Genomic DNA, 72,089 nt, shown 5'->3' with positions numbered 1-72,089 from the left:
CCAGAAGGAGTTTATAATGAGAAGAACTCATCTGAAGAGGAAGAAGAAGTTTATAATGAGAAGAACTTGTTCAACCTTTTGCATGACTCTATCACAGAATGAGATAGATCAGCATTAACATTTCCAGAATGAGTTCATAATAAGAAGAAATCATCTGAAGAGGAATAAGAAGTTCATAATGAGAAGAACTTGTTCAACCTTTTTCTCGACTCTATCACAAAAGGAGATAAATCAGCATTAATGTTTCTAAATAGAGTTCATAATGAGAAGAATTCATCTGAAGGGGAAGAAAAAGTTCATAATAAGAAGAACTTGTTTGACCTTAGCTTGATTCATCACCTATGGAGTTGAATGAAAGAAGAACCTCACTTGAGGATCAACATTTTCAGAGAAAGTTCATAATGAGAATAACTCATCTGAAGAGGATGAAGAAGTTCATAATGAGAAGAACATGTTCAGTCTTGCCTTAATTCATCACATATGAAATTGAATCAATGACACCTCTTTTGAGGATCAGTATTTCCAGAAGGAGTTCATAATGAGAAGAACTCATCTGAAGAGGAAGAACTTGTTCAACCTTTTGCTAGATTTCATCATAGAGGAGATGGATTGTTATTCCCAGTGGAAGAAGTTCATAATGAGAAAAACTTATTAAACATTTATGTCTTAATCAAGAGAAGTCAAATGGAAAAAAATTATTGTCTTTTCGTCTTTGCTCTATTCTTGTTAGAATGGAGCAAAGAGGGGCAACTGTAGACACTAATTTTTTACATTTGTTTTTATTATTATATTTATTATTATTATTAATATTATTATTATTACATGCCCAAACCAGACCGGCCCAGTTACAAGAGCCCAACCCAGACCGACCCAATAGAAACCTTAAACTCATTTAGGGTTTTCATTTCATCCCAACCGCCGCTCCTTTCCACCGTTGGATCTGGCTTAGACCCAACGGTCTAGATGGCTCCAGTAAGAAACCCTAGGGTTATGATACCCTAGGACCACGCGGTCGCCGCCTCTGTTGCCGCCGCTCCACGTCGTTCCAGCCACTGCCACGCCTCAACTGAAAAGCCTCCAGAAGCTTCAACGCCGACCGTCCACATTAAAGGCTATGGTGAGTCACCACCATAGTTTGGTGACTCACCAAACTTCACCCCTTTTACCCGGTCCGAGGAAAGCATCGGTGATGGCTATTAAAGCCATCGACCGAACCTAAAAATAACAGGGAACACGGGAAGCAAGAAACCAAATCAACCAAAAATATCAACAACAATAAAAAACGAGAGAAACTTACCAGAGAAGCCACACAGTGACCAGAGATCCTACGCACCGACACAAATATTCGAAATACCCGAAGGTATTTCTCTAGATCTACTCTAATTAGGAGTTTTTTTAGGGGAAACTAAGGCTGGATTCGGCCTTGGGGAGATCGAGGCTTTATTTTGATATAAATTAGTATTTTCTGGCCACCGGAGGTGGTGGCCGACGGCGGAGTCAACGGCGGCATACGGTTGCCGGCAGTGACTAAATTCCCTCCGATGAGGGAATTATAGAGAGATGCGAGACAAAATAATATTTCTCTCTTGGAGAGAGAGTGAGAAGAGAAGAAATGAGAGAGCCGGCCTTAAGGCCGGGTATATTAGGGTATATATGGGACCTCTGCATAATTTATTAAATGTAAAACCCCATCCACCAACCATTATAAATTTGTAACTTTACATTATAGTCACCTAAATCAAATTTCGATACTTTTAATTCGGTATTTAAATTTCATTTAATTTATAATTTAGTCCTTAGCTTAATTATATATTTTAGGGTGAATAGCCGATTAGTCCCTATAATTTTAATAGCTTATATTTTAATCCCGAATAAGTAATTAGGTTAAATTACACAGTTAACCATTATTTTTCATAAAATTATGAATTAGTGTATTTAATTTTAAATGCTTTATATTTTAATCCTGTAATTTTAATTTTATTTATTTTTATTATTTAAATTGCAATTTATATTTATTATTATACTTTTATTTTCAATATATTTAATTATTATTATTATTTAGTCATATAAATATATATATAATAAATAATATTTATTTACTTATTTATTGATTTTTTATATTAAATAAAAATCCTATTTATAAAATATATATATTTGCTTTAATTTTATATAAATTACTTTTAGGAAAAATAATCATATTTTAATATTTATTTATTTTTAATATTAAGAAAAGTTTTGTCTTAAAACAACTAGAAGTCTTTTTCTGATATTTTTAAATAACTAAATATCCTACTTTTATAAATTATATATATTAATTAATTTTATTTAATTTTATTTAATTATTTTTAGAGAAATGTTTTATTAATATTTATTTATTTTTTAATATTAAGAAATGGGTTGTCTTAAAGCAACTAGAAGTCATTTTCTGATATTTCTAAGTAAATAAATATTTTATTTATAAAAACTTAATATATATATATATATATTCTTAAAATTATAGTAATAAAATTGAAATAACATGATTATGAATTAAATATATTTTTGAATTCTTAAATTTCCAATAATAGAGACAATTTATAATTAATGGGTACCAATTTTGGGCGTTATAGGGGTGAGAATCCTTCCCTAAACGTAACCGACCATGAATCTTTTTTTACTAAATTTTTTTGGTTATACACAGATCAGTTTATCTTTTAAATTATGTTTTCTTAAAAACTATTTTAAAAGATTATTTTTAGGTATTTGACCTACCTAACCCAAAAAAGTCAATGTCGACTCCCAAAATATTTTTTTTTTTTAAAAATCAAAATTATTTATTTATTCATTCTATTTTTCCCACCAAGTAAAATTTCATGCCCGGACGAAAATCGGTTACAACACATACACTTAGTATGATTTCTTAACATTTTAGCGTAGGAAACGCCCTATCTGAAATTCATACACTTAGTATGATTTCTTAACATTTTAGCATACGAAACGCCCTATCTGAAATTCATACACTTAGTATGATTTGTTATATTTTGCACACTTAGTGCCCTTTGGAAATCACCAATTTATATTAATAAGTCATACAAATAGGGCTATCGTAACATATACGTACATATTTAAATGTACTCACCTGGTTTTCCTCGTTAAATGTCCCAAAAGTAAGGATGATTTCTTCGAGACTTTGCCCTTTCCCTTAGTTTTGCTTGTCTCGGGAGTTTGGTTCCGATCTATTCAATCATTAATTAAAACATGTGACATACTCAATGTTAGTATATTTCCTAACCACTGTAATTAAATCATATTCAAAAGAATATAATATTGACTTTCTATATCATTATCAACCTATTTTTAACATTTCTGGCCCTTAGGTATCGATACCCCTGCTTATGATATCGATACTACTCTATTAGGGTATCGATACCCTCTTCATGTATCAATACCAAAATTAGCTTCGATGTAGCCTGGTATCGATACCCTCACCATGGTATCGATACCCCTATGCTATGATACCGATACCCCCTCTAGGTATCGATACCCAAATTAGATTCGATGTTTACTGGTATCGATACACTTACCATGGTATGATACCCCAACCATGGTATCGATACCTGATAACTCCGTAAAAAGGACACATTTTGGGACCTTTTCACTTAAGTTATTGAATGTCTAAGAGCACATTTAGGACCATTTAGATGCATTTAGGAGCATATAGTTGCATGTGGTGGAATTATGTTTACCGCGACATTTTAATTTTTCATCAGTGCTATCTTATGGGGAAGGTGTTTGTCTAATGATGTGCAGGATTTGAGAGCAAGGAAAAGAAAAAGGAAAATGTCGTGGCATAAGGAAACTGCTGAGCAGAATGAAAATGCCGAGCTGGATTGGCATTTCGAGAGCGAACAAAATGAAAGAAGATATTTTTGGAGCCAGTTGTCCCTATTTTCACGGGATCTCTGACCATGACCGAGAAATCCGGATCTCTGATCATGACCGAGAAATCCGCCTGGATCAGCGCAGATCCTTACCTGCCCAGTAAACCACCCAGGCTGGACCATTGCCAACTGCCCAGCAGGATCACTGCCAGCTCTGCCCGATCATCACGTGAATTAAGCATGATTTGGGATATCTTTGGAATTTTTACACAAACCTTTAGGGTTTTTCTCCCCCTATAAATATATGATGAAGCCACAATGTTAAAAGACTTTGGTTCCAGCCATATTTGATTTAAAAAAGTTAGAGAGAGAGAGTTTCATCTTTCTCCGTCAATCCTACTTGTTGTGGCATTTCTCCTTGACTAGCAGAAGGGAGTGGCGTTCTGAGCATCCGAGAGGAGCTAGTCCGCTGGGAGCAGTCCTTGGTGGCCGAGGAAGGCATTTGGCAGTGCACGTCAAAGGCTTTCTCTCCTCCCCTTAGTCCTTGCTTTTATATTTTGTTGTTGGGTTGTAAGGAACGAATGAATCTTGCTTTGTGCTTGTTGATTTCGAACCCCACCATTAACTAATCCTATTTGGTGGGAGTTCGCATGGTTATTTAAGTTGTTATTTTAATGAATGGTTGTTGTTTCATGATCTATTCTGTTTTGTTTATGATGCTTAAAGCCTTGAGGTTGTAGGAGCTACGAGAGTAGCCTTTCCTTAGGAGGGTTCATGAGGTTCGAGAGAATGCCTTGGCAATTAATCTTTAGTCTTCGAGAGAAGCTAGGGAGGAACTACATAAACAACGGGTTTTAGATAGTAACTAGGCCTAATCCACCTTAGAGATAAGAATAGGATTTCATTCGACTAAAAGGAGTTGTGTATAAACGATAGGTTAGATGTTAATGCTGCCGCAAAAAGGTATTGCCGAGACATATTCTATTAGCTGAGTTAATAGGATCACTGCTTGGGCTTACGCCAATCGGTTTTGCCAGGGCATCTTTAGTCTGTCGAGTCCCTTACTAGATATAGCATAGGGCACATCAGTAGACTCTGTCGGGCAGGGTAAGCATAGAAGAAGCACCATTCAGAGAAATAGACTTAAGTTTTCCTTGTGTGTGTCCCATCACTTATTTCCATTGCTGTTTGTCTTGTGAGAAAGCTAAAGTCCTACATATATATTAAATCTAGTATTTGCATTTTTATTTTGCCTTGACATTTCCATTTGTTTTCACGTATCACAATTTAATTTGTCACGACATATCCATCTGCTACCACACTATCACCACTCCATTTCCACTACGTCCATTCCATTTTGCCACTGCATTCTCATCTGTATATACCATAACTAACTTTACTTAGGTGACAAAGTAAAGTGCCTTGACAAACCTATTTGATTTCCCCAATTCCCTGTGGAGACGATACTCTACTTATCACTTTATTACTTGTTCGATTGTGTATACTTGCACACATATCCGTATCATATTTCAGTACTCACAAACAGCGGACAAGTTTTTGACGCCGTTGCCGGGGAATTGCAACTGGAAGTTAAATTGATTTGTCATAGCATTTTTATATTACTTGTGTAATTTTTTTTCTTTTAGTTATCTTTACTTTATATTTTCTTTAATTTTTCAGATTTTTTCGAGTTTATGACCAGAAGCAACCTTGAAGAGCCATTGGAGCCTATTGATCCTGAAATTGAAAGGCTCTTTAGACAAAGAAGACGAGCACAACGTGTCAATATGTACCAACTCGGAAATCAGGGCATTGGCCATGAGGGTGATCAACATGCCGAGGCAAATCCAAATGCTGGGAATGCAGCTAGGCCTCGGGCTATTCGTGATCATTTAAATCCAATCTTAGAGGATCTCAACCCTGGAATTGTGGCACCCGATATTCAGGCAGCCCATTTCGAGATGAAACCTATCATGTTCAACATGTTAAACTCTATAGGGCAGTTTGGGGGTATGCCAAATGAAGATGCCAGATAGCATATTCATAACTTCTTGGAAGTGTGCGATTCTTTTCGCCAACAAGGGGTGCACGAAGATGTTCTGAAATTAAAGCTATTCCCATATTCCCTACGAGATAGAGCAAGGGCATGGTTGAGTGGAGTTCCAGCGGGTTCTATGGAGTCGTGGACAGATCTGTGCAAATATTTTTTGCTGCGGTATAATCCTCCGAACATGAACATCCAACTTAGGAACGACATTGCTTCATTCCGTCAAGCTGATGACGAGTCGATGCATGAGTGCTGGGATAGATACAAAGCATTGCTTCGCAAGTGTTCAAACCATGGTTATCAAGATTGGACACAAGTAGTGATGTTCTATAATGGAGTAAACGCACCTACGAGGATGATGCTAGATGCCTCGGCAAATGGGACGTTACTGGATAAATCACCAGCAGAGGCATTTGACATCTTGGATAGGATTGCTACCAATGATTATCAGTTTCCCTCAACTAAGCATGGGTTTGGGCATAAGACACATGGAGCCCTCGAGCTAGATTCTAATGATGCAGTGTCAGCCCAACTTGCTACCATTACCAACATGCTAAAAAATTTACAAAGGCCAAGTGAGGTAAGGGAAGCGAAGGCAGCCTGTTCAGTTTGTTTATTATGCCAAGGCAATCACAATGAGAGTAATTGCCCAACCAATCAAGAATCCATCAACTTTGTTGGTAATTTTAATCGAGGCAATAACAACCCCTATTCAAACACCTATAATCCTGGATGGCGTCAGCATCCAAATTTTTCTTGGGGAAATCAAGGAAACAACACTGCTCAACAGCCAGCTCGTCAGCAGAATTTTAATGATTCCCAGGGCTATCAATCGAATATGCCATGGCATAATCAAAACAAGGGAGGGGCATCTTCATCAAATACTAGTTCTTTGGAGGCCACAATGCAAGAATTCATTGCAACAACAAAAACAATGCTGCAAGACCACTCAACCTCTATAAAAAATCAAGGAGCTCTACTCCAGAGCCATAGTTCATCGTTAAGGGCACTAGAGAGTCAAGTATGTCAGATTGTCGCGGCATTACAAGAACGCAAACCCGAACATTTGCCAAGTGACACTGAAGTCACCAAACCTCATAGCAAAGAACAATGCAATGTGCTAACTCTCCGAAGCGGTACACAAATTAATATAGAAGATAAGTCTGGGGGAAAACCGAAGGAAGAAGATAAATCTGAGGGTTCATCAAGTAACAAAGCTGAGGGGGCAAATAAAAATGCCACGGTAACTTCTGTTCGCACCCCAACATTACAAGAAGCCAGACCCCCGCCTCCTTTTCTGCAAAGACTGAAGAAACATAACGAGGATACTCAGTTTAAAAAATTTGTTGACATTCTGGGTCAACTGCAGATCAATGTTCCTTTTCTTGAAGCAATGGAACAAATGCCCACATATGCTAAATTTCTAAAAGAAATCGTCACCAAGAAGAGAAAGGTTCAGCAGTACGAAACAATTGCCACGGAAAAAGAATTTTGCTCTTCCTTAAACAAGCTACCACCAAAAAGACGTGATCCGGGCAGCTTTATCATTTCATGTTCGATTGGAAACAAATTTGTTGGAAAAGCACTGTGTGACCTTGGCTCAAGTATAAACTTGATGCCTAAGTCGATTTTCGTAAAACTGGGGATAGGAAATGCGAGACCTACTTCAGTCATTTTGCAACTTCCTGATCGATCACATGTGCGTCCAGAAGGGCGAATTGAAGATGTCATCGTGAGGGTTGACAAGTTCGTTTTCCCTATCGATTTTCTGATTCTGGACTGTGAGGTCGACGCCACAGCGCCCATTATATTGGGGAGACCTTTCCTAGCCACCGGTCTTATTCTCATCGATTGCGAGAAGGGTGAGCTAACCATGCTAGTGGCCGATCAACAGATCACTGTTAATGTTTTTCGATCTCTCAAACACATGGATGATTATGAAGAATGTCAGAGCATTTTTGAGGTAGACACTGAAATTATAAAAGAGGCAGATCAATTTTGCCACGACAATTTCATTCAGCTAGATATTGATGAGAGGCTCCTTAAAGAGCCGAATGACTTTTCATCCGAGGAACAGCAGGCTAGCTTCCTTAAAGCTAGCCCAGGTATGCGCTTTGAACCTTTGAATTTCGAAGAGTTTGTTCCTCCTAAGCCCTCATTATAGCATGCACCTACCCTTGAACTTAAAAATTTGCCACAACATCTTAAATATGCTTATCTGGGTAGTAATGACACTTTGCCTGTGATTATTTCCTCTGCCCTTACTCCTAACCAAGAATCTAGTTTGCTAAGTGTTTTGTCACAACATAAGAAAGCGTTAGGGTGGACGATGGCAGATCTCAAGGGAATAAGTCCAACAATCTGCATGCACAAAATTTTGCTGGAAGATTGCCACAGCAAATCCATAGAGCCACAGCGAAGATTAAATCCAATCATGAAGCACGTTGTGAAGAAAGAGGTTCTCAAATGGATCGATGCTGGAGTAATATACCCTATTTCGGATAGTTCGTGGGTCACTCCCGTCCAATGCGTGACTAAAAAGGGAGGCATGACCGTGGTAACGAGCGAAGGAAATGACTTAATACCTACTCGCACTGTCACTGGATGGCGCATCTGCATGGACTACCACAGGCTTAACAAGGCCACCAAGAAGGATCATTTTCCTTTGCCATTCATCGATCAAATGCTGGATCGACTTGCGGGCAAGGCATACTATTGTTTCTTGGATGGTTATTCAGGGTATAATTAGATTGCCATAGCACCAGAGGACCAAGAGAATACGACATTCACGTGCCCGTATGGCACATACGCTTTTCGAAGAATGCTTTTTGGACTCTGTAATGCCCCGGCAACTTTTCAGCGTTGCATGCAAACCATCTTTTCTGACATGGTGGAGGATTTTTTGGAAATTTTTATGGACGATTTTTCTGTTTCCGGAGACGATTTTCAAAAATGCCTCGGCAATTTGGCAAAGGTACTGAAGCGATACGAGGAGGCTAATCTCGTACCAAACTGGAAAAAATGCCACTTCATGGTGACTGAAGGCATTGTTCTAGGACATAAAATTTCTGCAAAGGGCATTGAGGTCGACAAGGCTAAGATCGAGGTGATAGAGAAGCTTCCCCCACTAAATTCTGTCAAGGGCATTCGGAGTTTCCTTGGCCACGCTGGTTTTTATAGACGATTCATCAAGGATTTTTCCACACTATCCAAGCCTTTGTGCACCTTGCTGCAACAGAACCAACCCTTTGTGTTCGATCAGAGATGTCATGGAGCATTCAAAGAGTTGAAGCAGAAACTTATCTCTGCACCAATTGTTGTCCCCCCAGATTGGACGGCCCCATTCGAACTAATGTGTGATGCAAGTGATTTTGCCGTGGGAGCTGTGCTTGGGCAACGTAGAGGTAAAATCTTTCATGTCATATATTATGCTAGCCGTACCTTAAATGATGCTCAATTAAATTACACAACCACTGAGAAAGAATTACTTGTCGTGGTATTTGCATTTGACAAGTTTAGGCCATACTTGATAGGCACCAAGGTTATAGTTCACACTGATCATTCAGCTATAAAATACTTAGTGAACAAGAAAGATGCCAAGCCTAGACTGATCAGGTGGATATTACTTCTGCAAGAATTTGACTTAGAGGTAATTGATAGGAAAGGTACTGAGAATCAGGTTGCAGACCACTTATCTAGGCTAGAAAATATTTCAGAATGCCATGACATTTTTGATATTAAAGAAGAATTCCCTGATGAGAAAATTTTATACGCCACGGCAATTTCGTGGTACGCTGACCTGGTTAACTTTCTTGTTAGTGGTGTTTTTCCTTATGAATTGAATAGCCAGGGCAAAAAGAGGTTTCTTCATGATGCCAAGTCAAGTTCTACTTTTGGGACGAGCCGTACTTATTCAAGCAATGTGCTGATCAAATGATTCGACGGTGTGTCCCCGAAGAAGAACAAAGCGATATCTTACACCATTGCCACACATCAACTTGTGGAGGGCATTTTGGAGGTTCAAGGACTGCTGCAAAGGTCCTCCAGTCAGGTTTTTATTGGTCATCATTATTTAAAGATGCCCACGCATTTTGCAAGGCGTGCGACAAATGCCAGCGCACTGGAAATATTTCCAGACGACACGAAATGCCGCTGCAAAATATTCTGGAGATTGAGCTCTTTGATGTTTGGGGCATCGATTTCATGGGACCATTCCCATCTTCCTTTGGAGATTTATACATCTTGCTAACGGTGGATTACGTTTCAAAGTGGGTTGAAGCAATTGCTACGCCGAGAAACGACTCAAAGACTATGCTCAAGCTTCACTCGTTTTGGAGTCCCAAGAGCTATTATCAGCGATGAGGGCACTCACTTTGACAACAAGTTGATTGCCAAGGCATTACAGAAATATGGAGTGCGACATAAGATTGCCACGGCATATCATCCGCAGACGAATGGACAGGCTGAAATCTCCAATCGAGAAGTTAAGCAAATCCTGGAGTAGGTGGTTAACCCCCGAAGGAAAGACTGGTCCCCAAAGCTTGACGAAGCATTATGGGCATATAGGACAGTATTCAAAACACCTTTAGGAATGTCGCCCTTTAAGATGGTATATGGAAAAGCCTGCCACCTCCCTGTTGAACTAGAGCACAAGGCGTACTGGGCAATCAAAAAGTTAAACTTTGACGAGCAAATTGCTGGGGAGAAACGATTACTTGATCTAAATGAAATAGAAGAGTTTCGAGTGCAAGCATATGAAAATGCCAAGCTCTACAAGGAAAAAACCAAAACGTGGCACGACAGAATGCTTTTGCAACGACAATTTCATATGGGTCAGAAAGTGCTGTTGTTCAATTCTAGGCTCAAGCTCTTCCCAGGCAAATTAAAGTCACGCTGGTCTGGACCATTTGAAGTTCACCATGTTTACCCTTATGGTGCTGTTGATATCAAGAACCTGGACGATGGATCCATCTTTAAAGTCAATGGCCAGGGCCTAAAGGCTTATCAAGGAGTCCCACCTGCACGTGACAAGTCGGCGTTGCTCTTGCAAGACGTTGACACTGGTCTGGCATCTTAAGGATGCCGTGGCATTTTTAACTTACATCTGTACATAAATTATTTTTGTTTTTCCTTTATTTTAATATTTCTCATTATTCAGTAATTATTTTCATTTCATATTTTTGCCAGGGAATCCCACGCACTAAGCACGTGAGGCGTGTTGACGAAGTTTAGAACACTTTGGGCGGCAAAATGAAAAGGAAAAAGGAGGGAAATTTTATTTTGACTTTTGACGTAGGAATGAATTTTTTTCATTTTGTTTTCTTTCCCGCCCTACCCCACCGCTTATCTATCCCCCCCCCAAATATTTCCATTTAACTAGCCTACCCCACTTATTTTTCACTTTTCACTTTCTCTTTTTACTTTCACTTTCTAGTTTCCTCTTCTCCTTTCCAGCTGTCGTCGACAACCATAACAACCGCCTCAAAAAGCTCTTTTCCTTCATTTATTTTTGCAGTCTCACGATGGTGCGCTCACGACCAGCCCCACCACCCTCACCACCACGCTTTATCGACGAGGCTGCCAAGGAACGCTATCAAACCATAAAGAACCGGCGAGTCTTTTTCGAGTTGGGCTTTGTCTTCTCCGAGGCGGAGAACGCCGATTTGGGCAGCGAAGTGTTGGACGTGGTCACTAAGCATAAGTGGCAGAAGTTTGCCAAACATCCTGCCCCTGTCAACGCCACAATAGTGAAAGAGTTTTATTCTAACATTACCGAGCCAAATCAGCATGTCGTGATGGTTCACGGCATTTCTATTCGTTTTACTCCTACCGCTATTAACCGTTATTTTAAACTGCAGGTTGTTGATGACCACCATGCGAGCTTTGCCCAAGAGGCCGACCATGAAACTTACCAAGGCATCCTGGAAGACTTGTGTCTTCCCGGTACTCAGTGGAACGGTCAGCAACTGAAATGAAAGACTGTGGATAGGGATCGACTGCTCCCCCATGTCAAACTGTGGAACCATTTCATGAAGCACAAGCTTATGCAAACCTCCCACAATACAACTGTATCATGCCAGCGGATGCTTTTGCTGCACTCTATCATCACCGGACGAACCATCGATATAGGGAAGATTATCGTGGAACAGGCTCATCTATGCCTAAAGCGACAGGCAAGTGCCTTGGTATTCCCAAATCTCATCACTGCTTTATGCTGAAAAAAGAAAGTTTGAGAAGAAATGTTTGATGAGATTTTACCGGGCATTGCTGGACTCAACAAAGCGAAAATACCTATGTTGCTGGGCTACAAGGAAGCCAAAGGAAAGGAACACGATGCAACCACATCTCGCGTTGCATCATCACCACATGTCAGGGCATCTTCAACTAACCTAGAGCAGGCTGTCCAGCGCACTCACCAGCATGTTGAGCAGCTGTCCGACAAACTGATGGTCTATTTTGCTTATGCCAAACGACGTGATGCCTTTCTTACCAGTGCCCTGATGGAATTCCTCCCGCACACTAACTTTACCATTCCCCCTTTTCCTGATGAGCTCATCCCATCGCATGGAGATGCCGAGGCATCTGCAGAAGTACCTCCACCCACCCCAGCTGCTGCTCAACATTCATCGAGTAAAGACAGTCCCCAGCGAGATGACGCAGAGGAGCCAGTGGACCCTGATCCGATCCACGCAGTTTCGCCTGATGTAGACAGAGTAGCCAACCTCCAACTTGCTAATTTCCCAGAGCATGCCCCATTTGTTGAACCGTTCGTAGAAGAACATCCAGCAATGCCACCACTTGTTGTACCGATGGAAGCAGCCAACCCCAAAGTATCACAACCTACTAAGTCGACCGAGGACTCACAATCAGAGATGCCACGGCAAGCTCCTTTGCGTAGGAGCAGACGTCGCCTACAAAAGGCATCTCAACATCAGGAGCCCCCGCTCCCAACTGTTCAAGAAGGCCCTCGCACTCCTCCAGCTACACCAGCTTCTGACTCCGAGCATTCCATCCCCGCTAAGCTCCGCAAGCGCACCCGCCGTGCAACTGCTGCACCACCACCATGAAGCCAAGGTACCTTGCATTGCATTGCATTCATAGCATGTAGTTTTCATTTTTCTTAGATTTAGTAAGCATTGAGGATAATGCTTCTCAAGTTTGGGGGAAGTAGGGTTCTCGCATCATTGTATGATAGTATTAGTAAAATGAATATGCCATGACATTAGTAAATAGAATTAGTTTTTGGAATTAATTGAGGATGCCCGATGATGAAGAATTCTTGATGGCTAGGATAGAATGTATATGACTGGTTGAGGATGATAGAACCAACTCTAGGACTTGCTTCTTTGAAACCCTTGAACACGAGTGTATGTTTTCCATGCTTGAGAAACTTAGAAATTTTTTTTAAGAGAATTCTTAAATGTCATGGTATAAAACTGTGAATGATGAAAACCCCGCATAAAAAAAATTATAAATAAATAACTTGTCATATCTGTAGAGGAACACTCCGCTATGTCTTGGCATATGAGTGAATGAAAGTAGTCACAGGATGACTCTACCTGACTAGCTCGGGGGTGAAAGGTATGCTCCCTTTCATCTAGAGTGTGGGATGGTAGAGTGATGGGCTCACTCTCCTCGTAGCAGAAGTAATCAAAGAAGACAAAGGGGAGTAGTAATTTGAAAATGTCATGGTAAATTGAGAAAGCTTGAGTAGAAAATTTTTAGGTTTGTTAAGCATTGACTGGATACAAACACGCACACACCCACATAAAGAATCTTACCCTAGGGGACGGTACTTGATTTCTCAAACTAGTCTAGCATGTTGAAGCCAAATGCTGAGGGCTGAAATTTTATCCCATAAAACTACTCTGCTTCTGAACTTGCCATGGTATTTTTTTTTGCTTAATACTATCCATTGCTTGAGGACAAGCAATAGCTTAAGTTTGGGGGTGTGATAACTCCGTAAAAATGACACATTTTGGGACCTTTTCACTTAAGTTATTGAATGTCTAAGAGCACATTTAGGACCATTTAGATGCATTTAGGAGCATATAGTTGCATGTGGTGGAATTATGTTTGCCGTGACATTTTAATTTGTCATCAGTGCTACCTTATGGGGAAGGTGTTTGTCTAATGATGTGCAGGATTTGAGAGCAAGGAAAAGAAAAAGGAAAATGTCGTGGCATAAGGAGATTGCTGAGTAGAATGAAAATGCCGAGCTGGATTGGCATTTCGAGAGCGAACAAAATGAAAGAAGATATTTTTGGAGCCAGTTGTCTCTATTTTCATGGGATCTCTGACCATGACCGAGAAATTCGGATCTCTGATCATGACCGAGAAATCCGCCTGGATCAGCGCAGATCCTTACCTGCCCATTAAACCACCTAGGCTGGACCATTGCCAGCTGCCCAGCAGGATCACTGCCAGCTCTTCCCGATCATCACGTGAATTAAGCATGATTGGGATATCTTTGGAATTTTTACACAAACCTTTAGGGTTTTTCTCCCCCTATAAATATATGATAAAGCCACAATGTTAAAAGACTTTGGTTCTAGCCATATTTGATTTAAAAAAGTTAGAGAGAGAGAGTTTCATCTTTCTTCGTCAATCCTACTTGCCGTGGCATTTCTCCTTGACTAGCAGAAGGGAGTGGCGTTCTGAGCATCCGAGAGGAGCTAGTCCGCTGGGAGCAGTCTTTGGTGGCCGAGGAAGGCATTTGGCAGTGCACGTCGAAGGCATTCTCTCCTCCCCTTAGTCCTTGCTTTTATATTTGGTTGTTGGGTTGTAAGGAACGAATGATCTTGCTTTGTGCTTGTTGATTTCGAACCCCACCATGAACTAATCCTATTTGGTGGGAGTTCGCATGGTTATTTAAGTTGTTATTTTAATGAATGGTTGTTGTTTCATACTCTATTCTGTTTTGTTTATGATGCTTAAAGCCTTGAGGTTGTAGGAGCTACGAGAGTAGCCTTTCCTTAGGAGGGTTCATGAGGTTCGAGAGAATGCCTTGGCAATTTATCTTTAGTCTTCGAGAGAAGCTAGGGAGGAACTACATAAACAACGGGTTCTAGATAGTAACTAGGCCTAATCCACCTTAGAGATAAGAATAGGATTTCATTCGACTAAAAGGATTTGTGTATAAACGATAGGTTAGATGTTAATACTGCCGCAAAAAGGTATTGCCGAGACATATTTTATTAGCTGAGTCAATAGGATCACTGCTTGGGCTTATGCCAATCGGTTTTGCCAGGGCATCTTTAGTCTGTCGAGTCCCTTACTAGAGATAGCATAGGGCACATCAGTAGACTCTGTCGGGCAGGGTAAGCATAAAAGAAGCACCATTCAGAGAAATAGACTTAAGTTTTCCTTGTGTCTCCCATCACTCATTTCCATTGATGCTTGTCTTGTGAGAAAGCTAAAGTCCTACATATATTAAATCTAGTATTTGCATTTTTATTTTGCCTTGACATTTCCATTTGTTTTCACGTATCACAATTTAATTTGCCACGACATATCCATCTGCTACCACACTATCACCACTCCATTTCCACTACGTCCATTCCATTTTGCCACTGCATTCTCATATGTATATACCATAACTAACTTTACTTAGGTGACAAAGTAAAGTGCCTTGACAAACCTATTTGATTTCTCCAATTCCCTGTGGAGACGATACTCTACTTATCACTTTATTACTTATTCGATTGTGTATACTTGCACACATATTCGCATCATATTTTAGTACTCACAAACAGCGGACAATACCCCATTGCATGGGTACCGATACTGGTTGAGTCAGTATCGATACCTCTTATATAATTTAGCCTAGTTCTTACTTAGGGTATCAGTACTGTTCCATAGGGTACCGATACCCCTACCCAGATTTTCTACTTTTTCACTCGAAATTCACCCATCTTTGGGTAATTTTTATCTCCTTTACCCCTAACAATACTATATAACAGTTCTCTACTTAACCTTACTAACGTTTCTTCATTTAACCACTTAAAAAATCTAATATTCCTCAAGATCATTTGATTCTTAGAATCAAACCAAAATTTCCAACTTATTTTTAACTCATTCTAGGCTTCTAATCTTTCATTTACCTCATTGTCAAGTCAATTTTACCAACAAACATCCATAAACACTCATATAGCAACAAAACATTTTAAAACCCATTTCTTAAAATCTCAAATATTTTAATGATCACTCATTTTTAATCCCATTTAAACCTTCCTTAAGCTTTCACATCACTTAAGGTTTCAAAACTATCTCATAATCGAAAGGAAAAACTGATAAATTGAAGTTTACCTTTGGAGTTATGGAGGAAAGCAAACCCACGGGAAGAAGAAGAAGAAGAAACTAGATTGTTGTCTTCTTTTTCCCTTTCTCTTAAATCCCTAATTAAAATGGGTTTTAAATTCATTTCATTCCAAAAGACCATAAGTCCCTCTTTATTCATCTATTGATACAATTTAATCTAACACTATTTCAAATCATTTCCTATATTTTATCATTTATTCAATTTAATCCTCCAATTTTACATCTTTGCAAGAAAGTCACTGTTATGCTATTTGGGGTATTACAATACATGTTATAACCAGTGGGGTTATCTTGAGGATTTGTCACAGTTGTTTGAGCCTTAGTGGCAGAAAGGCTTTCTTGGTAACCGAGAACCTTCTCGGGTCCAATGATTAGTTATAGAGTAGTATATGCCATCACACACTTGGAGGTCTCTATAGTTGAGAAAATCATCTCTTTGCCTTTTTTTTGTTGAGCCCAGTCAATTTTGCTATAATTTGGTCAACCATGTTGTCCTGGTTTTGCAGGATGCTATCCACAGCAGTCTTTTACATTTGCTCCATTTTGGCTTCTCAATATGTTTGCATTCTTTGATATTTCTCTTCTAGTTATTTCTTTAGTTTTTTAAAATTTGCTTACATCATTAGTACTGTGTGAAAAAAGTTGCGCAGTTAGAAACACTTCTACATATTCCTCCACGAATAAATCCATGTTTCCATGATTAATGCATGTAAAAATGCTTAAATTGGTGCAATGTAGATTGCAAAGATGCAAATGCAAATACAAATGCAAAATATTTTGATCCCAAAGATTAATATCATAGAACAAAGTTCATTATAGAAAAAAGTCTTCATTATTACAATATAGTTCATCTTTACAAACGTGCTCTCGCTTGATCTAAAGTAGGTTGATGCTTTATCTCGGGGATTCGTCCTTAAAAACTTTATCTCTCAAGTTCTTTATGACCCATTAAGCCTGTGTAGAGAGTTCATTCAAACATGATCTTTATGTCTCTGCGATGCTAGAGTTGTGTTTTCTGGCTTGAGGAATAACAGTGGAACATATGTAGGTAAGATTCTGCAACTGCTCCATTTCTTGGATCAAGGGATCATTTTTTTAATCTTGGATGCCATTCAACTCTGATGCATGATCTTCAAGCCTTCCTCCTTGTTCTCTCTAAGCTTTCTTTAGCCATCAGTCCATATCTGCGTATGTGACTAATTGATTGAAATTTTGTTTCTCCCTTTATAGAACATTTCTTTTAGATAATCAATTATGGATCAACACCTTTCCATTATGTTATGATGTTACATTGCAAAAAGGCGAGAAATGAAACAAAAATGAGAAGAAATGAGTTAGTACAGGTGAGATAATCGATAAAGATAAAAATTAATATTTAAAGATAAATATAACACATATCCAATCATGATATCTACCCAAACATGCTTTTATTAAATAGCAGTCCTACCCAACATGATTTATTTCAAGAAATTAATCCTAACTGCAAGGTATCTAGTTCACATACTTTCATTTGAAAAGAAATTTATTCTATAAATTTAAAGAAAAGTGTAAAGGTTCAAAGCCGTTCATCCTTCGTGCACACCTATTAGGGTGACTACTAATGGACAGAGGTTCGGTATGGCTCTACCTAGGTTGACTATTCTATGGTTCATTATATGCATGGTTTTGGCTCTATGGGGTAATGTACTCAGATTGTCCTTGTTGTTGGTAGCCCATTGTGTTGCCAACCCCTCAATCATCACCTATTATAATCTTAAGCAGGTCGAGTTCAATTTGAGGGGATTCACTTCCCTATACCCATACGAGGAATAAATCCCTATGAAGGTATAAGGTATGTGTACCCCAGAGGTTATATGCTAAGGCTCATACGAAGAATAAATTCTTACGAGAGCAAAGCGTTCACCCCTACTTATTTGGGACGGAGCTTAGGTATAAAGCTTATGTCATGAAAAAGCACATGAAGTGTGTGAGAAGAAACTTACAAACCTTCAACAAAATAAAACAACAAAAAAAAATAAAAGTACTTTCGAGAGAAATTTTGGTGAAGCGAAAACATGCATTTAAACATCAGTACAACTATTTACATAAATAATGCATAAAAGTTGAAAAAAAATCAGAAAATAGTAAGCTAAATTCATACTCAAATCCATAATTTACACCACTATGAAAAAATATAAGTGATTAACAACCTAACTCTCTAAACACTCCCCAGAGGAGTCATCAAGTTGTCGTAATTTTTTTTTTTAAATAAAATGTTTCAATTTTAATAGAAAACCCTAATTTATGACCTATTTTGGAAAAATTAGATTTTTTATTAATTTTGATTAATTGATTTGGAGTTGTCATCGACCTTTAAGTTAGGTAGGTCAAATACGTAAAAATGTCTTTTAAAATAATTTTAGGAAAAATCATTTTTAAGAAAAAAGTTGGTTTGCTCTTATCAAAAATTCATTTTAGGTTTGAGAGTCGATTACGTGTAGGGAAGGGTAAACACCCCTATAAAGCTCAATCATCACCTATTATAAGCTTAAGAGTGTCGAGTTCAATTTAAGGGGATTCACTTCCCTATACCCATACGAGGAATAAATCCCTATGAAGGTATAAGGCATGTGTACCCAGAGATTATTTGCTAAGGCACATATGAAGAATAAATTCTTACGAGAGCAAAGCGTTCACCCCTACTTATTTGGGACAGAGCTCAGGTATAAAGCTTATGTCATAAAAACACACGTGAAGTGTGTGGGAAGGAAACCTTCAACAAAATAAAACAACAAAAAAATAAAAGTACTTTTGAGAGAAATTTTGGTGAAGCGAAAACATGAATTTAAACATCAATACAACTATTTACATAAATAATGCATAAAAGTTGAAAAAAATCAGAAAATAATAAGCTAAATACATACTCAAATCCATAATTTACACCACTATGAAAAAATATAAATGATTAACGACCTAACTCTCTAAACACTCCCTAGCGGAGTCGTCAAGCTGTCATAATTCTTTTTAAAAATGAAAGGTTTCAGTTTTTATAGAAAACCAAAATTTGTGACCTATTTTGGAAAAATTAGATTTTTTATTAATTTTGATTAATTGATTTGGAGTTGTCATCGACCTTTAAGTTAGGTAGGTCAAATACCTTGTTGAAAACATTTTGATCTTTCGATATAACAAACTAAGTATAAATGAATTTTAAGATTTTACAAAAGATTTTCTAAGTATATTCGATTTAATTACTCGAATATCCAAATATTACTCCAAGTCTTTCAACATCAATTTTAATCCTTACTAAATATGTAAAATTATGTTTTATACTTAAACTATTTTTGAGACAATTTTCACAAAGTATTTTGAGCAAAAAACGAGCCTAAAATCAATTTTTCAAAGGTATGCACCGATGCATTAATCCATGCATCGATGCACCAACAAATAAATTGAACATTGAATGTAGTTTATGCATCGATGCACTCTCCATGCATCGATGCACTCGGGTTTTAATGAAAACATCGAATACACTTGATGCATCGATGCACATACCATGTATCGATGCACTCAGGCTTTTTCAAAACATCGAATGCATTTGATGCATCGATGCACACTTAGTGCACCGATGCACTAAGTGTCTCAACGATCAAAATATTTGAATTTTACACATGATGCACCGATGCACCCTATGTATGTATCGATACATGCACGCTCCCAACTAGTTTTATTAATTGTTTTCACACACTAACGGCTCTATTACCTCCATTAATGATCCCCAACGTTCACAAGTGATCCAAGGAGTATTTAAACAAGCTTAGAAGCCATTGATCAAAAATAAGAATCAACAAGAAACAAGAAACAAGAATTGAGAGAGAACCAAAGACAAAACATCAAACCTCAAGTTTGAGCATTTCAAGCCTATTTTTCATTCAATATTCATTTTTATTTCAAGAACACTACTTGTACTCAATTGTATTCATTCTTGAGTGTTCTTTTTTTTGTTCTAGAATTGTGCAAACACATTTTCCTTGTGAGGTTTTTCTTGTAAGTTTTCAAATTTGTAATATTCTCTTTGAGAAAGAGTGTTCTCAAGAATTGGGGTATATTCTTGAGGGTGTTGTAAGGTTATCTCTTTGGCCTCAAAAGAAAGAACAAATTAGTTAATTTGTTGGAAAATCCTTAGTGTGGATAGCTAAGGTAGTGGACGTAGACTTTGTTTGAGAAAGTCGAACCACTATAAATCACTGTGCAATTACTTTCAATTTTCTGCAACCACCAAAATTTTATTTGCCAATTCACCCCCCTCTTGGCTATATTCATCAATCAATTAACTCAATAATTGGTATCAGAACCTCACTCATTTGAAGGTTTAATCACCTCTTGAGTCAATTCAGGAAGAGTTGCATCGATATTCAAGTCATCAATGGCTGACGCTTCAAACTCCGACTTCGTTCTCGATTCAATGGCCGTCAACAAGCCACCTTTCTTCAATAGAGCTAACTACGCTTATTGGAAGAATAGAATGATGTATTTCATTCAAGAAAGTGACATGGGAGCATGGAACGTCATAGAAGATGGATACATCAAACATCTTACTCATCCAAGAATGTGGAGTGAAGGAGAGACAAGAATGTTCTAACTCAACTCCAAAGATATCCATATCATATTTTGTGCACTTGGACCGGATGAATACGAAAGAGTTTCATCATGTACAACAGCCAAATATATATGGGATAAACTACAAGTCACTCATGAAGGCACGGACGAGGTAAAAGAATCTAAAATTAGTCTTCTAACACATAGCTATGAAAATTTCAGGATGAAACCAAATGAAGATATCAAAGCTATAACGGATAGATTTTAAACGATTGGAAATGGTCTCAAATCTTATGGAGAGATCATTTCAAATGAAAAGCTTGTAAGGAAGTTAGTTTACTCCCTTCCAAAATCATGGCAATCAAAGAAGACGATAATCATCGAGGCTAAGAACCTAAAGTCCTTAACCCTTGAAGAACTAATCGGTTCACTCCTCACTCATGAAATGATGCTTGAAGATGAGGTAGACCTCGATAAGATTGACGAAACACCAAAGGAAAAAGAGAAGAAAAATACCATTGGAGTTGCTTTCAAATCTACAAAAGATGAGAGTGATTCGGATGAAGATGACGAGGAAATGACATTATTTGCCAAACGATTCAGAAAATTGATGAGGCCCAATCTAGGAAGAAAATTCAAACGGAATGAAGGCTTCAAAACTGAATCGAAAGAGAAAGACCCAATCATTTGCTAAGAAAGCAAAAAGCCAGGGCATGTCAAATACGATTGTCCTCAATTGAAGATGAAGGGTCAATCCAAGAAGAAACACAAGGCTCATGTAGCTACATGGAGCGATGAAAAAGGTTCCGATGAAGATGAACAAGAAGTAGCCAACTTGTGTTTGATGGTCATCGGGGAAAACTCTCAGGAGCATTGTTACAAGCACGGGAAACAAATCCAAACTCATGGTACCTTGATAGTGGATTCTAAAGACACATGACCGGAGACAAAAGTCGGTTCAAAGAGCTTAACGCCAAAAATGGAGAAGTGACTTTTGGTGATAATTCAAAAGGGCACACTGAAGGTATAGGTACAGTAGGTAATACCTCTTCCATACAAATTAAATTTTTTTTATATGTAAATGGATTAAAGCATAATCTTTTGAGTATTAGTCAATTATGTGATAAAGGATTCAATGTCATTGTTTGAAATTAATGGTTGTAAAGTTATTGACATTGCATCTAATCGGATTATGCTTATTGGTCATAGAATAGAAAACATTTACATGGTGTATTTAGATTCTATAGATATGACTAATTTGTGCCTAGTTGCTAAGGATGAGAATGATAGTTGGTTATGGAATAGGAGACTAGGACATACTAGTATGAGTGTTTTGCAACGGCTAATTCAAGGAGATTTAGTTTGAGGGTTGCCTAAACTAAAATTTAATAATGATAAAATCTGTGATGTTTATGCTAAAAGAAAACAAAAACGAGTTTCTTTTAAATCCATTAATAACGTATCAACTAGTAGAGTATTACAATTGATCCATATAGATCTTTTGGGGGCCAACTAGGACTACTAGCTTGGGTGGAAAACAATATGCATTTGTCTTGGTAGATGATTATTCTAGATATACTTGGGTTCTATTCTTAAGTACTAAAGATGAAGCATTAGAAAATTTCATCACATTTTTAAAAATAATCCAAAACGAAAAAGGTTACTCTATAACTAGTGTTAGGAGTGATCATGGCACTGAATTTGAAAATCTTGGATTTACTGAGTTTTGTAATTCTAATGGTATAAGCCATAATTTTTTCAGCACCTAGAACTCCTCAACAAAATGGAGTTGTTGAGAGGAAAAATAGAACTTTAGAAGAAATGGCTAGAACCATGCTTTGTGAAAATAATTTTCCAAAATATATTTGGGCGGAAGCCACAAATACCGCTTGTTATGTTATTAATCGAGTAATGATTAGGCCTATTTTGAAGAAAACTCCATGTGAACTTTTTAAAAATAAAAAGCCTAACATTAGCTATTTTCATCCTTAAATTCTAAATCTTATCGAGTATTTAATAAAAGAACTTTAGTTGTAGAAGAGTCTATACATGTTTTCGATGATAATCTCTTTCCGAGGAAGGATTCTTGTGTGAATGATAATGCAAGCATTATAAATATAAATGACGTTGGACATGACGTTGGAGAACCATCATTAAAGGAAGAAATGTAAGATGATGAAACTCAAGATCCTCTCGAGAATCCAACCATTGAAGAAAAGGAAGTATCTTATCCAAGAGAGTACAACTATGTCAAGGATGGTGAGATTATAGGTGATCCATACAAAGGGGTAACAATTCGATCTTCTCTTAGAAATATTTTTAATTATGTTGCGTTTATCTCATGCATAGAGCCTAAGAATATCAAAGAAGCATTAAAAGATGAACATTGGATTATGGCTATGCAAGAATAGTTAAATCAATTTGAGAGAAGTAAAGTTTGGACATTAGTTGAAAGGCCTAGTAATAAATCTACTGTATGTACTAGATAGGTATTTAGGAATAAGCTTGATGAAAGTGGTAATATAGTGAGAAACAAGGTTAGACTTGTTGCTCAAGGCTATACTCAAGAAGAGGGCATAGACTATGATAAAACATACGCTCCCGTAGCTAGGATGGAAGCAATTAGAATGTTATTAGCATTTGCATGTTTTCATGAATTTAAATTATATCAAATGGATGTTAAAAGTTCATTTTTAAATGGTTTTATAAAAGAAGAAGTGTACGTGGAACAACCTCCAGGTTTTGAAGATTCAAAATTTCCAGATCATGTTCTTAAATTGACAAAAGCGCTTTATGGTTTAAAACAAGCTCCTAGAGTTTGGTATGAAAGATTGTCATACTTTTTAATTGAAAAAGGCTTTTCAAAAGGGAAGGTTAACACTACATTGTTTCAAAGCATAAAGGTAAAGATTTATTAGTAGTTCAAATCTATGTTAATGATATAATATTTGGTTCTTCTAATGATGTTCTTTGTCAAAAAATTTCTAAGCTAATGCAAAGTGAATTCGAGATGTGCATGATGGGAGAGCTCTCATTTTTCTTGGGACTCCAAATCAAGCAAAGAAAAGATGGCATCTTCATTAATCAAGCTAAGTGCGTCAAGGATATGCTCAAGAAATTTGGATTGGAAAATGGGAAACCTTATGCCACTCCAATGAGTTCTTCTACAAAGCTTGACTTGGATGAAAAAGGTAAATGTGTGGATGTTAAATTATATAGGTCAATGATTGGCTCTTTGCTTTATCTAACTGCAAGTAGACCGGACATTATGTTTAATGTTTGCTTATGTGCTAGATTTCAATCATGCCCTAAGAAATCACATTTACTAGCTGTTAAGAGAATCTTTAGATACCTTAAGGATACTCCTAGTTTAGGACTGTGGTATCCTAGAGACTCTAGCTTTAGCTTACATGCCTTCTCTGATACGGATTATGAAGGATGCAAATTAGATAGGAAAAGCACCTCCAGTACTTGCCAATTCCTTGGAAATATGCTGATTTTTTGGTTTTCAAAGAAACAAAATTGTGTTGCATTATCTACCACTGAAGCGGAATACATTTCAGCCGGTAGTTGTTGTGCACAAGTTTTATGGATGAAACAACAACTTTTTGATTATGAAATTGAAGTAGGTACTATTCCTATCAAGTGTGACAATACTAGTGCTACTTGTCTCACTAAAAATCCCATCCAACACTCTAGAACTAAGCATATTGAAATTAGACATCACTTCATTAGAGAGCATGTCGCTAAGGAAGATGTAGTTCTAGAATTTTTTGATACTTTGCACCAATTAGCGGATATCTTTACAAAACCTTTAGACAAAGAAAGGTTTTAGACACTTAGGAGAGAATTAGGTTTAACTGACCTTTCCTCACTTAGATTTTAAATTAATTTTAGCACTTTTAAAGAATAAATGAAAAATGCTTATAATAATAAATTTTTGATTGCATTCTTTGCTATTAGTTAGGGGGAGTTTATGTTCTTTGGTAAAAATAAATTTTATGTTCAAATATAGTTTAAGGATTAAATTGATTGATTGAACATAATTAATTTTCAATATATGAGTTGTCAATATCACTAGAGCTAATTAATTTAGCATTTTGAGTGATTAACACAGATTTTTGACATTTTTGTGCTTAATGCATCGATACACTTGACAGTGCATTGATGCATCCCCTTTGAATGTGCATCGATTCATCATGACGATGCACTGATGCACGCCTTGAATGTGCATCAATGCACAAGGCCATACATCGATGCATCCATCGGGTTTTTGGTTAAAAACCCGATTTTCTCTTTATTTTCTCATACTCTCTTAAACTCTCTCAAACTGCCGCCGCTCCTCTTCTTCTCCTTTCTCTCAAAATTGCTCAATAACCTTCTTTTTTATCAGAATTCATTCATATTTCATCTCCATATCCTGCTTTTATCATCAAATCGTGCAAAACATTACTACAACAACAAAAACAACAACAAAACCCTATTCTCATATAAAATAGGGTAAGGGGGAGGTATGGTAGTAGGCTGCCCCCAAACGCCAGGTTGAGAGCAACTTCCGTGGAAGACCTCCAACAGTCAGAAAATTAAAAATAAAGATAAAATGCAATACATGTATAAATAAATAAATACATAGTTGAACATTCTTCATATGTACTCTTCATATGCGCATCTCTAATGGGAAGTAATCCCTGCATAAAAAATCTTTGCATATATACAGAAGACGTAAGACCCGGATAAATTTAAAAGAGGTAACCTGAAGACAAGGATATACAGTAGTCATCGATAGCAAGCTACGAGACAGAAGTCAACACTACTACGCTACCCTAGTTCTAAGCCTTCATAAATTCCAATGACATGAACGTATATAAAGTAGAAGTCATGAAAATTACTATAAAGACATTAAAAATAAGACAGAGAATGTTACACCTTATGGTTGTGACCCGCACTACTCGGCTACCCTGGTCTTAAGTCTCCATACTTTCCTATCAGAGGTTATGACCTCGGTAAGGGCTAAATCGTTCAAATCAGATCTCAAGCAGTCTTCCCACTTCCACCTTGGTCGTCCTCTCCTTCTGGCACCGTCGACTGTAATCGACTCTACCCTCTTGATCGCATCCTACGATTGTCACCTAAGTACATGTCCAAACCACCGTAGTCTTCCCTCCCTCAATTTTTTGGATACAGGCACCACCCCCAAGGACATCCTAATAGCAGAGTTTGGTGTCATGTCCCACATAGTCCTACCAAATTCCCATCTAAGCATTCTCATTTCTGTGGCCTCCATCCTCCTTACGCGATCCTTCTTGATTGCCCAACATTCTGATCCATACAATAGCGCTGGTCTTATTGCCGTTCTATAAAATTTTCCCTTAAGTTTTAGAGGCACCTTATTGTCACACAAAACTCCAGTAGCAGCCTTCCACTTTAGCCATCCCACCTTTATACGATGTGTAACGTCATCATCTACACCCCCATCTTTATGTATCATAGACCCTAGGTACTTGAAACAATCATTTGAGAGGAGAACGTGTTATTCTATGCATACTTCTACATCTTCATCGTTTTGGTTCCCACTGAAGTTTGAATATAAATACTGTCTTTTCAATATTGATCCTTAGACCTTTTTCTTCCAAAGCACTCTTCTAGGTAGTCAGTCTACTATTCAGCTCAGTTTTTGTTTCAGCAACTAGGATAATGTCGTCAGCGAAAAGCATACACCATGGAACACCGTCTGGTGTCGCACAAAAGATGTCATCCATCATCAAGGTGAAGATGTAAGGGCTAAGAGCCGACCCCTGGTGTAGTTTGATTTCCACCAGGAATGCCTCGGTGTTGCTAACTGTAGTCCTGACGTAAGTAGTAGATCTATAGTGCATATCACGAATCGTCCTCAATCCGAAATTTTCAAGGTATTTTTCTAAAAACCTATCTTTTATTGATTTTTGATCTTATGACTAGTTTTAATTAGTTCTAGGATGAACATTATATCGGTCTTTGATTATATTATGATTCTAAACTAGATTTTATAATCAATTTCGTCAAAAACAAACAATTTTTCAAGATTTTTCTGAATTTTTGAAATTAAAAAAATTGTTATTTTTGAAATTTATTGATGTTTTTAACTTAATTGTATTGTTTGCATGAAAACTATACATATATTATAATATTTTCAATAGTTTTCAAAATCATGCCTATTAGGATTCAGTTTAGAGAACCTTGAATTATTGTGGACTCAATTGAGTTTTGGGATTGATTATTGCATACATGTGTTTCAAAATTGCTGGTTATATTCCTTATTCTATTCTTTAACCATGTCAAACCCTAAAATCCCTAGGTCCTCTTCGAGTCATTCAAATCGTCCTCCTATTCCTCAACCTCAAAATCTAAACCCGAATGACCAAAACATGACCAGTAGTAGTACATGTTTTAATATGCCTGAGCGTCGTAGGAATGAACTCTACCATAGGTATATGGATTCCTTCCAATCTTATAAAATCCGGGAAGAGCGTATTCCTTCTATTCAAGCCATGATTGATATTGACTTCGAATACCTTCCGATTCTTAAACCATGGAAGTTTGATAAATTGTTTTCCCTAAAACCTATCATCTTTCATTAGTTAGTTCGCATTTTCTACTCTAATGCGGTATGTATTCAAAATGAAACTCAATATGGGACTATAGGAATTAGATCCTACCTTTTAGGTCAATATATTCATATTGACTCCGAGTCTATAGTTACACATTTTGGGTTAGATGATGAAGGTTTATATAATGAAAAAGAAACTGTGGCATATCCCTTCATTCCTAATGCCAGTGTTAGTACTCTACGATCTCATCATGATTGTTTTCTCCATTTGATGATCTCTTGGTGGTTTAGACCATCCAGAGGTAGGTACTCCACTCTTCGTACTAGGGATTTGTGGTGGATGCACTGTATAAAGAATAAGAACAAAATAATTTGACACATATTATATTTAGTGAGCTAGTGGATACCATAAACATTGTTCCTTCAAAACATGTCGAAACATTAGTTTATGGATGTCTTTTTAGTAACCTTTTTATCAAACTCGGTCTAAACGTCTCTCTCGACAATCCCATCCCTCTCCAAAATCAAATCAATCTCACCTCGTTGAAGAAAGCGGATTGGAAACAAGACGAGGAAACCGGTCTTTGGGTCTTTCGACCCGGTAAGCAAACTCCGGGAGCGAGTTCTTCACGAGCTGCTCCTAGCTCCTCTCGTGCTCCTCCTCCTCCTCTTCCTCCTCCAGCACCGGCTGCTGACAATGATCCCAAACTTCAACAGCTTATGCAAGATATCGACGATCACGTACCAGATGATGAGCCTGCACCGGAACCAGCTCCACAAGAGGATCAAGTGCCTCCATATTTTTGTTCGTTTTTGGAGACATTTGATATACGGTATGCTTCCATCGAATCCCACTTGACTACTACTCACGAAGCGGTAAATCATCACTTAGACACTTTGGAAGCTCGACAGATGGAGTTTCAAAGGGAGATGCTTGCACGTATGGATGCTCTTACTCTTGAGATGCAAGCATGATTTTCTCCTCGTCCTCCCGATCCTTCTATGGACGAGAAGACTTTGTTTTGTTTTGGAATAACTTAGAACTTTAATTGTTAAAACATTTTGAATGCTTTGGGATTGTTTTCTTTAGTTTGATGTTTGTTTGGATTTATGATTTATATGTTTGGATATTTAAGCTTATTATCTATATTTGGTTTGGTTTTAACGTTCAATTTGAGCTTAATGTTTATTAATTTTTGCATCATTAGACATATATGACCAATTATCCTTTACATGTTTATGAATATTGTTTATGAAAACTAATGGCTCATCTCTCTTTTGATTGTGATCTTAGCAGCTTAAACGTTAAAATAATAACTCAATTGGCATATATTTTTCAAACCTTGTTTAATAACGTTTTAGAGTCTTTTTGATTTAACAAAAAGGGAGAGAAAAGTGTTATAGTAAGGGGGAGTAATTTTTCAAAATTGATTTCAAAAATAATTTTCTTAAAAAAATCTTAAAATTACACAAATATTTTGTTATATCAAAAAGGGGAGATTGTTGAAAACATTTTGATCTTTCGATATAACAAATTAAGTATAAATGAATTTTAAGATTTTACAAAAGATTTTCTAAGTATATTTGATTTAATTACTCGAATATCCAAATATTTCTCCAAGTCTTTCGAGATCAATTTTAATCCTTACTAAATGTGTAAAATTGTGTTTTATACTTAAACTATTTTTGAGACAATTTTCACAAAGTATTTTGAGCCAAAAACGAGCCTAAAATCAATTTTTCAAAGGTATGCACCGATGCACTAATCCATGCATCGATGCACCAACGAATAAATTGAACATCGAATGCAGTTTATGCATCGATGCACTCGGGTTTTAATGAAAACATCGAATTCATTTGATGCATCGATGCACATACCATGCATCGATGAACTCAGGCTTTTTCAAAACATCGAATGCATTTGATGCATCGATGCACACTTAGTGCACCGATGCACTAAGTGTTCCAACGGTCAAAATATTTGAATTTTACACTTGATGCATCGATGCACCCTATGTATGCATCGATGCATGCACGCTCCCAACCAGTTTTATAAATTATTTTCACACTCTAACGGCTCTATTACCTCCATTAATGATCCCCAACGTTCAGAAGTGATCCAAGGAGTATTTAAACAAGCTTAGAAGCCATTGATAAAAAATAAGAATCAACAAGAAACAAGAATTGAGAGAGAATCAAAGAGAAATCATCAAACCTCAAGTTTGAGCATTTCAAGCCTATTTTTCATTCAATATTCATTTTGCTTTCAAGAACACTACTTGTACTCAATTGTATACATTCTTGAGTGTTCTTTTCTTTGTTCTAGAATTGTGCAAACACATTTGCCTTGTGAGGTTTTTCTTGTAAGTTTGCAAATTTGTAATCTTCTCTTTGAGAAAGAGTGTTCTCAAGAATTGGGGTATATTCTTGAGGGTATTGTAAGGTTATCTCTTTGGCCTCAAAAGAAAGAACAAATTAGTGAATTTGTTGGAAAATCCTTAGTGTGGATAGCTAAGGTAGAGGACGTAGACTTTGTTTGAGAAAGTCGAACCACTGTAAATCACTATGCAATTACTTTCAATTTTTCTGCAAAAGCTTCCACCAAAATTTTTATTTGCCAATTCACCCCCTCTTGGCTATATTCGTCGATCGATTAACTCAACATACCTAAAAACGTCTTTTAAAATAATTTTAGGAAAAATCATTTTTAAGACAAAAGTTGGTTTGCGCTTATCAAAAATTCATTTTAGGTTCGGGAGTCGATTATGCGTAGGGAAAGATAAACACCCCCATAGCGCCCAAAGTTGGTACCTATTTGCTTATACATTGTCGTAATTGTGGAAATTGTAAATTCATGTCGAAAATTAAAGTACGATCCCTTTTATTGAACAATGATTAATTTATTTCGAACTATTTATTAGGGAATATTCCTTAGTTCGAAAGGAAATCACAAGATTTGTACATCCCCCAATGGTAAGGCTATCCCATCTATTTCTCTCTTATACGAGGAATGTCCCCTCCTTAATGTTATCAAGAAAATCATCAATTGAACATAAATGGAATTATTGATAAATACATAAAATAACATAACATACTATTTTTAAAGAGACATACATTGATATTTTTATATTAAAATAAGAAAAGAATGAACCATTATTATTATTTTTTAATAAAGTAAACTCTATTTATTTCAAGTTCACCTGTTGGTTGAATGTCGTCTTGAATCGCACTACTTCTATAGTGTTTTTCACGCCCAGTCTACGACAAATGTTCTTGAAAATATTCGAGCAAAAGACATTACAAATATTAGCGAGTAAAATGAGCATTTTGTAAATTTTCAAAGATATTGATTCTAAAAAATACGTACATATATATACATAATGGTCTAACTATATTAAATAAATATGTGCAAATGGTACTATATTATAAACATATCATCTAATATAAAAAAATGTTAAACAACTACTTAAAATATTAAACATACCTACATAAAAAGGGAATTAAAATAAGTCAATAAAAATACATGGGGTGAAGGGTAAAATAATAAATTTAAACTAAGGTTTAAATCAACAGAAAATAGAAATAACAGGGGTCAAACATGCCAACAATCCACAAAATGCCATATCAAACTGAAACAGTAACTAGAATAAAAAAGTCTAAGTTTGGGGCCTGAATTATAAACCATATATTTATCGTCTACAAACATACATGAAGGGCTAAAATGAATACTGTATAAATATCATGACCAAAATAAAAATGGCATAAACGTAAAAACAAACAAATATGGACTAAAATATAAATATGCATAAATTGAAGGCTCAAAATATAAATCTATAAACTTCATTTAGTGACCAAATGTGAGGCTTACAAAACTTGAAAGGACCATATGCAAAAATAACCCCTAACTAGGCGTTCAGCACTTCCCTCCCTCTCTAAACAACATCGTTTGGGGGTAATATATAAGGAAAGAATTTAGGCCAAAAAATGGCCATCCCTCTTCATTTGCTCATTTTTTTCATTTAGCCTAAATAAGAAAAAAAACAAATGCTCTCAACTCAACTCCTCTTCCCGAATAGTCACCACTCGTCAGCGCCTTCGTTGGACGCCTATGGTGGCCGACACTCAAAACAACGACTCGAAAATGACCCTCTCACTCTCTTAAACCTAAAAGTAGGTATCTCGCCTCCTAAAGAACACCGTAGCCATCTAGATCTACAAAGAAGGGTTCAAAATATACCACTTTGAGATGGCTTCAGCCTATCGCCGATGGCCGAACGGTGAGCTCTCGGAGGACACAGGGAGATTTCTTCTTTCTCTTCCCTTTTGTTTTTTTCTTGCTTGGTTCGAATAGGTTTTTCCTCTTTTTTTGTGATTTCTACTCGAAAACGGTGGATGTTTTTTTCGCTAATATGTGGTATTTTGGTTGCTCGAAATCTTTTTATTTTGCTATGTTGGTAATTTTTTTTTCCGAATAGTGATGCTGATGGTTTTTTTCTTTTTTTATTGATGTTGATGATTTTTTATTTTGAAAATGGTTGTTGGCTCTCTGTTTTTCTTTTTCTTTTTTCTTTTTTCTTTTTTCTTTTCGGTTATAGGTTGCTGTTCTTTTAAGGTAATGGTTTGTTCTGATGCTGATCTTTTTGTTATGGTTTTTTTGACGTGCTTGGCTGAGTTTTTCGAAAGATGTTGGTTCTCCCTACCTTTGATTTTTCTGTTGCTGATGTTATAAAGGAATTATTTTTTTTCTTTGTCTCTCGTACGAGGCCGTTGTAATCGTTTGGCGCTACAGCTCTGACTGTTGCAAGGATGGCGCTCGTTTCCTTTGCTGGAAGATTGTCCTTGGCAGTGGTACAGGGACCACACGAGTGAAGCATAGCAGTTGAGCGAGGGACCAGTCAATGTGGAGATCGACGTGGTTGTTGACTAGAATGAGACCCACTGAGGTGGCCGGTGTTGACGTGGAGCGATCGACGGTCGGCTTTGGGTTGTTGGCGGCACTGATGTCCCAAAACTAGTATTGTAAAGGAACCGAATGAACACGAACCGGTATGTTCATGTTCGTTCGTTTAATTTTAACCGAATAAATGAACGAACATGAACATAAACGAACGAAATTTTTTTCGTGTTCGTTCGTTAAGAAATGTAGTTTGTTTGTGTTCGTTCATGTTCATTCATTTAAATGATAAACGAACATAAACGAACGGATGTACACGAACATAATAACGAACGTAAACGAACACAAATGAACAAACATAAACGAACACAATAAATGAACATAAATGAACGTAAACGAACACAAATGAACAAACATAAACGAACACAATAAATGAACATAAATGAACATAAATGAACGTAAACGAACATAAATGAAATTATATTTTTTTCTTTCCTAATAATTTTAAGATTATGTTTATTGAATTATTTTGAGCTTTTTTTATTTTTATTGAAAATTAATTAAATTTTAAAATATTTATAGGTATCATATTAAAATTTATTGGGTTTTAATATTTTAAATGACTCTAGAGAGATTGGGTTAAACATAAATGAATGCACATAAACGAACATAAATGAACGAATATAAATGAACATATTACCGAACGTTCACGAACGTAAATGAACGAACGATCCCTCTGTTCATGTTCATTTATTTAATTAAACGAACACAAAATATTGTTCATGTTCGTTCATTTAAAAAATAAACGAACTTCCCGCCGAACGTTTTGTATAGCCTGAAAAATAAATAAAAGTATTAATATTTAGGTATATACTGTTTTATATAATTAATCTAATCTAATCTATTTAGTTTCTTTATTGTAATATATATATTGATAATTAGTAACAATTTGATAATTGAAGCCATCATTATATAATATAATTAATATCACGACCTACATATTTAATTAATAATACAAATTTATTTACCAAGTATATCGACATATTTAAAATTAAAAGCAATATAAACTAATTAAATTAAAAAATTAGAGAAAACAATTAAAAGATGAAATTAGGAGAATTTTTTTGAATAAAGGCTCGAATTGAATCAGGGCTAAAATGAGTGTATTCACTCAGTAAAATAATCTCTTTTTCGTTTTTACCATAAAATCCATCTTCTTCATTGTTCCTTTTTGCTTTTCTCCATGAGCATCATCAATATAAGTTTATGATCTTTCCGGAGTTCCACACATGTCATCAAATCATGAACATTGAAGAACCCCATTTAACACAAGCCACAATGCTTATAACAGAAAAATATCATGTCACCAGTTTACTCCAAAACTCCAATCAATTCTCGGATCAACCCATTTTGAAGAAATTAATGATGCTGCAGATGTCAAAAAATTCATGGTTACAGAGTTTGAATTGTATTATACCACTCATGCAAGACAACATGTCACTGTCCTCGAATCCGCTGATGACCACTCTAATGTAGTGAGGTTTAAAGATCACTTAAACCATTCTTTGGATAAAGATGAGGTTGAATTCCGGAACGATACATCTTGTCATAACCATTTTTTTTACAAAATAATATTTATTATTTTAAAAAACAATTATGATTTTAATTTTGGAAAAAATAGTGATTTTAAATTAAATTGGATATAGTAGCCATCGACCTTTGGGTTAGGTAGGCCGTATACCTAAAAACGTCTTTTAAAAAATAATTTTAAGAAAAATCGTTTTAAGACAAAAAGCAAGTTTGCGTCACCAAAGATTCAATTAAATGGATTCGGAAGTCGGTTACGCGTGGGGAAGAATTAGCCCCCCCACAGCGCCCAAATTTTGATACCTAAATGATTATACAATGTTGAAATATTGGGAATTACAAACTCGAAAATATTTTTAAATTACGATCCTTTTATTCATTCAAATTTATTTAAAAAGTGTCAAATTTCGGATGATTAATGCCCTTTTGTATGAACAATCTTCGGAAAAACACTTCCTTTGCAATTAGAAGATTTTCTCATAGATTCCTCATAAACGATGTTATTTCACAATTTTTAAGATAAAATAACAATTTATGAGAAAAACCCTAAAAAAAGATACATTCCCTTTAGTTGAGAGATATCTTTGTAGATTTTTCTCATATTGAAATTTCTTTTTATTTTTGTATATTAAAACCAGGATGATTTATAAACAAAGTGGAAATAAAATTTCATACAAAGAACACATTCAACAATCACATGATTTACGTACAAACATATATGAAATTATGATGATTGATAAACAACAAAATTACAAATCTGTATCAAAATACACATTTGCAAACATGATAAACTAAATTGTTAATAAAAGTATTTATTCAGAACTAAATTGCAAAGATAGAAAGTTAAAGAGCCAAAATAGCTATAACAGAAAGTTAAAGAATTAAAACAGTAAAAATGGAAACTTAATGGACTAAAATGATATTAACAGACATTTAAAAGACTATAATAGCATAAAAATTAATTTAAAGGATTAAAATGGCAACAACAGAAACTTAAAGAACTAAATAGCAAAAACATAAACTTAAAGTCCTAAAACAGTAATTACATAAACTTAAAGGACCAAAATAGAAAAAATAGAGACTTAAGGGACTAAAATAAAAAAATAGAAATTTAAGGGACTAAAATAGAAAAAATAGAATTTTAAAAGACCAGAATAAAAATTACAAATAAACCAGAATCCATATAGTAAATATTAAATAATACCGGCACCAAAATGTAAATAACCCTTAAATAACACTTAAGACTAAAATGAAATAAATAATAAAATAAAATGCTTAAGTACAACTAACATTAAAATATAATGACCTCAGCACAAATATATACATACACGTGTTTAAAAGCTAATAAGGATCAAATTGCAACAATCATAAAACAAGTGCTCAAAATAAAACTTTTATTAATGACTGAAATAGATAAATTACAACTGTGAGGGATCTGGGGTGCTATTTACCCTTACCGAGAAAACACGGAGAAAGTCCCTAGGAAAAACAACGTCGTTTTAGTTGGCGTATATAAGCCCAAAAACAAGACTTTCTTGTTTCATTTCTCATATTTGTATGAGAAAAAGAGAGAATGGGCGAGAGAAAAAGTGAGAACTCTCTCAAGAGTTTCAACCAGCACCTATCCTCCGGTGGAGCTCCACCGTGTTGGCTGCCACTGACCGGCGACCGCCACTGACCGACGGCCACCGCTGTACGCAAGCGTCAGAAGAGAGAGAGGAGAGCATCATCCAAAGCATCTTGTGGCCCTAAGCAAGAATATGGGATCCGTTTGGCCTAAAAAAGGCCCAAACGTTGTAGATCTACGAAGAACCTTTTTGTTTCTTCGGTTCTGGTGACGTTTAAATTTCCCGATGGTTCCTCTGATCAGGTAAGGACTCCTCTCTCTCACATTTCCTCCTCGTGACTGTGATTTTCGATTTCTCTCTCTGTGTGGTTTGCTAGAGTTCGAATGAGTGCTTCCCCCTTTTTCGATCTGTTTCCCTTTTATTTATGGTTGATTGGGTATGTTGAATGATGCAATACGGTGGTGGTAGGGTTATCGAATTATGAGTTCTGGTGGTAGTAGGGTTTACCAAATATTTTGGTAGATGAAAAATCCTGTTATTTTCGGTATTTAGGTAAGGTTTGGTGGGATTTAGTTTTGACTTTGGCTTGATTTGGATTTTCGGTGGATTTATGTAGATTGACTCAACCTGGCGTTGGTGGCAGCCTACTACCCTACCTCCCCCTTACCCCATTGCATATGGGAATTGGGTTTTGTTGTTGTTGTTGTTGTTCTTGTGACTCATCAGTGGTAGCTCGATGGCTCGGCTGCGGCTCATCGATGAAGAGTAAACGTTGCGTGCGGCGGCTTAGTGAGCTAGGGTTTTGAAACCCTAGTCGCGTCATCACATTGGGTCGGGTCAGATCCGGGCATGAACCAGGTCTGGATCGGGTCACGGGCTGCTTGGGTTTGCTGAGTTTTGGGGAACTTGTAATCTGGGCTCCGGGATTTGTTGGGCTTCTGGGTAATTGAGGCCTACAAATGTTGTAAAATTAAAAATAATAATAATAATAATAATAATAATAATAATAATAATAATAATAATAATAATTTAATAATATTTTTGACCCGGACAAAAACGGGTGTCTACTGTTGCCCCTCTTTATACATTCTTGTGTTAACAATAATAGGGTAAAGGCGAAAATGACAACCAATTTTTATCTGATGATTTTTTTTGTTTTAAAATTTGATGGTGTTTGTTGTTGGGGACGAAACCGCTCCTAAGTGATGAAGAGTTATGGTCGTCTAAGGGTGACACGACTCCTACATGATGAGGAGATCTATTCAAAGGATGACACTGCTCATACGTGATGAATCTTGGCCATCTTTAGGAAGGGTGATAACTTGGTTCCTACGTGATGAGGACGATTGGTTATCTGAGGGTGACACGACTCCTACGTGATGAGGAGATCAGGTCGGTTGATGACAATTCTCATACTATGATAAGTCTTGGCCATCTAGGAAGGATTATAACACTGATCATACTATGATAAGTCTTGGTTATCTAGGATTGGCACTGCTCATATGTGATGAGTCTTGGCCAGGGGAAGATACTGCTCATATGCAATGAGTCTTGACCATATAAAGGTGATAACATGGTTTCTACGTGATGAGGACGGCTAGTTATCAAGGATTGACACTGCTCATATGCGATGAGTCTTGGTCAGAGGATGGTACTGCTTATATGCGATGAGTCTTGACCATATAAAGATGATAACATGGTTCCTACGTGATGAGGTCGGCTGGTTATCAAGGGTTGACACTACTCATATGCAATGAGTCTTGGTCAGAGGATGGTACTTCTCATATGTGATGATTCTTGACCATATAAAGGTGATAACACGGTTCCTACATGATGAGGATGGTTGGTTATCAAGGGTTGACACTGCTCATGTGCAATGAGTCTTGGTTAGTGAATTTTGGTTTTGAAAAGAAACCGATTCAGAGATAATGCTTCAAAAGAAGTTGTCTCAAAAAGACAAAATTTTGTTTCCTAAGAAACAAACTCAAAGATTTTTATGTCTCAAATTAGACCAAATTTCTTTTTAAAGAAAATTGTCTTAAGCGAGATAACATTTTGTTTCGAGAGAAACAACATCAAAGGATACTGATAGTCTACTTGTTCCTACTAGTGGAGGAAATTCCTTCAGAAGATCTGATCGTTCGCATCAGGATGTTGAATCCCCAAAGATACCTCAATATTCGATGCTGAATCTCCAAAGATGCCCCCAACATTTGATGTTGAATCTTCAAAGATGCCCTCATTTGATGTTGAATCTTCAAAGATGCCCCCATTGTTCCTCATTGCTTGCTTTAGCGCTGATTCTAAGCATGAGCTTTGTGTCTGAGAGCCACATGTTATTTACTAAGATCTACTTTAGAGAGATTGTCTTGTTTGAAAAGTGTTTTTCTTCTTCTTTGATTTTTAAGATCTGAAAATATCAATTATAAGAGTTTTGAAAAATGTTTAATCAAAAATTTTAAAAATGTTGCCCCTTTCTAGGTTTTACAATTTACAAATCATAAAACAAGAGTTCATTGGATATCAAAGAATTAATTACACTGTTAATCCTTCAATAAATTATAGCTATTTGACAAGTGTCAAGATCAAAGCTATCTTTGGGAAATGGTTAGGTAAGGAAATGGTAAAATGTCTCAGGTTGTTATTTTTGGTCAATGGTTTGGTCTTCTTGTTTCTTTGATGCTCACTGATTTGATGGGGTAGCTTGTATGCTCCTCTACTGGAAGTGTTCTCCGACTCCCAGCTTTCATGGTCATACTCAGATTGTGCGTTGTCTTATCAAGGAATTTATGTGATCACCTCAGCTGCACAATTTTTATATTTGAGCAGTCTTTTCAGGTTTTCAACTAGAATCCTCCTTTGGTTTCAAGACATCATTCAAAATTTATGTCTTGAACCCCCTTGGTTATTTTTCTCTATCATGCATTAAAGATTTTAGAAAACCTTTTGCAAATAAAGATTAATCCTGATGAGTGGGATAAAATCTAAAGTTAGTCTCTTCTGTTCAAAAATATATGTATGATTAGAAGGGACTTTTAAGGCACGTAATGTAGGCCATGGTTCATGGTTATGAAAGAAAATGATAAGTGGCCCAAACAAGTGTTTCAGGGTATTGAACCTAGGATCAATTCCTTATGATGCTTTCAATCTTGTCTTGCTCGATTTGAATATGCTCTTATGAGTTTCTCTTGATTTTCTGTGGATGATCCATGATCTTCAACTGAAGTGGTTCTGGAATGATTGTGCTTGATCAATCTCATGGTTTGAAGTTCGATGCATCATTTGAGTCGATGAACTCTTTCATGTGTTTTTTTTCCTTTTTCTTTGTTTATTTTCTCTTTGCTTCTTTTCTTTTTGATTTTTTGTTCTTTGATTTTCTCTCTTCTTTGATTTGATCTTTGCACTTAGCATTTGGTTCAACTTTCGGTATCTCATTTGATCTGATGTTTTCACTCATTCGAGCGGATTTCCTCTAACTTGCCCCTCAGTATGGAGGGTGGTCCTTGGTTAGAGTTTAATCAGAAGAAAACAAGATTTAGGCTCAAATGGGGACACAATAATATATTTTCTCCTTTTGTGAAGGGATAAAGAAATAAAGTCATTCATCATTTCATACACAAAAGTCCTCACAAAAGAGGTATCCCCATGGGGTAGATTTTTCAGAATTAATTTTTATTCATAAAAAATATAATTAATGCAAGATAGAATTATTTTGAATTAAAGATGTCTTAATTGCTCAGGTTCATCTTCAGAAAAATGACTTCAAGATGCCCCTTCTGAATTAGTTGCACAATCTTCATTTTCCACCAGAGTGTACTCTTGCAAACCTCGACCTGAGACAAGTTGTTTCATTTCCCCACCAAATTTTGTCCCAAAAATTGGCTTTCCTTGCCCCAACTTCAATCTTGAGCTTTGGAGAGATATTCGCTGAATTCCAGGATACTTCCAGAGAACTTATCTTGTTTGAAAATGTGTTTCTTCCTTTGGATTTCAAAATTTTGAAAAATATCAAAAGAGTTTTGAAAAAATATTGTCTCCTTCTAAGTTTCACAATTAAAACAAATCATAATAAGGAGTTCGTTGAATATCAAAATATCAACTACTCTTTTAATCTTTGATAGCTGCAAATCTTTGACAAATATCAAGATCGAAATGTTGGTTTAGAGGTTGGCTATCTAAATTCTAGGATTTGTTTCATTGATTCGGTGACCTTGAAGATTATGGCATGCCCCTCTTTCTTGGTTTGGCATTTTGATTAGAGGCAGACAAAATGACACAACTAGCATAGTCAATTACTAGACCTTTCAGAACACTTTTGTTTCAGTTCTCTGAAATCTTCCATTTGTTCAAGCTCCGTAGACTCCTCTAGTCAAGGTAGTACATATATATTGGTCTAAAAATGAGATTTCTGAGTGCTCGTGTGAGTTCGACTATAACAGGTGTTTCTCAACTCCATTAGTACATATTCACCGAAACTCATTTTTTAGTACATTTGAATTAATTTGCCATTGTTTGGCTAGCTGAATTCAGCTTTTATTATACATATCTTATAATTGCCTTTGTTCGGCTAGCTGAAGGATTCATTTCATCACAAAGTCTTTGACTTGACAACCACAGTAGAACAAACACCGAATTGCCAGGTACCCGATCAATATCATGGTTTGAATATAATATATTCATAAAGCAGGGCTTTCGAGTTTCCTCTATAACCAATTGCTTTAGCAGAATAGCTCAGCTTTATTGTATATATATATATTTGTTGGGTAAATGGATTTCTTAAGCTTATTGAGGAAAACTTGTTATAGCCCATGTGTTTGTTGAAGGTCAGAAAATCTCATCGTTAGAGTTCAATTCCCAAGCAACTGACCTAAACTAAATTCACCCACTTCAACCATTCCATCTGAGAAGATTATGATCATCATTAAACGTCATCAACAGAATTAAGAACCAATCAATTTTGTAATTGCATATGTCAGTTGCCCATTTTGTCTGATCCTGACACATACCTGAATGCCAAGCCTTTGATTGGTTCTTCATGTGAAGAGAAAACTAGCTCAGCCCCTGCAAGAGAAGGGTATATATTTTGGTGTATCTCTGGAGTAGGATCAAGGGGTCATTGTTTTGCAGGATTCAATCTCGTCATTTGTCAAAGATTTAAAACCTCAATTATTAAAAAGCTTTTAATTAAAATGATATTCAAAGAATTTTAAGATTAAAATTTGCTCATTGTTCATTTCCTAAGAAGGAAACATTTTATTGAAAATGTTTGAATGTCAAGTGACTTACAAACATTCACGCATAGATAGAAAAACAAGTTCAAACAATATAATATGCATGAGAATGCAACAAAAACTTCCTGATGGATGCCCCAGCCGACTCCCGATCAGAATGCCCATTACATTTTGAACATTAATGCCCCTAAATCGATCAAATCTTGGACCTTGCGCTTCAATTTCCCACAGTTCTCATTGATGTGCCCTGAGCTCCCAATACAATAGCTTCATATGGCATTAATATCAAGGCTTTTAGGATATGGGGCCTTTCTTGGTTTGGATTGAACTGGAGTCACAAGGTTCTTCTTAACTAGCATTGGGAGCAATTCCTCATACGTCATTGGGTTTGGATTGATGCGAGATGTCCCACATTGTTTATTCTGGTAGGAATGTTTATGTTCAAGTGAACATCTTGTACTCAATGCCTTTAGGTTTTATTGGTAGAAAAATGTTGGTGTGATTTTATTGGCTCAAAGAATGGTATGTGCATGACTTCTTGTGTCATGAAAAGGATAAAAGCAATGTTATAAAATCTCAAAGAAAGTAATGTCAAAAATTGGTCATTCGGTAGTGACCATGAATTATTTCGGGTAAAGAATCAAGAGATTTTTTTTAGACAGGATAAGAAAGGTCTAATCTTGACATATGTCAAAAATCCATAATTCTTGAAGAATTAAAAGAATTCGTAATTTATTTGATATTCAAAGAACTAAAGATTTAAAAATCGCTCAATTATTCAACCTTAGAAGGTAGCATAAGTTCAGTTGTATAAAAGAAAGAACAAAAACGATTTCAGAGAACATAATTCTCTCAATGCAATGTGGTAGATACCATGCCCCCATCATTTTTCGATTGTTTATGCCCCTGAATCCATCAAGTTTTGGATCTTGCGCTTCAGTGCCTTACAGTTCTTAGAGGAATGTCTGGAACTTCCTATGTGGTAACTGTACACAAGACTAATATCGTAGCCCTTAGGATATGGGGACTCTTTTCTCAGATCATTCTGGAAGGCTCAATCCTAAAACTAGTTGAACAAGCTCCAGCTGTATTGATTTCAGCCTCTTGCTTGTGGTATCATGTGGTTAGGACCACTTCATCGACTCCTCCACAGATTAATTACATGTTTTTATAAATGATGCATGAATGCCATACAAAATGCAAAAGGTATCGATTTCCAAAAGTAATCATTCTTAGAAAGAGTTTCATTTATCCAAAAGAGATTTCATCTTTACAAGAGAGATCAATCTATTAATGCGGTTCGACCCTTTTAATTAGTTCTATGTTCTCAGTCATAACCCCAATAACTTTCTCTTTATTCCAGAAACGACTCTGAATCAAGACATTGAGTAGTTAAGTGCAACCTCTGAATCGACTTCCCTCCAATCTACGACAGTTATTTAAGGATCGAAAGGTCTCTATCAAGACATCTGGTGTATGACTTATACCTCTCTACATTACTTGTAATCTTCACAAGCTTGCTTATGAAGAATTGGACTTTCGAAAGTCTGAAATGAATTTTATCCACCTGAAAGCTCTCGAAATTGAATAGAGCAGTATACTCTTCTATTGTTGGTGTCAAATATTGTCTGTTGAAAGTGAAGCAGTTGTATGCAGAATTCCAGCATCGGACCAGAGCTTTAACCAATGGTTCATCTATCTTTACGCAGAGAATATAGACCATGTCACCATATTTCTTGTGGAATTTCTTTAGTAGCTACTTCCCTAATCTCTATCAGCTCTTGTAGATCATTTTGTTTGAAACTGACGTTGACATCTGTGGACATCTGTGATATGTAATCCCCAGAAAAACTATCTTCTTTTGCCCTTTGCGTCTTTTCAGACTAAGCTCGAACCACCGGATCGAGTTCTTCCTTGTTATGAAAACTCTTTTTCATTTTAATTGTCACTCTTCTAATATGATGATTACTTTATTAATCAACACCTTTCTTTTATTTATGATGATAATGTATAATGTGAAGATGTAAATATAGATGCAAAAGTGATGATCCTCTGAAATACAATGCATCATGTAGAATGCAAAGATGCAAAATTGACGATCATTTGAAATACAATGCAACAAGGGACGAAAAATGACACAAGCAAAAGAAACAAGATAAGTTAGTATGGGAAAAATAATCAATAAAATTAAAAGATGTTATTTAAAGATAAATATAACACCTACCCAATCATGATATCTACCCGGGCATGCTTCAAATAGATAACAACCCTACCCGAACATGCTTTCAACCCAAAAATGATTAATTTCAATGAAATGATCCTAACCACATGATATCTAGTTCGCATGTTTTTGTTCAAAAAATTTAAAGCAAAAGGAAAGGTTCAGAAACGTTTCTCCTTTGTGTACACTTAATTTGGGTACCTACTGACGGACAGAGTTTCGGTATGACTATATCTAGAGTGATTGTTCTAAGGCTCACTATATGCATGGTTTCGGCTCTAACGGGAAAAAAGGTACCCGAATTGTCCTTGATGTCGTTGTCCCCTTGGGCTACCAAACCCTCAATCCTGGCCCATTATAGGTTCGTGCGGATCGAGTTCAATTCTAGAGGATATATTCCCTTATGTCCATACGGAGAAACAATTTATCTCACGTAGACATGAGGTATATGAACCCCAAAGGTTACTTGCTAAAACCAATGCGGAGAAACAAATTATCTCACGTAGGCTAAGCTTTTACCTCAACTTAAAAGGGATGAAGCTCGTAAGTGAGCTTATGGTATGTAAATGCAAGTGTTGTGTGTGAGGAGAAACTTACAAACCTTTAAAAACACAACAAAAGATAATACATTCACCAGTTCCAAAAATCTGTTTAAATTTGAAGACCACCGAAATAAAAAAATAGATTAGTTAAAAGTAGGATAAGGCATGATATGTCGAAAACCCACAATAAATAAAAGGATAGGAAATTAAATACACTTTAAGTTTGTAATTCCCAAATACAAAACAACGTATAATCGTTAATGGCCTGACTCTTGAATTCCCCAGCGGAGTCGCTAAGTTGTCATAACCATTTTTTAAGGTAAAACAATTATTTATTATTTTAAAAAACAATTATGATTTTAATTTTGGAAAAATTGGTGACTTTAAATTAAATTGGATAGAGTCGCCATCGGCCTTTGGGTTAGGTAGGTCGAATACCTAAAAACAACTTTTAAAAACAATTTTAAGAAAAATCGTTTTAAGACAAAAAGCTAGTTTGCGTCACCAAAGATTCAATAAAATGGATTCGGAAGTCGGTTACGCGTGGGGAAGAATTAGCCCCCCCCACAGCGCCCAAATTTTGGTACCTAAACGATTATACAATGTTGAAATATTGGGAATTACAAACTCGAAAATATTTTTAAATTACGATCCTTTTATTCATTCAAATTTATTTAAAAAGTGTCAAATTTCGGATGATTAATGCCCTTTTGTATGAACAATCTTCGGAAAAACACTTCCTTTGCAATTAGAAGATTTTCTCATAGATTCCTCATAAACGATGTTATTTCACAATTTTTAAGATAAAATAACAAAATAACAATTTATGAGAAAAACCTTAAAAAAGATACATTCCCTTTAGTTGAGAGATATCTTCGTAGATTTTTCTCATATTGAAATTTTTTTTTATTTTTGTATATTAAAACCAGGATGATTTATAAACAAAGTGGAAATAAAATTTCATACAAAGAACACAATCAACAATCACATGATTTACGTACAAACATATATGAAATTATAATGATTGATAAACAACAAAATTACAAATATGTATCAAAATACACATTTGCAAACATGATAAACTAAAATATTAATAAAAGTATTTATTCAGAACTAAATTGCAAAGATAGAAAGTTAAAGAGCCAAAATAGCTATAACAGAAAGTTAAAGAATTAAAACAGTAAAAATGGAAACTTAATGGACTAAAATGATATTAACAGACATTTAAAAGACTATAATAGCATAAAATTAATTTAAAGGATTAAAATGGCAACAACAGAAACTTAAAGAACTAAATAGCAAAAACATAAACTTAAAGTCCTAAAACAATAATTACATAAACTTAAAGGACCAAAATAGCAAAAATAGAGACTTAAGGCACTAAAATAAAAAAATAAAAATTTAAAGGACTAAAATAGAAAAATTAGAAATTTAAAAGATCATAATAGCAATTACAAATAAACCAGAATCCAGATAGCAAATATTAAATAATATCGGCACCAAAATGTAAATAACCCTTAAATAACAGTTAGGACTAAAATAAAATAAATAATAAAATAAAATGCTTAAGTACAACTAATATTAAAATATAATGGCCTTAGCACAAATATATACATACACTTTTTTAAAAGCTAATAAGGATCAAATTGCAATAATCATAAAACAAGTGCTCAAAATAAAACTTTCATTAATGACTGAAATAGATAAATTACAACTGTGAGGGACCTGGGGTGCTATTTACCCTTATCGAGAAAACACGGAGAAAGTCCCTGGGCAAAACAACGTCATTTTAGTTGGCGTATATAAGCCCAATTTACATTGTTTCGAAGATCAACCACTGGTGGATAGCAAGCAGCCATTTGAAAATTTTCTTCAGATGCGATTTCATTTCATTCTAAAGCAATTTTTTTCTCAAATCTAGCCTGCATGATGGAAGTTCCGCCATATTATTGGATGAGGACAACATAATTGTTTTTCCTAAGGAAAAGGTTTAAGATGTTGGCACGATAGTGTAGGGTCGCCGTATCTATGATAGCCAAGAGATATTCCCCTTTACCCAATAGAGAGCAGTCAAAGAAAGCCTCCGAGGCATTAAAGGTCAACGTGAATTAACTCGTCGAAATACTGAAGAGACTGTCATGCCTCTTCATTTTATACAATTTTCTATAACTTTCACACGCTTTCTATAAAGTAGATTTTCGATTTTTTTCTTGGCAATAATAATTTTATATAGAAACGAATCGAACATAATCAAATTGTATATCTTGTTAAAAACCTTTCTAATTCTAAATAAAAAAAAATAGTACATACAGTTTGACCAAACAAGACTTGCATGACACTACAAAATACAATAATGCTCCAATGAGGCAATACAACAAATTGAAACAAAGCTTCACCAAACAACAGCTACCAAATCAGGGAAAAAAAACTAAAACAATGATCAGACTCTCTAAACCAGCAAACCAGCTTCAACAACACAATACAACTTGTAAGAGTGTATACTCAACAGCCAGGAACACACACTACCAACCGAGAAGCACTAACCTTGCCACCAATAGAAATCCATCCACCCTGAATAATGAATGAAAGTACTACCTCGACAACTAAACTTCTCTCAAAATCCCAGAACCACACCGCTTCACAAGGAATTTAACTCTTACCACTTAACAAGCTAATCAACAAGGCTCCTACAACCTCCAATAGTCGAAACTAATAGAATGACATTATTTCTACTACCATGCTTTAAACATCAACGATCTCGACAAACCATCCACTGCTAACCTAGAAGCCATCTTGTTACAGTTTCTTTCAACGTGCAAGAATTTTATTTTCCCAATATGTTTTGACAAGGAATCAATTTCCAAACAGGCTGGCCAGAGCTTCCACGGGCGAAGGAGAGGATTCTCAATCTAGTTTAGAAACAACCGAGAGTCAATCTCCACAAGCAAATTGTCCAGCCCCACTCGCCCAGCTTCCACAACACCTGCAAAGCTAACAAGACAGCAACCAATTTAACGTGATCTAAGACAGTAAACAGTGCAGTTTGTTGGTATGCTTAGCGGTTGATAAATGTATGATTGAATTAAATTTGATACTTAATATAACTGCTGAAGTGGTCACGAAACTCTTGTCTATTAGTTTCGATACTTAAAAGATAATAGGTTATAGAGTTTCGATACTGCATATTAAGTTTTGAAACTCATCAAGAAAGTTTATATACTTCCAGGATAATATGTTTAGGAGTTTCGATACTCCTTAACTAGTTTCAATACTTATTATTTCAATTAAGCAACTTCGTTGGCAGCCTCCATTATTATCCGAAAGGCGTTCTCGATAGATGACTTCAACTTTCCAGGATCTATGTGGTCTTTCTCGGTTCCAATTGCAACCCTCAGCTTTCCCATGTAACTCACCATTGTTGTCACTAAACTCTGCAAAGTGCAAAATCTCCATCAATTCATCTATATATAATACACAAGTTTTAGCAAAACCTCTAGCACAAACAAACCTGAGGCGAGCCAGCCACCATAAAATACAAGCTTTTGATTGGATAATTGGCCACCGCCATTTGTTCCACCGGTCCAATCAGATTCGTGACTGCCAAGCTGGAGTTCTTTAGTGTGGTGTGGATGTATTTAGCTGCTGCCTGTTACATAGGATCTATTAGTACAGCCATTTACAACAAACCTGAGATTCAAGTTAAACTTATAAGATTATACCTCGGGCCCTCTATATTTCCTCAAACACTCTAGAAAGAGACCAGTAAGAAAAACAGCTCCCGAATTTCGTTTTTGCTGGATAAGCTTGTGTGCTTTCCGAACAAAATCAAGCGGATTGCAGGATTCGACACTTCGTAATTCTGGTAATGAAACATGCAAGAACGAGAACTGGTTTCCCCATGCTTTGTCAGCACCTGGTTTGAGCATCTCCTTCACCGACTTGTACTCTCGAATGTCCCTTGTATTCAGCAGCACAAGTGCTGTTGAACGTTCATTACTCTTCTTACTGCTTTCTCCAACTGTTGCTTGCATGTATGATCGAGCCCCAAGGAAAATTATTCCCACAATCACATCATTTATCGTCTGTTAGTGACCCCAAAAGAGAAAGAAAGTGAGTTCATACAAACAAAAGCATATTACTGATACTGGATCTAAATTTAATGTGTATGTGAGATAGCTATTAGTTAGTGCCACAAACATACCATTCCAAGCTTGGTCTTGATTTGTTTGATGTGATCAAGTGAAAACGTAATTGTTGAAATTACAAATGGCTTGAACTCTACCACGGGATCCCCAGATCTTATCATACTTTTATCATCTTCAACGTAAGTGCTTTTCAACAGGCTCCACCCGAAATCTGATACGGTGTTGAAAGCTAACCGTAAAAGTATGGGAATTTTGGTGAGCATTTGTTGCTCTCGAGAGAAAGATTTGTGGTGGGGGCAGAACCACGTGAAGGAAATGTCAATGGAACCGAAGGGTTGTCAGCTCTTTGTAGACAAGAAAGAAGAGCACCCATGAGAGAATAGCCGTCACCCAGTGAATGATGGAGCTTGAATATTATGTTACCAGCTGCATTGCTGGTAGGGTACTTGATGATATGAATGTTCCACAGTGGCCGGTTATGTGGGAGTTGTTCCATTGCAATCTTCGACAGATAGTCACTTAGATGAGAGTCGTAAGATTCAGGAGATAATCCAGGAGGGAAGACTGGGACATTTACATGATCTTCCAGCTTTACTTCAACCTTCTTCCACCGCTTTACACCATTCTCATCATTAACCTGTTGTTTCTCATGAACAGCTCAATACTTAGCACCATTGAAAGAGGACTAACTGCATGTAAACCTAGTTGTTTACGGTTTTCATAAATGAAGCCTATTTGAAAACCAGTAATGGGTTTTTCTGTAGCACTAAAAAGATATTTTATTAGTAAAGCTACATAAATATTCCCAATGAAACTTTCTCTACTAAATCAAAAAGTTATTACAGGTTTTCTTATTCAAATATATCAATTATTTATTAAAATAACTCTCTTTGACTGAAATCCAGAAAAGACACATATGGTTGGATTTGGACATAATTTTATGTACATAGCACCCAAACCTAAGAAAAATCCGACTACTTGAACGCACTTTTACGTACCTGAAACTTTAGTAATACACAATTAAGCTGACATAAGACTAAAATAAAGAAAAATGAAAACCAAAGAAAAATATTAAACATTTTTTATCCGAAATAAGAAACACGTTTGGTAAATGTTAAAGACTTGTTGGCATGAACACAAGCTAGAGGTGACGGAAATGTGTATGTATAACTATAGACATTATCTTTAATTATTCTCATGTACACACACATTTTCTTAAAAGATAAACCTAGCAAGAGTTTCTCTTCTAGGAGGACTCTTCCACCACCATATCTTTTAAAGCAACAACCACACCAACAAACGTGCAACAACCGAGCAAGAAATCTAGTTGCATTAGGATTCTATTGTTAATAAGATTCTAAAAATAGTTAGTTTTTTTCACTATAAATACATGTAATCCTCCCCATTTGTAACACACGATTTACATATAAAATACATAGGAAAACACGGAAAATACAAAGACAAAGCTATTGTAAACGATTCGAAAAAGAAATAAAATGTAGCATCTTTTTTACTTTTGATTCGGTCTCTTACATTTACGTTTTAATTATTATTATTTTATTTATTTAACTTTATTTATACGCACATTTCCCTTGTTACTCATTTTATTTAATTGTTTTGTTATTTTTCTTTTTTTTTTCTTTTTCATGTAATATTTTTTTACATTTTATGCATTTTCTTTTTTTACTTTAGTATATATTTTTATTTTTTTAGATTATATATATATATATATATACTGTACAAGAGGCAATGTTATCAGCGATGCCTCGCAGCATGGAATGTTATTTCCTCTTCCTCTGGGCTCTGGAATGGAAGAATTGGTTCAGCATCAACCCCGGGATTCTTTCCCCGACTACAAGAAAGGAAAGCCTTGCCTGCTTCGTCTTTGGTTTGAAACATGTACCTAGCCTTTCTTTTAGGATATACGAATATAGCGAAGGAATCCAACCCCTCCTCTTACACAGGGTACAAGGCAACACTCAACGGAGTGAACAACCCAACCTCTTTGTTTGAAGCTTTTCCAGGAAGCTTCTACTTGTTGAAGCTTTTCTTCCCCTAATTCCAAAACACAACAATAGACTTGCAACTATAGTATAGGAAAAAGCTTCTCTTTGATAGCGGTCATAGGGGGTTCAGAAAGGATCTGATCGTAGATAGAGACTTAAACCTGTGTGGGGGTAGGGGCGGATGTAGCCAAGTGGATCAAGGCAGTGGATTGTTAATTTATATATATATATATATTTGCTATTTTTTATTTTATTTATTTATTATATATATATATATATATATTATTTTTACTTTTTTATTATTATTTTATTTATTTGTTTTATTTATATTTTTTTCTTATTTTTCTTTATTTTTTATATTTATTTTACTTACTATTTTATCTTTTCTTTCTTTCTTTATCTTATCTTTTATTTAATTTGTTTTTTCTTCATTTATTTATTTCTTACCTTTTTATCTAACATGGTTTTTTGACCTTCTTAAGGTCACACCTTTAAAACTATCTAAGGTAAGTAATTGTGATCGTACTTTTACCTTTTAATTTTAAATTACAATTTTCTTAATTTAAGACAACCGGCAAATTAATTGGTACCGAAAGGGCGGTTCAAGGGTGATAATCCTTCCTTGACCGTAACCGACTCCCGAACCTGACACATTTCTGGTAAAAACGCAGATCAGGTAAGATGGTGTCTGACCCACCTAAATTCGTTTTAAAGTGGTCGGTGGCGACTCCCAACCCAATTATTTCAAGTCGAAGCCCAATTTGGGGCCCAACCGAAAGACGGTTACGACGGCTTGGCGACTCTGCTGGGGACAGGTAAGTGAGTCAGGCCGAAATTAATTTTCGGTTGTCTTTTTTTTAGCAAAAATTACAAGTTTAAATTTTAATTTATTTATTCGATTCCAATTATTTATCTTTGATTATTTTTTCAAGTAAATAGTTGTACTGACATTTTTTCAATGATTTTAGATTTTTGAAAAAGTTTCCATCTCTGACTCTATACCCGAGCTCCGAACCCTTTTAAGTAGGGGTGAAAGTGACGTCTTCGTGTGAATTTATTCACCGTATGGGCCTAGCAAGTAACCTTCGGGATTCATATACCTTATGTCTTCGTGTAAATTTATTCTCCGAAAGGGCATAAGGGAATGTTTCCTCTCGAGTTTAACTTAGTCCACATAAGCTTGTAATGGGCTTAGGACTAAGGGTCTGGTAAGCCCAAGGGGGCACCGGCAAGGAGAACTCGGGTACCGTTTTTTAGAACCTAAATCGGGAGGCTATGGAGAATTAGAGCTCACCCCAAAATCTCATTCCAAACCCTAGGTTATTTTGTTTCATGCTTTACTTTCTGTTCAAAGCATGCGAACTAGACAAATATGCAGTTAGGATTTGTGTGGAATTAGCACGCGGGATAGAGATCATGTCCGGGTAGGAATTAAAGCATGTGGGGTAGGATTTTTCGTTTTTATTATTGTTTTGATTTACCTCACTAACTCTATTTTACTTTTGTTCTCTTTTATTTTGTTTTCATCATATGCATCATTTAAAAGAGGTGTTGATCCACCAAAAACGTGTTTGTTAAAACATGAATGATCTGCATTAATGGACAAAGGGGTTGTAATACAAGAGGTGAAAAATGCAGGGGTCCGGCTATGGTCAGAAAAGACTCAGAAAGAAATTGAGGATAATCTGGAAGACAACTATGTGTCACATTCAATCAAGAAGACATGGTGCCCACAATCAAATAGATCAAAAGTCAACTTTTCAAAAATGGGTTGACAAAGGTGGCAGGGGCAAGACGAGAAAAATGTTACTGACCTCGAGAGTCCCTTCAAAGACAACAAGAACAAGATGACAAAACGATAGCTGCATTGGAAGCCGTTGTCGAAAAATTCAATGAACTTCAGATAATCCCTTTGATGGAGGATTTCAATGATGTTTCCGTTATAGAACAGGTTCAGCAAAGGATGAAAGCCAGAGATGCAGTCATTCGATACTTCTGGGAACAAGTACAAAAAATAGCTCGTCACTTGCACAATTTAGCTAGAGAAGTCGGAGCGGTTCGGCAGGGTATTCGACCAGTGACAGACGAAGGCAGAAGACTAGTTAACTTGTTTCAGGGTCTAGAGGATTTAGTCTGGATGTACCTTTAAATATGTTTATTGTCTCTTAAAAGATAAAACACTTTTGTCCCAATAAAGATTATTTATAATAACAGACATGTTTTTGGATCAATGCCTCGAACATTTCATGCATTTTGCATCTACATTTCATTTTTTAAGCATTTTCATAAACATGAAATTTCTTCATGGAAAATTCGATGAAGTGGTTTTAACCACATGACACCACATGGAAGCAAGATTATAACATCAAAAGAAAAAAACTGAAATCACAACGAATGAGTCCGATTAGCTGATTGTACGACTAAGCCTGCCAGGATGATCTGAGAAAAGAGTCTACATATCCTAAGGGCTACGATGTTGAAGTTGTTTGCAGTTGCCACATAGAACTATAAGGCGCTGAAGCGCGAGATCCAAAACCTGATGGATTCAGGGGCATGGACAGTCGAAGAAGGGGACATTGCATATATCATTTTTACTTAGAGGATTGTTTTGTTTGAACACGTCTTTGATCTTTCATGTTTGCCTAATCTTTTAAACGATTGGATTTATGCAACTTTCTAAGGTGGAGCAATTGAACAAATTTTAATCTTTAGTTCTTCGAATATTAAATGAATTAAGGATTCTTTTAATTCTTCAAGAATTATAGATTTTTGACATACGACAAGATTAGACCTTTCTTATCCTGTCTCAAACCCCAAAATAAAATACCTTGATTCTTTACCCAAAATAACTCATGGTCATTACCAAAAAGACCAAATTTTGACATTACCTCCCTTTGAAATTTTTTAACAATGTCTTTATCTTTTTAATACACCCATACCTTTCTTTGAGTCAATAAAGTTACACCATTGTCTTTTTAGACTCAAAATTGATATTTTTATACCATTAAAACCCAAGGCATTGAGTTGTTCATTTGAACATGAGCATTCTTCTAAGACACAACTTGGGGCATCTCGCAGGGAGCCTGAACATTGAGACATGTTGGGGGCAAGAAGCAGAAAGGAGAATTTACTCGAAATAATTCTATCATGCATTAATTACACTGTTTTCATGTGAATAAAATTAATCCAGAAAATCTATCCCCCTGGGAATACCTCATCTGTGAAAACTTCCATGTATGAAATGATGAATGGCTTTCTTTCTTTACCCCTTTACAACAGGAGAAAATATATATCCCTTGTGTCCCCTTTTGAGCCTATAGTATTTTTCTTCTGATTCAACCCTAACCAAGGATCACCTTCCATACTGGGGGGCAAGGTGGAGAAACTCTGCTCGCATGAGTGAAGACATTGATTCAGATGAGATACTGAAAAGTGAATCAAATGCCAAGTGCAAAGATTTAATCAAAGCAAAAAGAGAAAAAAGCAAAGAGAAAATAAAAAGAGAAAAAAACAAAGGAAAATTGAAGAAAAAATAAGACAATATGCATTGCAAAGATTCTCTCGATTCAAATGACGCATCGAGATTCAAACTATGAAATTGATCAAGAACAATCATTTCCGAATCACTGAACCACTTCACTTAAAGATCATAGAGCATCAAATGAGATTGATCAAGCACAATCATTTATGAATTACTGAATCAGTCCACTCGAAGATCATGGAGCATCAAGAGAGAGACACATACGAGCAGATTCAAATTAAGCAAGATATGATCGAAGACATCAGAATGAATTGATCCTTGGTTCAATCACCCTTAAACACTTGTTTGGGCCTTTTATCCCTTTCTTTCATAACCATTAACCATGACCTACGTTACGTTCCTTAAAAGTCCATTCTAATCATACATGGATTTCTAAACAGAAGAGATTATCTTCAGATTTCATCCCGCCCATCAGGATTAATCTTTGTTTGCAAAAAATAGTGTAATTAATGCATGATAGAGAAAAATAATAAAAGGGGGTTCAAGACATAAATTACAAATGACGTCTTGAGACCAAAGGAGGATTCGAATACAAAAATTGGGCAGCTGAGACGATCGCACGAATTCCTTGATAAGGCATCGCACAATCCGAGCTTGACCATGAAAGCTGGGAATCAGAGAACACTTCCAATAGAGGAGCATGCAAGATACCCCATCAAACCTTTGAGCATCAAATAAACAAAAATGTCAAACCTTTGACCAAACATAATAACCTGAGACATTTTTATCCTTTCTTTACTTAACCATTTCCCAAAAATAGATTTGATATTGGCACGTGTCAAACGATTATAATTTATTGAAGGATTAACAATGTAATTAATTCTTTGATATCCAATGAACTCTAGTTTTATGATTTGTATCAATTGTAAAACCGTGAAAGGGGCAATATTTTCAAAACTTTTGGTTAAACATTTTTCGAAACTCTTTTTTGATATTTTTAAAACTTTGAAAATAAAAAATAAAGAAAAACATTTTTTTAAAACAAGACAATCTCTCTAGAGTGGGTCTTGGTAAATGACATGTGGCTCTCAAACACAAAACTCATGCTTAGAATCAATGTTGAAGCAAAAAATCAGGAACAATGAGGACATCTTTGAAGATTTAACATCAAATGTTGGGGCATTTTTTTAGATTTAACATCAAATGCTGGGCATTTTTTTAGATTCAACATCGAATATTGGGGCATCTTTGGGAACTCAACATCCTGATACAAATTATCAGACCTTTTGAAGGTATTTCCTCCATATGCAGGAACAAGCAAACAAAGCACGAGACTCCATCCAGGGGATGAAACATAACTAATTCATGTTATATGCATCTTAGACACACTTAAGAGCATCGTATTTATCATTTTTTGTATACATAAGTTTTTGCAGCTTTTAGAGTCAAGTTTCAACTTCAAGATGAAGGATGCTCGATTCAAAAGCACATGGTGGTTGCTCTACCTCACAGCGAAGGGGTGATTGTCTGACAACAAAACAACTTTCCGGTTTCAGTCAGAGTCAATTTCAACTTCACGGCGAAGGATATTGAACTCAAAGCGACACAATTCACTCGAGAGTAGATTTCAACTTCACGACGAAAGATATCTAGCTCGAAGCCAAACTTCACAATAAAGGGGTCATCCATGGTTTCAACTTCACGGCGAAGGGAATCGTGTCCACCCGTAACATACAATACTTGGATTTCAACTTCACAACGAAGGATATCCAAGTCAAGGCTCAACTTCACGACGAAAGGGCCACCTGCGATTTCAACTCCACGACGGAGGATATCGTGCCACTCGAGACAACATAAGTTCAACTCCACAACGAAGGGACAGCTGGTTGTCAACAAACAATTTCTCAATTTCAAAGCTAATTTCAATTTCACAGCGAAGGATATTGGACTTGAGACAACACAAGTTCAACTTCACAACGAAGGGACAGCTGGTTGTCAACAAACAATTTCCCAATTTCGGAGCCAATTTCAACTTCACATCGAAGGATATTGGACTCGAGACAGCACAAGCTCAACTTCACAGCGAAGGGGCGACTGGCTGTCAACAAATAATTTCTTAGTTCCAGAGCCAATTTTAACTTCACGGCGGAGGATATTGGACTCAGAACAATACAACTTACTTGGATTTCAACTTCACGACGAAGGATATCCAATTCCAAGGCTCAACTTCACAACGAAGGGGTCATCCACGGTTTCAACTTCACGACGAAGGGAATCGTGCTCACCATTGTCTCTCTTGAGACAATTTTCAAGTTTCCCTTGAAACAAAATATTTGAATCTATTTTCATTGAAACTAATTTCGTCTCCCTTGAGACATTTTCTTTTGGAACTAAATTTTGTCTCCCTTGAGACAGTTTCTCTTGAAACATAAACATTGAAAACATTTCCCTTGAAATGAATTTTATCTCGATTGAGATAGTTTCCCTTGAAACAAAATTTTGTCTCCCTTGAAACATAAACATTGAAAACATTTCCCTTGAAATAAATTTTATCTCGCTTGGGATAGTTTCCCTTGAAACAAAATTTGTCTCCCTTGAGACAGTTTCTCTTGAAACATAAACATTGAAAACATTTCCTTTGAAATTAATTTTGTCTCTCTTGAGATAGTTTCCCTTGAAACAAAATTTGTCTCCCTTGAGATAGTTTCTCTTGAAACATAAACCTTGAAAACGTTTCCCTTGAAACACAAAATATTTAAATCAGTTCCCCTTAAAACGAGTTTTGAGACAGTTTCCCTTGAAACAAATTTTGTCTCTCTTGAGACAGTTTCCCTTGAAACAAAATCTTTGAATATATTTTCCTTGAAAAATATTTCGTCTCCCTTGAGACAGTTTCTTTTAGAACTAAGTTTTGTCTCTCTTGAGACAGTTTCTTTTGAAACAAATTTTGTACCTCTTGAGACAGTTTCTCTTAAAACACAAAAAAAAACCCTCGAAATTGTTTCTCTTGAAACACACACACACAAAAAACCTTTGAAAATGTTTCTCTTGAAACACCAAACCCTCGAGTTCGATTACACTCAGCTTCGAGGGAACATCATTTACATCATAACTCAAGGCTAGAAGGGTTATCTGTCACCAAAAGACCTTCGAGTTCGACTATGCTTAGCTCTAAGGCACATCATTTACAGCATAACTCAAGGCAAGAAAGGTTATTTGCCAATAAAATTGTCGAGTTCGATTCCATTCAGCTCGATAACACCTCAATCACACTATTGTCTGGCTGTAATCGAGGTTTTTCAAGCCGAGAAGAAGGTCTGGGTTAGCCGTGCCTTAGTAGCAAGAAGCCATTTTTCCGTCAGCATAGCTTAAGTCGAGAAAAGCTATCTATCAGCGAAGATTTTTCGAGTTTGGTTTCATTCAGCTCGAGGGCATATCAACCACATTGTGGAGTTAAAAGATTACTTTCCAGTCGAATTTTTAGCCAAGGTCTTTAAACCGAGAAGAAGACCAAAGTGGACTACAACGAGAAGCCACATTCTGATTCAAATCATTTCAAGATGGACTCGACTTCGCGACGGAGGAGCCATCCGTAATTCAATTCGACAAGGAGTTATTCTTCAGCTCCACTAAACAAAAATTTGTGTCTTTTTATCTTTGCCCTATTTTTTGTTCCACGAAAAAGGACAAAGAGGGGCAGCTGTAGACACTCATTTTCTTAAAAGATAGAACTAGCAAGAGTTTCTCTCCTAGGAGGACTCTTCCACCACCATATCTTTTAAAGCAACAACCACACCAACAAACGAGCAACAACCAAGCAATGAGTCTAGTTGCATTAGGATTCTATTGTTAATAGGATTCTAAAAATAGTTAGTTTTTTCACTATAAATACATGTAATCCTCCTCATTTGTAACACACGATTTACATACAAAATACAGAGGAAAGCACGGAAAATACAAAGGCAAAGCTATTGTAAACGATTCGAAAATGAAATAAAAGGTAACATCTTTTTTACTTTTGATTCGGTCTCTTACATTTACGTTTTAATTATTATTATTTTATTTATTTAACTTTATTTATACGCACATTTCCCTTGTTACTCATTTTATTTAATTGTTTTGTTATTTTCCTTTTCTTTTTTTTTCATGTAATATTTTTTTACATTTTATGCATTCTCTTTTTTACTTTAGTATATATTTTTTTTTTTTAGATATATATATATATATATATATATATATATATATATATATTTTTTATTATCATATTAATTTATATATATATTTATTTTTTATTTTTTATTATATATATATATATTATTTTTTTACTTTTTTATATATATATATATATATATTATTTTTACTTTTTTATTATTATTTTATTTATTTGTTTTATTTATATTTTTTCTTCTTTTTCTTTATTTTTTTATATTTATTTTACTTACTATTTTATCTTTGCTTTCTTTATCTTATCTTTTATTTAATTTGTTTTTTCTTCATTTTATTTTAATTTATTTATTTATTTCTTACCTTTTTATCTAACATGGTTTTTTGACCTTCTTAAGGTCACACGTTTAAAACTATCTAAGGTAAGTAATTGTGATCGTATTTTTACCTTTTAATTTTAAATTATAATTTTCTTAATTTAAGACAACCGGCAAATTAATTGATACCGAAAGAGCGGTTCAAGGGTGATAATCCTTCCTTAACTGTAACCGACTCCCGAACCCGACACATTTCTGGTAAAAACACAGATCAGGTAAGATGGTGTCCGACCCACCTAAATTCGTTTTAAAGTGGTCGGTGGCGACTCCCAACCCAATTATTTCAAGTCGAAGCCCAATTCGGGACCTAACAGAAAGATGGTTACGACATCTCAAAAAGTATATTTTTAAATGTCCGAGCCTATAAGGGTACAAAATTCACTTTTAAGGCTTTTTCATTTTTCCCTTTTCTTTATAAATCGTACAAGTCATTATTAGGGATCGGCATAAGATCCAGACTTGATAAGTTCCACTCTTGTAGGGCCATATTTTTGCTTTAAAAACTAGGTTTGAGTTAGGGTGGGTCGAAATATAGAACAGGGATAATCAGAATCTGGTGTTCGTTTCACTGAAAAATATCTTGATGTCCACGAATTTAGGCTAAATCATTCGTCTCCTTTGTTTTCGATTTCCTTCCTCCACCGTCAAATTAGATCAAAATAAAGCTATATCGTTTCCTTCACTAAGAAGAGTGTATTAACTATTGAGATCGTTGAAAACAATCATCAGTCTTCCAAAAGTACAATGCCAAAAGAATGAATATCTTTTCTCTCTCCTTTTTTTTTTTTGTATATTTCCTTTTTCTAACTCTTTTTAGGGTTTTTTTTTACATTTTTTAATTTTACTTTTGGTTTAATGAATTTGGGGTTTGAAGGTTGATGTCAAATCGAGAAGAGTCTAGGTAAATTTTCACCCTTAAATTTTGAGTTGAATTTTGAGGCAGGTGGGACTCCTCAAAGTCGGGTTAAGTAGAGGTATAAATTCTTGGTAGGTTGAGATAATAAAAAAAAATAGACCCTAGCTGACCATGGACATTTATATCTATTATATATATTATATAATAAAGTTATTACTAATTATCCAAGTAGCTTATATTGGTTATCAAACTATTATCTCTTTTCTATTTTGATCATTAAACTGTTTTTCTATATATTTGACAGTTAATGTTATATTTTTTATTTTGAATATCATCAATTAAAAAATTAACGAAGAAGGTATGTGTGACTCAGTATAATAACAATTTTAGTCCTCAAAGCATATACATTTTATTAATTTGCTCTTAATTTAAAAATTTAAAAATTAAATTCTCCAGTAAAATAGCAACATGTATCGTCAGCTTATTAATGAAAATTAAAAAAAATATATAGATGGGTTTGGAAGGGATCAAACACGTGACTTAGGATAAGGCAGAGACTTAATCATCAGGTCAAGTTATGTAATTGTTATATAGTTGAAAAAAAAATATTCAGGCTAAATTATGGTTAAAACTAATTAATAAAAAAAATATAAATGACTAAACTATAGTTGAAACTAATTATTAAGGAAAACATAGATGAGTTTGGGGAAAATTTAACTTTGAAACTCGAAAACGCTCAACACTTGACCATTAGACCAAACTATGTAATGTTATACAGTTGACGATAATAATATTTATGTTAGATTATAATTGAAACTAATTATATATTTAGATAAATTATAAAAAATTATTAATAAAAACCAATAATATTAAAATAAGATTCTTATACAGTGATCATTTTGACCGTCATGACAATTCGTTTGCAGTGGTATTTGTATAGTATAATAAAACATATTTCTTACCTATGAATCGAAGGGTATTTAAATTGACTGCAGTGAACACCAACTAATCTTAAATAAATTAAGCTCGAGATACTTGAAACTCAAAATGAGTCAAATTTTGTGCTTGAATTAATCTAAAACCAAAAATAATTTGAGTTCAAAATAATTCAATTCCCCAAAACAATCCGATTCAAACATGCCCCTACCTGCCGTTTGCCACCTAAAAGATGGGACCTTAACCCTAAAAAAATCTAATTATATATTTTTAAAATATTATGTATGTTAATTTCTCTTTTCTTCTCCTCTGTTAATACATTAAACTAATTTTTACAATTTTTCTAAAATAATAGATGCACTTGTTCTCTAAGAAGATCCGCCTGAGACATAGGATCAAATAATAAAACAGATTGAGAAGAGAAAAAATAAAGCGGAATATATATAATATGTAGTATTTACCATGAGGGAGGAGAAGCGATGATTAATGGGAAGGAAGACATCTTTGAGCAAAGTGAAGGTTGGGGAATCATTGATAGGGATTTCGGTGTCCAAAACACCAAGAACGGAAAGGGAAAGCACTGAGCTGTTCAGATACTGTCCTGTTGGACTCACTGGCTCTGAATACTCACCTTCTTCTACCTTCACTTCTTTCACCATATTTCTATGTTGAGCTTCACTCCACCTCTATTCTGAAAGCCAATATCTACAAAACAACAAAACCGACAAATATTGCTTGACTTGAGGTTCTTTGGGTTTGGTTCCCACATTTATATAGTATTAAATATTTGGCATAATGACTAAATTAGTCCCCTAATGTATGCATAAATAATCACTTTGACTCATATTCTTTTTTTTAGAGTATTTTAGCCTCCAACACTTCAATTTTTATTCAAAATAACCAGTTTTAGATTAAAAAAATTATTAGTTGACTAACTATCAACATTTACTCTCAGTTGACTAACTATCAACATTGACTAACTAAAATTTTTTTAGAGTACTTCCAATTGATCTATACGAACAATCCTAGGAAAATAACAATAACACAACAGAAGACTTTCAACTACTTTTCGAATGAGATCCTGATCTTATTTGGTCAACATTTATTCTAGCGATATGACTGGTTGTCTCTTAGATTTTCAACGGTTTTTCAATCGCATCAATCCGATATTGGGAACTCAAGATACGTCTATTTTATTGAAGACATCGCATGCAAAAATTCCTATATGAGATTAATACTATATTTCATAAATATTACGAATTTTCAATATTTTTATTAATTATTTGTAATATAATTTAATATAGGATGATGCATTATCTTTTAGGATTAGATTTATTATTTATTAGGAATTAAGATTGAATTAAAACGTTATTTTTAGTTTATTATTATTTTATTAGAAATTAGGATAGAATCGAAACATTATCTTTATCCATTAGTCATGTTACAACAAGGACTTCTCACATATATAAAAGAGGCTTCATTCAACTTTGAAAAGGCAGATTTCTTTGATTAATAATACAACGATAGTTCGTTTTTACGAGTGTTGATTGCCTTGTGCCTTCGAAGCATTCTTTTCATTAATTTCTTTCGAGCTCTTTGTGAGAGAGATCTTCGCACTCCGGTTTTCCTTCTCATTGCGATTAGGAGGGCTAGTTAGAGCCGATTATCAATTTTGCCTAATCAATTGCGGCTAGGAGGGTTCGTAGGAAAATTATTTATCAATCATCATCATTCATTACCACATCCTTTATCAATTGGTATCAGATTTAGGTCGATTCTTGGAAAGAATCAAACAATCTTGCTTGTTCTTGTATACAAAACCGCCAAGGTATCCCAACGAAGCTAGTTCGCAAAGATTTATCGTTTTCAAGATGGTAACAGACGACGACGTTACTAAGACATTTCAAGACCTCATAGATGCTATTAAACGAAATAAAAATGTGCTTAAGTCCATTAAACAACAAATGGTTGCACAAACAACTGAAATTGATGATCTGCACGGAATGCGACAACAAGAAAATAACAATGCCAACATTCAACCAAAAAAGGTTCCACAAAACCTAATGCCACCAAAAGAAATCCTGAAAGATCAAATGAGAATTTGTGACGAGGTAGGGAAAGCAAAAAAAATTATGAGAAAGAGGCAAAAGAAAAAGAGGTCATTAGTCATAAAAGCAAAAAAATCATTAACCATGGGTGGTGAGTGAACCTAATTGTGAGAAGAAAATAGTTACTCAAAATCTATGTGTGAGCACGAAAGAATTAAGAGAGAATCTTCTTCAACAACCTTGCATCCTTGTTCCCTTTAGGGAATCAACTCTTTCGATTTCTAAAATTAACAAGGATTTGCCTAGTGTGTTTTCATCTCATTTATGGGATTTTCAAGAAGTGTTAGGTGACCCTCCTAACGGATTATCACTTGAAAACCCTAATCATGGTTCCATATCAGTGAAGAGTTATGATGTACAAGAGTCCAAATATTCGTGGACGAATCCTTTTGAGGAGAGGGGGAATGATACATGCACCAAAAGCCATAATGACAAAGCCTTCGTCTTTGGACTAATGATTCTACTCGAACCTATTAGAAGAACAAAGTCCTGAAGATTTAAAGTACATATACTGGATTCATGTTTGAATCTATTTGAAGAGAATGAGAATGATACATGCATCACAAGGCTCACATTAAAGGAAGATAGATTAGCACTTCCAATTGATCTACATGAACAAGCCTTGGAAAAGAATAATAACAGAACAACAGACTTGCGACTACTTTTTGAATGGGTTCCTGATCTTATTCGGTCAATATTTATTCTAGATATATGACCGGCTATATCTTAGATTTCCAAAAGTTTTTTAATAGCATCAATCTGATATCAGGAACTCAAGATACGTCATTTTATTGAAGACAACGCAAGCAGAAATTCCTATACGAGATTAATACAATATTTCATAAATATTATGAATTTTCAATATTTTTATTAATTATTTGTAATATAATTTAATATAGGATGATTCATTATCTTTTAATATTAGATTTATTGTTTTATTATGAATTAAGATTAAATTAAAACATTATTCTTAGTTTATTATTATTTTATTAGGAATTAGGATAGAATCAAAATATTATCTTTATTCATTAGTCATGTTACAACAATGACTACTCACCTATATAAAAGAGGCTTCATTCAACTTTGAAAAGGCATATTTCTTTGATTAATAATACAATGAGAGTTTGTTTCACAAGTTTTGATTGCCTTGTGCCTTCGAAGCATTATTTTCATTAAGTTCTTTCAAGTTCTCTGTGAGAGAGATCCTCACTCTTCGGTTTGCCTTCTAATTGCGATTATAAGGGCTGGTTAGAGCCGATTATCGAGTTTGCCTAGTTAATTGCGGCTAGGAGGGTTCATATGATAACTATCTATCAATCATCATCATCATTATTCGTTGTCACATCCTTTATCAGAAATTTAAAGCACCCCCACGAAGTCTAAAAATCGGTACCTTGTTAAAATTATATGTTCTCTCGATTTTTTAAGAGTATTTACTTGATTTTTTTAAAAAAATATTCTCGTTAATTAAGAGATTATCTTGTTAATTATCGTAATACAACAATATTGTCTTAATTTTAAAAAAAGACATTCTCTCATTTATGATAATTAACAAAAATGGAACTTGTCTCATTAATCAACTTAAAAGAAAACCAAGCACTACAACAAAATTGTTATGTAGCAGTATTTTTAGCGGCGTTTTGAGAGTAAACGCCATTAACTTTAAACATATAATGGCGTTTACAATCCAAACGCCACAAAATGGTAACTTGAGGGGCGTTTGTTAAAAAACATCACGATAAAGTAGTACTTTAGCGGCGTTTATGTACAAACGTCGTAATAAGATTCGTTTATAGTGGCCTTTTTTAAATAAACGTCGTGACAGAGTAGTACTTTAGGGGTGTTTTAAATAAATGCCACAATAGGGTTGATTCATAGTGGCATTTTTTAATAAACGCAGTGACAGAGTTCTACTTTAGCGGTGTTTTTATACAAAGGTTGCAATAGGGTTCGTTTATAGTGGAATTTTTTCAACAAATGTCGCAACAGTGTTCATTCATAGTGGCATTTTTTTAACAAATGTCGCGACAGAGTTATACTTTAGTGGTGTTTTTTACAAACGCCGTAATACACTACAGCAAAATGGGTAGCGACATTTTTAATGGTGTTTTTTTAACAAACGCCGGTAATTTTATACCTCTCGTGTCATTTTTAGAAGAAACGCCACAAAATAAAAAAATTCATAGCGTTTGAGGGAAAGCGCCGCAATAGACTGATATATAGTGGTGTTTTTATAAAATGCTGCTAAAAACATATTTTAGTGGCGTTTAGTTGATAAACGCCGCAATTTTAAAGTATTTAGTGGCTTTTTAAGAACAAACGCCGCAAATATTCCCCCAGTAGGTTAATAAACAACTTTGCTCTCTCTATCCTTTAAAACCTAACCCGTCAATTCTTCGCTTTCTACCCTTCATTTCCTCTTTTTGCTCGCCTCCTTCTCTACGTTTCCCTCGCTTCAATTCTTCGCTTCCCTCGGGCGTTTCCAGAAGCCTTCCTTCTTGTTCCCCTCTCAACATTGTTTTTTGTTCAACTTCCATGGCCGAAGGTGATTTCGACTCGCCCCTAACCTCTCCTTCCTTGGAGAAATAGTTTGAGAAGTTCCAAGTCCAACTAGAAGATTCTGGTTGTGATTCTGACTCATCTACTCGTCTCATGCAAGTTAGCCTCCTCCTCGGTCTCCAAGCTAAACCAATTCCTTGTAACATTTTTCTTTATGTTGAAATTGTTAGGGTATACGAGGTATTACAATTTTTATTTTTATCGATTATTTGGAAACCCATTCTTTCTACCCCTACGGTTTTAGAATTTGGGTGACTTTTTTAGCTAGAGTTGTTGAATAATTTTTATTATACGTTTACATGTTCATCAATTGATGGTTAACATGGACCCCAAATTTACTAATTTCGTAGAGGTTGGTATAATCTCATACTCTTAGGGGTTTTTTTCTTTTCTGAAAATAACATCATCATATCCATTAAACTGGAGAAGCATGTGCAATAGCATCAAATTCTTAGTTTTAAATATGTTCTATTAACTTTCTGTTGTTTTTGGTGAATACCTAATATTTCATTTTTTTACTATTGGAATTTTTTAGTAAGCTGTGGAAGAGTACCTTTTAAATCATGGTTTTAGATAAGAGACCCCAAGAGAAGACGAGAAGTTAACCATAAAATTAAAGTAATACAAAGGTAGGGCAAGACTTAGACTAAGGTTTAGGGTATAAAATATTGATAATTTCTTCTTTTGGTATAAAATATTATCTCATATTATGGTATTTTTGCATGTCATTACCAAAATGGTCTTTTACCAACGGCTTGAATATATTGATAATTTCTTGTTATATAGAGGCAATGCAAATATTTGATGGCTTGGAAACCTGCACTGAGGTTAGTCTTATTGCATATTGCAGGCTATAATATAGAGAATGGGGGAATTGGATAAACTTGATTAAAGATGACTCTGCCTGAAAGAAAAATGATGTTATTTGTGTCAAATACTTCTCTCTTATTTTTTGTTGTCTGTTTTGCACAGCTAAATCTTTATTATGTTATTCTAAACCTGAAATACAAAGCTTCCCTGGATAATATATATTGTTTTCGTTATATTTGGTGTGCTTAGATTTCATGGAGATTGGAGGAGTGAAACTCAAATGGTAGTTTCTTTGCTTGCCTTTATGCGTTAGTTGCTGACTCCATTTATAGTTTTGCAACCAATGCTTATACGAATCTCTGTTTAAGTAAGGACCTTTTAGTTCCCCTGTTTTGCTTTCATGAAACCTGCTCATGTATTTGTTCCATTTGCAGTGGAATTGTTGTATCAACGGTAATGAAATATGCGGATAATATTGTGAAGGTAAGACATGATATGAAATTTCATATTTATTTAAGAGAAAATAACTTCAGTGACCGAAAATGTCTTATAATATACGATTTTAACCAACTTTTTTTGGATTTGCGAAAATGACCAACAAATTCGCAACGCGAACTCCAATTTCGCAAATCAGTTTCCAAATTCGCAACGTGAATATATAAATCGCATTGCGATTTTCCAAATTCGCAACACAGAAGTCAAATTCGCAAAACGCGTTGCGATTTTGGAGAACCGCGTTGCGATTTTGGAGAACCGTGTTGCGAATTTGAAAACCGCGTTACGATTTTGGAGAATCGCGTTGCGATTTTGGAAACTATGTTGTGAAACTGGAGTTCGCGTTGCGAATTTGTTGGTTATTTTCGCAAATCCAAAAAAAGTTGGTTAAAATCGTATATTATAAGGCATTTTCGGTCACTGAAGTTATTTTTTCTTTATTTAATCATTTATTTGTCTGAATTTACATCCATCTCTCTGATTTGTTAGGATCATGTAAATTTATATGGTTGGTGTGTTCATAGTTTTATATTAGCAATCTAACCAAGTAAGAGATATTTCTTGAACATTTACTTGCTAACTCCCCGGAGCATTTTGAAATTTGTTATGTGGTCATCCCATTATCATTCTTAACGTTGAATCAGATTGCATGATAATGTCTTATCATCCAAAAGTAGTAAAAGTATACTTTAGTAGTTAGCATGTCATATGCAATTGAAGCTGATTGTGTTTGGTTCTTTGTTTCAACAATGAAGCTGGCCTTGTCCCTGGAGAAACTAACAAATGAAAAGTTGATTGTGTTTATTTCTGCCTATTGAGTATGTTGATCTGGAAATGTTTCTCTCATCATGCAGGTAGTTGTTTCATGTCAAATGAAATAGTAAGAATTATGTTAGGTATTTGTTCATAGACTGTTTTCTTGCAGTATCAGAATTATGTCAGGAATTGTTGTATCGAAGATAATCCTGTTGTTGGTTGTTGTTGATGTTCACTACTTGTTTAGGTGGTTGCTCTTATATGCCAAAACTTCAGTTGCAGTCACCCGGTAAGCAGCCCTAAATCCTTACAAGATCTGCTCTAAAAAAAAGTCTTCATCGTGGTTGGATGGATGAATTAGTTAAGACTCAGAATCTGCCCATCTTTTATTATACATTTATTTCTTAGTAGTGTATGAAAAAAAAATCACATGTAATCCCTTATACAGTGAACCAATAATTGTAACAGATACAATAGTTTTATAGAATACTTATTTTGTAATAATAATATTTCTTTTTAAATAAAATATGATGTATAATGATATCTATTGCCATTTAAAATGTTTTTCCAACTAAATTAATATTGATATGTGACAATTCACGCTTTTTTACGACGTTTCTAAATGAAAACGCCACTAATGGCGTATACATTTGTGGTGTTTGTGAAGAAAAATGCCACTATATATATAGTTAATAGCTGCGTTTGTGGTAAAAAAAAGCCATTGAATATCACAACATATAGCAGTGTTTGGCAATAAACGCCGCAATATATCAAAATTATTAGCAACGTTTGGTATGTTGTGATATATAGTGGTGTTTTATGTTCACAAACGCCGCTAACTGTTGCAGCGCTTGATTTAGCGGTACTTCTTGTGATGCTTATGTTAGCTACGTGAGGGTTTTTAGCGGCGCTTAAAAATGCCGCTATTAAACTAAAAAAACGCTGCTAAAAATCTATTTTGTTGTAGTGAAGTCCTTAAGTTTTAAAAATGATAAAGACCGGTTTTTTTTAAATGCATGTTATTTTAAAAATAAGAAAAAAAACAATATTAGTAACAATGATGATAATAATAAATTGTTATGAATAATAATTAGACAAAGAAGTAAATAAATATGCTAAAGGAATAAATTGAAAAAAAATAATAGTATATGTGATTATATTTTGCTTAATTAAGTTAACTTTTAATCCAAAAACTATGAAAATTATGTTACTTATAATGAGTTAATTTTTTAAAATTATATTTTTCACTTAAAAAATAATCAATAAGACATTTTCCTAATCAAACTTTTTTTAAAATATATATTGAAAATTGAAAAAACAAAAACAAAACTTTTTTTCCCTAAATCTAAACAAACGCAAAGTCTACTTTTGACATTGAATGCTGTAATAAAGTCTCTTTATCAACACCGTTGGAATTGGAAAGTGATATTAATTATATAAAAAATATGTTTAATAATAAATAATTTAAAATAATAAGACATTGGAATTCAAAATGAATATAAAGCAATTAAATATTTTTATTGTTAAAAATTTAACAATAAAATTGAATATTTTAAAGATATATAAAATTTATATTACAAAAATTGAAACAAAGTAATAATGGTTCATATATCCTTAAATATCACAACTTGAATTTTTATTTCTTAAAATTAAATTTAAAATTATTTTAAATAAAAAATAGAATCAAACTTATGTAGCTTTTGTATCACAGTTCAATTCAATAAATAATATCTAACCAGTACTGACGTTTATGAATACTTGTACCTCATTTACAAATCAATTGTTATTTATCTTTTTCAATCTTTGATATTTTAAGAAACTATAGTAACACGTATATACTTGAAAACAAATTTGGAACCACATTTAAAAATTTATTAAATTTCAAATAATAATAAAAAGTATCAAATATTAAATAATAAAATTAAGACACATCAAATAATAATAATAAAACTTTTTTTATGGAAATAATACTAAAAATTAGTGGAGAAAGACCTAGTCGACAACATTGTTTTTTTTTAGAGAAAATAACCTCAGTGATCGAAAATTCCTTATAATATACGATTTTGACCAATTTTTTTCGATTTGCCAAAATGACCAACAAAATCGCAATACAATCTCTAAATCGCAACGCGATCTCCAGTATCACAAATCAGTTTCCAGATTCGCAACGCGATTTTGACTATCGCAATGCGAATATGTAAATCGCAACGCGATAATACATAATCGCAACGCGATTCTGACTATCGCGTTGCGATAATACAAAATCGCAATGCGATTTTCAAAGCGCCATTAGTATCGCAACGCGTATTTTATTTTCAAATTCCAAACATGAATATTAATATATCCCGTAATCGTAACTCTTAACCTAAAACCCTAAATCACAACTCAGTCCCATCTCCATCTCTCACTCTCTACGGCGACATCCGTCCCCATCTCCGACGAAATCCGTCTATCTCCATCTTTCAGAGCCACCCTCACAATCATTCACGATCAGAAATGGAAAATCAACCAAATCAACCACCGATGGTTAGTTTTTTTAATTATTTTTATTTTGAAATTTTTGCATTATTATTAGGTTTTTCATATTGAAATTGATGTAAGTTTACTGGTAATTTCAATAATAGATTAACCATTTCACTTAGATTGCTTATTAAATTCATTCGATTGCTGCCAATACTACTAAAATGTTTAGTCTTTAACCCTGTAAAGTTAGTATTTGTCTTTGTTTTGTCTTTTGGTTGAAGTAATGCAATTCATTCAAGTTTCAATTTTAGACAATGACTATTTGAAACCGAGGATCGCAACGATAAAATCGCAACGCGATTTTAGTTTCGCGTTGTGATTTTCATTTGGCGTTACGATTATCTCGTTGTGATAGTCAAATTCGCGTTGCGGTAGTCATTTTCGTGTTGCGATTTTCATTTTCGTGTTGCGATTTTAAGTTTCAGAAACTATTCTTCTTCTGCAAATTGAAACTTGAATGAATTGCATTACTTCAACCAAAAAACAAAGACAAATACGAAATTCACAGTGTTACAAATTTAAGTTTGAAGAATAAACTACTACTACTCTTTATGTTTATTATTGTTTTTGGTATATCTTTACAGTGTAGTTTTTGGTATATCTAACTTGGTATGTTTATTGTTTTTGTAGAACTTTTTTTCGGCTCAATTGACCTTAAGGAATAAAATAAGCCTAGTCACTACAATTGCGTCGAAGCTTTCAACTGTACAAAGAAAATTGTTTGAGGATACTTGCTTCGGGCCATGGCTGAAAGTACAACATCCGGGTGGAGATGCTATGTTGACCCATTTGTGGCTTCAGACCATGACTAGCGATCTACCCGAGAGTATAAAACGTGGTAATGAAGAGATATGGTTTCATTTTCCACCAGCGTATACGTGTTTTGGGCGGGAGGAGTTTTGCTTAATCACTGGTCTACACTTCAGACACGATGATGTAGGTCGATACACTAGTCATATTACCCGCCCATCATGGTTATCCCGGGTTTTTCCTGAGCTGTCAATGGAGAAGCCGAATTTACACGTCGACGACTTGACGAGATTATTGAATAAGAAAGATGGTTTTACTCAGATGGATGACGTTGATGTTGTCCGAGTATGCCTTTTAGTACTTTTGCGTGCCGGCTTTTTAGGCAGAGAGGCCAGACAACCTATTCCTAAGGACCTAATATTATTGGTAGAGGACCTAAATGCATGGAACCTATTTCCATGGGGTTCGTATCTATGGAAAGCTACCTAGAATAAGTTTTCGTCTGCCTTTGATGACCGCAAAAGTTTGCGTGGCGATGGTTCCAAATACACTTTGTCATACTTTATTTGGGCCTTTAAGGTAAGAATTTCTATATAATGTTTCCAAAATTATAATTAATTATTTAACAATTACTAATGTTTGTGTATTATATTGTTTGTAGATTTGGATATTTGAGGCTTTTCCCGACATGCAGACATATGCATTAAAAACTTCAAATGATATTCCTAGAGCTATTTCCAGGAAGAGGAAACGATGGCTGTTGATTTGGGAAGAGTTACTACGGTATACGATAATAAATGATGTAAGTTAACACAAATACTACCATATATAAACAAGTTATTACTAGTACACATTTAACTTTGTTTGAGCTTTATATTGTTAGGAGGCCAACACTCCATTACAGAGGCTGATACCCACGGAGGCTGAGCTTGCCACTGATTGGTGGCAAGCTAGTAATCATTTTTTTGATGGCACAGATGATGAGCAGCCTCCACTTCGAGAGCCATCACCTCACCCAGAGCCATCACCTGATCGACCACACTATACACCTCTACAACGAGAGCCATCACCTATTCCGTCACATCATCGAGCCTCTTCTCCACCATCACCTCATGATAGGCGACCGGCAAAGATGCCACGACATTTATCTCCCTGTTCTCCACCTCCACGGGATGAGTTAGGGGAGTTACGTGATGAGGTCAATGCCTTGCGTGAGGAGGTCGGTACTTTACGCGATGACAATGGTGCATGGCGTGATGAGGTATCTACTTTACGTGGTGAGGCAGCGGCTGTTTCATCATCAAAATTCGGGTATTGACCAATATCAAAATCATTACACGAAGGGTCTATTTCTTCTTATGAAACATCATCAAAATCCAAGTATTGACCAAGATCAAAGTCCGGGTATTGACCAAGATCAAATTTTAAATATTGACTAGTACTCACAATTTTTTCTGTTGGCTCATCATCGTCTAACTGGTCAATACAAAAACCGGAATTTGGTGCTGAAGTTGATTGGGATTTGATTAGGGAAAGGTTGTGGGTTTTGAGATTGTTTTGGTATTGGAAATGTGGTGAAACAAAATTTGCTTGGTGATGAAATTGTGGTGGAACCATTAAATTTTGAGCACCATAAACTGGGGTTGAAAAACTTAGTTGATTACTACCCGCTATTGACCCAACTTCACTACTTCTAGGTTCAACAACATACAATGTAACATCATCTTGCGAAACAATAATGTAAGCAATGAATCATTCAACATCTTCATTGTCGGTTAACAAATAAACTTACCTTTTCTCTGATAAGATAGCCTAAATCCACTTAAGGGCTCTAAATTCAATTTATTTGCAACACGTAACATTAGAGTTTCATAAGTTAACTTTTTTAATGACAGTTTTAGTTGAAGATTCATGGGTAAAGGCATATATTGTAAAACACCATGAACATTCTCCCATAACCCTCCAAAACACAAATCTATCCAAACATGATCACATTAGATGATTTCATTATTGTAAATTAATTACTAAACAAACGAGCTGCGAAACTAAAACCTGTTGCCGGATGGGGAAGAATGTCGTTGGATATAAGAACAGATGTCGCCGGAGAGAGTGATAGATGGAGATGGAATGAGTTGCGATTTAGGGATTTAGGTTATGAGTTGATGCTGTTGCGTAGTTATATACCCAAAACATTTGTGTTGCGAAACTAAAACCTGTTGCGAATTTGAAATTCAACGTTGCGACAGTCAGAATCGCGTTGCGATAGTCGGAATCGAGTTGCGATTATGTATTATCGCGTTGCGATTATGTATTATCGCGTTGCGATAGTCAGAATCGCGTTGCGATTATGTATTATCGCGTTGCGATAGTTAGAATCGCGTTGCGATTTACATATTCGCATTGCGATTTTCTAAAATCGCAACGCGAATTTGGAAAATTGCAATGCGATAGTCAAAATCACGTTACGAATCTGGAAACTGATTTGCGATACTAGAGATCACGTTGCGATTTAGAGATCGCATTGCGATTTTATTGGTCATTTTGGCAAATCGAAAAAAAGTTAATCAAAATCGTATATTATAAAAAATTTTCGGTCACTGAGGTTATTTTCTCTTTTTTTTAACTCTTGTCGGCAACATTGGAAATTGGAAGTTCATATTTTATTTTCTTCTATTTATAGGTAATAAAT

The 72,089-nt window shown here is 35.1% G+C and overlaps 1 pseudogene; it reads right to left on the bottom strand.

Moving 5' to 3' along the window:
- Positions 1-46,718: 46,718 nt before the first annotated feature.
- Positions 46,719-64,212, bottom strand: LOC120188440 (annotated as a pseudogene).
- Between the last annotated feature and the right edge of the window lie 7,877 nt (positions 64,213-72,089).

Source organism: Hibiscus syriacus, unplaced genomic scaffold, assembly GCF_006381635.1.
Source record: "Hibiscus syriacus cultivar Baekdansim isolate YM2019G1 unplaced genomic scaffold, ASM638163v2 tig00116944_pilon, whole genome shotgun sequence".
Classification (NCBI taxonomy): Eukaryota; Viridiplantae; Streptophyta; class Magnoliopsida; order Malvales; family Malvaceae; genus Hibiscus; species Hibiscus syriacus.
This window is presented reverse-complemented; position numbering and strand designations above follow the sequence as displayed.